The sequence below is a fragment of the Myotis nattereri genome (genome assembly GCF_964212035.1).
Source record: "Myotis nattereri genome assembly, chromosome: 15".
In the NCBI taxonomy this organism is placed as follows: Eukaryota; Metazoa; Chordata; class Mammalia; order Chiroptera; family Vespertilionidae; genus Myotis; species Myotis nattereri.
Window position 1 is genome coordinate 27,355,966 of NC_138090.1, and position 71,289 is coordinate 27,427,254.

General features: G+C 47.3%; 2 protein-coding genes across 2 annotated transcripts; one reads left to right on the top strand and one right to left on the bottom strand.

Annotated features, from left to right (window-relative positions):
* Nucleotides 1–9,880: 9,880 nt before the first annotated feature.
* Nucleotides 9,881–30,363, bottom strand: EMC8 (ER membrane protein complex subunit 8). Its single transcript, XM_081107642.1, has 5 exons — nt 29,885–30,363; nt 20,457–20,533; nt 11,608–11,677; nt 10,853–10,947; nt 9,881–10,348 (listed from the first exon to the last, which is right to left on the bottom strand). Exons 1-5 carry the CDS (start codon nt 30,113–30,115, stop codon nt 10,189–10,191), a joined length of 633 nt encoding a protein of 210 aa, XP_080963768.1. The 5' UTR covers nt 30,116–30,363; the 3' UTR covers nt 9,881–10,188.
* On the top strand, nt 30,361–39,389 carry COX4I1 (cytochrome c oxidase subunit 4I1). The gene is made up of 5 exons (XM_081107643.1): nt 30,361–30,602; nt 31,800–31,873; nt 37,350–37,517; nt 38,129–38,260; nt 39,140–39,389. Exons 2-5 carry the CDS (start codon nt 31,801–31,803, stop codon nt 39,274–39,276), a joined length of 510 nt encoding a protein of 169 aa, XP_080963769.1. The 5' UTR covers nt 30,361–30,602; nt 31,800; the 3' UTR covers nt 39,277–39,389.
* The last annotated feature ends 31,900 nt before the right edge of the window (nt 39,390–71,289 follow it).

Genomic DNA, 71,289 nt, shown 5'->3' on the forward strand with positions numbered 1-71,289 from the left:
CAGTCAACGGTGAGAAGAAAATGAACTTTCTTTTCTACATGCCATTTAATTTCAATATCTCATTTAATTTAAATTGGAGTGACTACACTGAACTATGGGTTGCTGAGGGTGGGGGTCGGGTGGAAGGAAGCAGCTCTGCCACTTCTTTCTTTAGTATAAACTCTGTAATCTTGACTCATTAAAAAAAACCCAGGAGTGTTTACGACTTTTGCTATAAGAAAATAACGATACAGTTTTTAAAGTTCAGGAAAAGAGGTACAGAAAAGTGCTTGCCACACTGCTGGGCACACAGGTGATGTTAAATACCGATGAGAAGTCAAATGGCAAGTACAAAAAGAGAGGGCCCTCCCCAAGCCTCTGGAGGCAGCAGGGACCGGGCTGCTCTCCCTCCAAGTCCTGCGAGGGAGCCCCTGCAAGGCTCCCGGCAGCCCCCCCTCTTACCTCTAGAAGAGATCAGTGGCCGCCTGGCATCTCAGCCCCTGGAGAGTTGCTCGCTCGCTCGTCTGGGGTGGCCATCTGGGCTGTGGCTGCTCCCTGTCCCCTGCTGGCCTGACTCTCTCCTGACTCTGCCCATTTGGACTAAATGCCTGCCCTTTGCAGAGAAGGGAAATTATCTTTAAGCTCAAGCCTTCCAATGGCCCCCGTGGCTTTCGAAGCTTACTCTGTGCCATTAATCCCTGGCTCATTCCCCCAGTTCTGGCCTTGAGGATAGAGCCACGGACCAACTGGAGCCCATGCAGAGGACGGAAACCACGTGGTAAAGGGAATCAAACCATGACAGGGGAGGAAGGAGGAAGGATGTGACCATTTCCAAAGGCTCTCCTGGGACTCCTGTGGGGCCGCAGTGGGGGAGTTTCAGGAAATGGTTTATATATAGCAGAGGGGGAAGTTTCTGGCGGTCAGAACTGGGGTGAGCTGCCTCAAGGCCCTTGAGTTCCCTGAGTGGGGGTGTGTCAGGCATAGCCACCACACCTGGTTTATGGGGAGGGTTGACCCGGTGACTCTGAGAGCCTGGGAGGACTGTTTCCAGGCTCCAGGGTCATTTTGCACAGACTCCCCTGGTGAGCAGGTGGCCTGTGGCCTGGGGAGGAAAAGCAGACCACTGTTCCCTGCAGCAGGACTGGTGCCCTCGTCATGGTGGTGGGACTGGGTATTGTGCGCAAATGAAGCCCACGTGAGATGGCAGGCAAGCAGCCCAGAGCAAGAGAGCAACCCTGATCCAGGCCTGGGGACTTCAAACCGCAACAGGCCAGACAGGCAGCCGCAGGTGAGCGCGTGGATAGTTTGGGTAGAGAGCTACGAGGCCTTCCCACAGGGCCCAGCGCTGTGGTGGGAGGTGAGACCAGCTGGGCAGAGACTGGGATTTCCAGCAAGCGGACAAGAACCAAGTCAGCCATGGCAAGGGCGTCTGCTCAGACCTGTGAAGAGCACCGAATCCACTCACTCACAGCAGTTCTGGAAGGGGAGACGAGGCTCACCAAGGCAGGGGGTATACGGCCTCCTTTCCCAGCACGTTCCCCCGGCTGCCACTTAGCTCCGGAGCCTTTTGGGGTTCAAATGAAAGCATCACGAAAAGGCTCAGCTCCGACCCCCTGACAAGTGAAGAATGTGGTTGGAATTAAAGCCGGCAGTGGGCCCTGGAAGGCACAGGAAGTGGTGTTGGGCACAGGAGGTTGTGGGCTGGCCGGGTCCCACCACACCTCATGCCTAGACACCATCTCCGAGTGGGAGAAGCAGAGGCCTTTGGCTTCTGCAGCCTGGGTAAGATCAGACTAGAGAGGAGCGAACTCGGGGTTCTCCCCGCCGAGAGCCTGTGCGAGGACCGTATTCATCCCAGTGCACTCTGCCACTGTTGTGGGACAACCTTAGTGACTTTTTCTTCCTAGAGTGTCTTTAGGCTGCCAATGGCTGTCCTTGGCCTCTACCCATTGACCACCACCGAGCCACAGCGGATATCCACCCATTCTGTTAAAACAGCTGTTGTAGATGACAGGAGCTGGAGGCAGATTGGAACCAGGGCTCCTGCAGTAATTGAGGGAGTCCCAAGGTGCAGCTGGAAGCCAGGAGGGGAATGGTCGTGGTGGCATTTTCCCAGACTTGTCCTGACTTCTAGAATTGTCACCACATGCATCGAAGCGCCCAGGACAGTCCCAGTGCCAGCCCAGCTCAGCTGCTCCTCTCATCCTCTGCTTAGGGTGGAAAGGGTGCAGGTGAAGGCAGCCTGTCACATGGACAGGTATGGCCTGACAGGACCATCTGACTCTAACCTCAGCCTCTTCCATCCTCAGCTGGGAGTCTAAGTTCATCCCAGGAGCCCTGCCCCAGCAGCTTGGGGCTGAGTACTGAATATCACTGTAGGCCCGGTCAACCCCAGCTCAGCTTGTGATTGTGTGTACTTCCCGGGCACCCTGAAGGGAGGAGAGCCTGCAGTTTGGGGGTTTTGCATCCTGCCCTCTGGGTTGGTAGGTGGCCAGGTCTGTCCCAGGAAAAGGCCCCATGGCCTCACCTTTTCTTTAATTGACTGGGTAGGCTTTCCCTGCCTTGGCGCAATGGCAGGTTCTGGCTGAGGAAGGCTAAGTATGCCACCACAAAACCATGGTTCTCCTGGCCCTGCGAGCGGTGGGGGCGGTTGATGTCAAGTCTTCTCTCTCTGAGGGGTGGAGAGGCGAGCTGTGACGCAGTGGGATCCAACCAGTTGTCAGCCTGAGGTGCTCCTTCCCCAGTGACTCAGCAAACTGGCTACTCACAGCTGAACTGTCTGGGGTGCTGGGGAGGTCTTGCCCCAGCTGACAGCTCCCTGTGGAGAGGGGACAGTAAATGACAAGATTTATTCAGCTCCAGGCTTAGCTAGTGACCCTCAATCTCCTATCCAAATCAACCCAAAGACAATGAGGCAGACAGCCAAACTCTGCTAGAAGGACATTTCCAAGTCCTTTCCCTGTGGTCTCCTCTGGAGGATCTGGGGTGGGGCTGGGGGTCTGTTTGTGACAGGTGCCCCCGAGGTGGTTCAGTAAGCGGGACCTAGCAAAGGCAGTTTCACAGGAGATACTAGGCAAGGTGGGAAGAGGGTGGGCGAGGGAGGGAGGGTATGCTCTTAAATCCCCAGTGTTCTCTTATTACAGGGAGCCTCCTGGTCATCAGCAGAGATGAGGGACATCTGTGCATAGGACCACTTCCTTTTCCTGACTCACTGTAAAAATTTTGTCCCTTCGTAAATGCCCCTTCCTCTGCTCCATGGAGCCTGTGCAGGTAGCACTCACACATACTTCCTCCATGCCAGACATGGGACACCCAGCCTGGTGTGTCCATCTCTGTGCCTCTACTGCCCCAAACACCGGGCTAAGTAATGGAAGGGCAGTGATTCAGCTGGGTTAGAGGTTGCAGCAATGAGGGTGGGGAACCAGTTCTCAGCACCCAACTCCCAATCTTCCTGCAGGCTCAGGAAGGAATGGGGTCCACAGAAGAATGACCTAGGCCGTGCCCTGATGGGGCTTGTCTCAGTGGTGGGTATCTTGGAAAACACATTTGGGAAGGGAGCCAAGGGACCCCTTGCTGAAAGCAAAAAAATACCGAGCTGAATCTTAACGTCCTTGGGGCCCTGGGCTTCTCCCCATCTATCGGCTCCACTAGTCCCCCAACCAAAACACACTCTCCTCCTTTCTGCTGCTGGCCTGCCTCAGTTTCCATCTGCCCAGATGTGAATGGTAGCTTGGTGTGTGGCTGCATCTGGGGGTGCATGAGCTCACACTGATAACCACTCTCATACCATCCCTCCAGGATAATCCCATAATGCTTGGATGCACAGCACCTTCCTCCCCAGGGCTCCAGCTGTGAAGAGCCTGCTATAAAGGCACCCTGGGTCTCTGTGGAGTTTGAGGACTGCCTCTTAGCCCAGAAGTAATTTGGCAGAGAGCTTACCTGACCTCTGGGCAGCCATTTTATCAGCAGGATCTACAAATGGTTTTTGAGCTCCTCAGGATGCAGTCAGTGAGTAAATCCCAGGAATTATAGGTGATTAGCAGAACAATTCCACTCCAGAGGTCTAGCTCTGAGCTGCAGGGCAGGACCAGGGAGAGGCCTGATGGTAGAGGCCGCAGGCCACACTGATAGTAATATTCCTGAAAGAGTGCAGGGGGAATTGTCCTACGTAGGCTAGGAGAAACCCACAGCTAAGATCCTCAAAGCCAAAATTGTTACTATTTGCCTAGCTAGATATGAAAGCTGTTTGAAAAACGCCCTACCCAGCCATAGCCGGTTTGGCTCAGTGCATAGAGCATTGGCCTGTGGACTGAAGAGTCCTGGGTTTGATTCCAGTCAAGGGCACATGACTGGGTTGTGGGCTTAATCCAGTAGGGGGCGTGCAGGAGGCAGCCGATCAATGATTCTCTCATCATTGATGTTTCTCTTTTCCCTATCCAGTTTTCTTAGAGTTATGGAGGCTGCTCTTTCTTTGGATGTACTCTGACAATGTGTGAGTCAAGTGTGTGACATTGTCCCCGGGTATCCAGGACGCTTGGAATGTGCACATGCAGGGAATTCTGCTTCTTGACATTTTCTTCCCATTAAAAAACGGACTCTCACACAGCCAGTGTGGCTTGGTGGTTGAGCATTGACCTATGAACCAGGAGGTCATGATTCCATTCAGTAAGGGCACATACTTAAGTTTCTGAGCTCGATCCCCAGTAGAGGGCATGCAGGAGGCAGCTGATCAATGATTCTCTCTCACCATTGATGTTTCGCTCTCTCTCTGAATTCAGTAAAAACATTAAAATAAACAAAAACCGAACTCTCAAGTTTTCAATTTGCTTCTTTTTTATGACATTAGTTGAGCACATTTTCATATGCTTATTGGCCATTTGGGTGTCTTCTTTTGGGAGGTGCCTGATCAATTTATTTCTAAATTGACCTGTAATTTTAAATATATTTTGATAGATTTTTTTTTAGGTATTGTGATTTTAATGTAGCACAATTTGTTTGTGTTTTGTTTAAAAATCTTTGCCAAGCCCTGGTTGGTTTGGCTCAGTGGATAGAGCATCAGCCCGTGGACTGAAAGGTCCCATGTTCGATTCTGGCCAAGGGCACATGCCCATGTTGCGGGATCAATCCCCAGTGCGGGGATGATTCTCTATTATCATTGATGTTTCTATTTTTCTCTCCCTTCCTCTCTGAAATCAATAAAAAAAAAAATTTGCCAAGCCCAATGTCATGAATACATTCTCCTGTTATTTTCTGGGAGCTTTATCATTTTACTCTTCATATTTAGGCCAATAACCCATAAGATACCGTTAATCATTATCAAAATGTCTAAAATTAAAAATACTAATAACAAAGTATTGGGTGAAGATATGGAGAAATTGAAGCTCTCACACACTGTGGGGTAGGGTTTCCAACTGACAATATATTCTAAAAAATTGAACAAACACTCCTCAACAGGTTCATATATACATAAAACCCTAAAAGAATTGTCTATCTATGTGCATGAAAAAGCACATGCAAGAATGTTAACTATAGCAATATTGGTAACAGCCTTCCCAACTGAGCACAAAAGTCAGGAGACTTTGGCTAGAAATAAATGGTTTTATTCAAGTTCTTAGGGTTTGTAAATCATAAACACAAGTAGGTAATATCCAGAGTGTTCTGAAGAAAAACTGAGAGTTCTTATAGTAAAAAGTATGCTCTTAAGAATTTTTATAGATTTCAGAGAGGAAGGGAGAGAGAAACATCATTGATGAGAATCATTAATCAGCTGCCTCCTACTGGGGATCAAGCCCACAACTTGGGCATGTGCCCTGACCAGGAATCGAACTGTGACCTCCTGGTTCATGATCAACTACTGAGCCACACCAGCAGGGCCAGTCCCGCAAGCCCTTGGATTGGTCCAAGATGGTGATCCTCTAGATGACTGGTGTTCTGGACCTGTGACCATTCTTTCCTAAGTCCCTCAGGGGTAATCAGGGTTACCTATAGGACCTATTTATCTGAGGTTCAAAAGTTAATTCCAGGCTAGTTAAAGCAAGAGATGGTTCCTCTGCCTCAGTTACTTGATTTTAGTAATTCAGCAGCTTGACTATAGTGACTCCTCTTTATTTCTTACACTCATTCTTCAACATCACAGGTTGGGAAGGCAATACAAACAAAAGCAAGAAATGTTTTCATTTACTAACTTATTCATTCAATAGACGTTCACTGAATGTTTACTATGAATAAGCACTTGTCTGGCCAATAGTATGTTCTAGAATTGTTAAAACATCGGCAGTTAAGAACTTTTGTCAGTGCAGGCCCAATACATTCTATTAAGTGAAGACCTTCTGGCCTTTTTGACATCACTGCAAGTAGGTGTTATCACCCTCATTTTTCAGACAAGACACGGGAGGTAATGCCCACAACCACAAAACTAGAAAATGGCCAAGCTGGGCTTCACACCTGGCGCTCCGACTAATCACTACCGAACCTCCTCCTATTAGCCGCTACTAGGCACCACTGCAGCATCTGGAATTGTCAAGCAAGAAATGAAGCACTGCTGGGGGCAACAGGAAGATTCGTTTTTGAGAACATCCAATCCTGAGAAATTACTGACTCTTAGTACTAAGTAGGGAACCTGGAGGACACTAAATCCGGCCCATCTTAGGTTTTCACTTAATCCTCAGTGCTTGGGGAGCATCAAGGGCCCTTGGCAAACTCAGCGAGTCTCCTACCTTGGGGCAGACACCCCATGAAGCCTTGCCCATAGAACTTCAACAGTATTTTGAAACTCAATTATTTACAGATTTATTGATGGTATCTGGAATGTTTTAGACAGCACTAAATATAGGATCGCTATTCTGCTTTACAAGACGGCACAAGTTCAAGCCAAAGGTTTCCTCCAGTCAAATTCCAGTGGATGCTTGGCTGGCACTTGCGATATTCTAAAAGCAAAGACCAGCCAACACAATTCTTGCAGTTCTGGACTAGGTCTCACATTCTAAAGAAAAATCTCCAGAACACTGCAAGGAAATGTCCACCCCAAGAATTAATCCTGAAGGAAGACAAAGCTCCTTAGAATGACCATTTATTTCTAAGAAATAACTAAACGATCAGATTTTGCATCCCATTTAAGAATATCTTCAGCATTTTAAGGAGTGACAGTCAACATTATGAGAACAAACATATTTATCCTCTGGATTCTGAGGTGTATGAAAATGAAGTTAAATTAACATATCACTTACCGGAGAGCTGGCAGGGGGAACACAAACTAACATTTGTGCCAGGCTATTGAACCGAAAAAAAATCCAATGCTTAAGAGACAGTGGGTTGATGGAAAGCTTTAACAAATGTCAATTAGTGAGCGGAAGTCTATTTTTAAATTTAGCTCTCTTCACTAAAATTGCTAAAAATGCCCACAGGGTATGGAGATTAATGCCCATGGCTATTTTCCACTTACCATGATGTCATAAAGTAGCTACTGTGTTAAGACAGATATTAATACTAAAAAAGGGCAGTTTTAGAAGCAAATATTTTTCTTTTGAAGGCAAAACAAAAAAGATAAGCAAGGAAAGGTGAGAATTACTATATGTGGGAACAGATTTTCCAAGTACATCAATCAGAAAAATAAGTTATTAAATCAAACCTAAATTATACAGAACTTTTTACACTGATGAGACTTAAAAATACCAGATCCCAGGGAAATTAACCTGATAATTCAAATTACTCAAGATTTCTAAGTAACCTAATTTTATTAGAACTAGCAAAACCAATTCCTTAGCAAGCACATTGCTTTTTTGTTATTTATGTTACTGCTTACTTTTCCATGTTTAGTATCCTGTTCTTAAATGCAACCATGATTAGAAACGGAAAATGACAATTTTTATATAATTAATTAATTAGTCCTACTCACCTCTTAATGAATGGATGTTATACAAGAGATAAAATTTTTCACCAGAATGATTTTAAGCATATGATGGCTCTAAGGGATGTCTCCATACACATACCCTCTCCTCTCTAAGCCCTACAGATTTAAGAAAAAATTATTTAAGAACATTTTGATGGACAAAGATGTCTCCAATGTACAAATATACTTTATGTTGCTCCTTTAAATCTTTTCTATACAAAGGCACAGTATGAATACATTTCATACTCAGATATAGGAACAGGTATCGTATCTTGGAAACGTTTTTGCTTTTTCACAAATAGGTCCTTTCCTTCCGAATATTTATATGCTTTCTTCTGAAAATCTACATCTGACTCAGCCATAGAAAGGATCTGGTTCCAGGTTAAAATCCAAACTAGAGGATAACACATGCTCCTGGGAAGCTGTTGGGAATTCCACATAGAGGGAAAAATTAGGGAAAACAACCATGGTTTAAGACTATCTTTAAAATGCCTCCCAAACTAGTCTTAGGCACACCTTGATTCCAAGTAGCTCTGACCTTTAACTACAGACAGCAGATACATTTAAATCGCAGGAACAGACAGGCTTTTCTGTGGTAAATGCTGGAGGTGACTCTTCTTCCTTTTTGGAACCCCGCCCCCCACCCCCCCCCCCCAAAAAAAACGAAACCCAAACACAAACCCATTTGGAACAAGACTGCCCATGGTGCTGGGCTCTAAGGTGAGGACAGTGAGGAAGACAAAGTGCACTGATCCATCACCCTTTCATTTGTGTTTCCCACACAAAATAATGTCAGCTTCAAAAATTAAGGGTAAGAGGTATTTGAAGGAAGGGGAAGAGGGAATTTGGTGGATCAAAGCACATCTACTATAAGCAATGTCTGAAAATTTTTTCCTGTTTGTCAAGAGAAAATAATGCTGTGTCCCCAAACCCTTTCAATAGACCATTCCAATTGTTACAAATTTCCTTCATGTAGTCAAAGAAAAAGAAAGTAGGAAAGATAGGATTCTCTGAACTCTGCACAATCTATATATATAAAAGCCTAAGCAACCGAAAGATCGGTTGCTATGACAAGCACTGACCACCAGGAGGCAGATGCTCAATGGAGGAGCTGACCCCTGGTGGTCAGCACACTCCCACAGTGGGAGCGCCACTCAGCTGACTGACGGGCGGTGGTGGCGACAGGCGCAATAGGAGTGTCAGGGTGCTCAGCCCGGACTCAGGCTCCTTCCCAGCCGCTGCTTCGTGCGCACCCTACTACATCCCCTGAGGGGTACAGGATTGCGAGAGGGTACAGGCCAGGCTGAGGGACCCCATTGGTGCACAAATCCGTGCACTTGGTCTCTGGCAGTTCATATAAAAAAATGCAACAGTACTGTCAAATTTCCCCATCAACTTCCTATGACTGGAAGTTTAACCACAATAACTTCTATGTATGCACATTACAGACAAGCTCTGTAAAACTTGGGGAATCGAAGTTTTGTTTTGCTCCTGTTACTTTGAATACAAAAGAAATAATTATTTTTAAGACATAAATTAGAATCATTTAGAAAATCATGCAAGTTAGAGTTAGGACTGATTCTTGCCTTTTAAAAATAATCTTAGTACTGTTCCATTTTCCCTTTTTTGATTCCACAGGTTACAAGCTTTCTGGTTGATTGAGAAGCATGACACTGCGCTCCCATTGCCAACATGTTTGTTTTTACCCTTAGTGATGAAGGTTTCTCAGGCAACAGTGGCTTTATTCCCACTGTGTAGAGCTGCAGCTACATTAGCTCCACATCATGTGGGGCAGTGCTGTTCACAGCTGTAGCCTCCCAACACAGAACACCAACACATAGGTTCTCAGGCACCGGCTGGGCACCCGCCCAGTCCCAGGACTGGATGACATTGACTCAAACTGGACAAAAACTCACCAACACTCCCATACAGGTATAAGATATGGGCTTTTTTTTTTTTTTTTTAAAAAGGTAGTCCATAGTCTTAAAAAGTATCCTCTCCAGATTATAAAAGGTTAGTTAAAACTGTTTAATAGGAACAATCTTGGACAAGCAGAAACAGCTTGATTGGGAGGATTATGGCAACGTAAAACTGGGAAGAACTCCACAGGGATGGTCAGATTGGACAGTCCGTACCTCTTCTAGAGATTCTACATTAAAAAGACGACTGATGAAACATTCTGCCCTCTTTCAAGGCACACGCCACTTCTGAAAACTGTCAGCTTTCCACACAGGCAATGAGATATTTTATTTACATTTAAAAATAGCTTTTTTTCTTCAGCCTAGTGGAAATACCTAGAGACTAGTCATTGAAATCCCTCCCTAACACAGGTGCAGAACAGCTTTATTGATCTCTGGATTTGTCCAGTCATTCCGAATGTCGTCCAGGTGGTTGTCGAAATCGACGAGCGTTTCATAGGACCGGCTATCCAGGAGTGACGCTGAGATCCTCTGGGCCTCTGGCCAATCTTCACAGTAATCACTACGAGGTGGAACAGGAGAAATCAATCTCTTAATGAAAAAAAAAAAAAATCTGGCTTTTCAACAGAGTAAACAAAAACCATACACAGAATGGTATAAAGAAGACAATAATGAGTACTAGCAAACATGTAACTGTACATAGCAACAATATGACATGCTGACAAAGCTGGTGGTGGATGACTGATGCTTTCTGAGTGATTACCAGTAAACCAAACCACACGTCAGCAAAGAGGGTTTGGTTTATGGAGAGGTGTCCTGAGGTTTGGGGTGGGAAGACCCTGAGTAACACTCAGATTCTCTCTACTGCTCTGAAGCCCTATTGGCCTCAGTCCTCCAGGAGCCGAGGAACACACACGATTTCTGTATGAGGGCTGGGTGCTCCTCTGGAGAATAAGCTAACTGAAAAAGACACGGAGGTTGGGACCCACTTTTCGGCGGATCTGGGTAGCTGGAATAGGCCCCAGCACACTCTGCACATAGTTCACCCTGAGGACACAGCACTCACTAGTGTGGGTCTCTGCACCGCCATTTGTTTTCATGGTGTTCGTACACATGGATCGTAGGTACCACGCAGTCCATCGTAAACTTAGTGTTGTCTACCTGCACACAAGACAAAGGACAGTTGTAACAGAGCTAACAAAAAGTCAAGGGCCAGCACCTTTCTGGAAGTCCTTAGCACCTCCTCGTGGCCCACAATCAGAAACCCTGCCTTACAGTGTGCAAACACTGCAAATGTGATGTGTGGAACCATACCACAGTGTGGCCTAAGGTAAACTGTGTGCTATTCAGGATAAATACCATTTCATTGTTTTCTCACAAAAGTAGAGCTTTTCAACATTTATTCTTCCCTCCCTGTTAGAATTATCTAAATTGAGATGATTTAAAAAGGCTCTGTTAGCTACCTATCTGACTCCTTCCTTTCTTCTTCTTTCCCTATAAGCTATGCTGGGTATTCTAATTGAATGGTTCTCACACTTGAGGGTGCATCAGAATCAACTGGAAGTACATTAAAACACAGACTGCTGGGCCCCACGAATCTGCATTTCTAACAAGTTCCCAGCTGGTGCTGATACTGCCAGCATGAGAGAAATGACTCCCCACTTCTGGAGACTTGTGTGCTGTGATTGCAAAAAAGGTGGCAATGGTCTGAAGTATCTGCAGAAAGAAAGACTGCTTATCCAGCAAAGCTCTAGGTTAGCAAGGAAATGCTCAGTAGCCATCCTGTAAATAGAAAACACAACAGGCAATGAAGTGACTTACCATGATGAGAGCTGTATCGCTGAAGCCCTCGGCAATTCTGGAGGCCACCTTCTCTGCAACCTGGTTTGGACTGCAAACGAAGAACCAGTGAGTTTACCACATTCTAGTTAATGCAACTCAACACTGTATGCCTACAGCATAGTTAACAAGCAATGATAAAAGACCAGTGGTCCAGCTGCAATGACTTGTGCCGGGGACAGGGAATGCTGTAAGGGCAATGGGAGCCCGGAGCAAAGCAGGTTCTGTCTCATCCCACCAGGAAGCCCTTGTGAAGGGGATCCTGAGGAGGCATCTTCTAAACAGAAAGGCTCCCTGGAACCCAGGGGAGAGCACTACCCAAGGCACTTAGATGAACTGCTGCTCAACGCTCCAGGCTAGCGTCAAGCTCCAGGCTGGAAGCTTCCTGGGCCCACCTTTTCCATCTGCAAGCTCCCAAAGTGACTCTGTCCACCTCTTAGCTGCTGGCAATTGAGTTGCTTGCCTTTTCTTTTAAAGAAAATCTCTAAAATTCCCAAGCCATTCCAAATCTTCACCATGCTCGTCACCTTTGAATTGCTGGCCCTGTCCCATCCCGACCTTGATAAATGACAACTTTCTACCTTCAGTCAATATAATGAATTACAGAGTGGCTCCACATCATCCTTGGCTACCCCCTACACAAAGTTATTTTTCTATCCTATTTTAGCAAGAGGCCTCTTCCCACCCATGGGCCTATCCACTCTGACCTCCTCCTCCGGGTCTTATTTATATTCTCTCTGTTGCCCAGCCAGGGTGGCTCAATGGTTGAGCACCAACCCATAAGCCAAGAGGTCACCGGTTCAATTCCCGGTCAATTGTGGGCACTACCTCTGGTAGGGGGCGTGTAGGAGGCAGCTGATCGATGTTTCTCTCATGAATGTTTCTATTTCTCTATCCCTGTCCTTTCCCCGCTCTCTAAAATCAATAAAAACATATTTAAAAAATTTACATATATGTTCTCTCTGTTAAATCTGACAGCTCTGCTGTCAAATCTGAGTAAGTCTTTTCCTATTTGGGATAAAAAAATATTTAACTGGTTCCCTCTAGCCACTATCTAAACTCTCTCCTCCCTTTCAACCACATTTCTATTTTTAAAATTTTTTGTTAATTCTCACCAGAGGATATTTTTTCCCATTAATTTTTAGAGAGAGTGGAAGGGGGGGAGGGAAGGATTTTTCGAGAGAGAGAGAAACATGGATGTGACGCCTGAGGATCAAACCTGCAACCAGGTACGTGCCCTTGATTGGGAATGGAACCTGTGACCCTTCAGTGCATGGGCGAACACCCTAATCACTGAGCACACCACCCAGGGCTTGACCATATTTCTTAAGCTCCTTTGATAAGTTGATGATCTTGTCCCTCTCGCTCCATTTTCTCATACAACTGTGCATTGTGGTTCTACTTCTTTACCTCTGCGGGCCAGCACCCTTGAAACCTACCAAACAATTGCCACACTTCCAAAGCCTCCTAGCGGGGCTTGACTTTTTCCAATTTCTTTGATTGAGGTTACCTTTCCCACTTTTCTTCACTCACTCAACAGGCACTATAGATTTTTTCCTTGCCTCTGTCTCCTTCATTCTCCATCATCCATTTTGTTCAGGGTATCTAGCCATGTTTTTGTTTTTTTAAAAAAATATTTTTATTGATTTCAGAGAGGGAAAGGGAGAGAGAGAAACATTGATGAGAGAGAATTATTGATTGGCTGCCTCCTGCACGCCCCCTACTGGGGATCGAGCCCGAACCCCGGGCATGTGCCCTTGACTGGAGTCGAACCCAGGACCCTTCAGTCCGCAGGCCGATGCTCTATCCACTGAGCCAAACCGGCCAGAGCTAGCTATGGGTTTTTAAAATTGCTTCCAACTGGTCTAAATTTCTAGGTTCTTCTTATCTGATACATTCTGAAAACGCTCTTTAGATCAATTTTCCTAAAATGAAACTTCCATGCTCCCCACCTCCGCTTGTAAGATAAAAGCCTACCTTTTTCAGCCTGGCAAATCCAGGCCTTTCTCACCATGGACCTAACTACCGTTCCTACCCAAGGAACAAAGCTCTGTGTGTCTTTAATTTCAGGAAATGACTCATTTATTTACATATTCAGCAAAACTGTCTATGTATCACCTCCCTCACCCACACTGGTCCGTTTGGAATGCCCTCTGATACCAATTTTGCTTGTTGAATTCTTTCCCATCTTTAATGCCTAGAAAATGCCATCCTTGCTGGGAGGTCTTGCCAAGTTGCCCCGTATGAGATCTATTTGTCCCGTCTCTAAACACTGTTTACTTCTAAAGGCTTTGACACGTAATTCTTGGTGTGCAGTTGTCTTTTTTTGCATCTTGTTTTCTCCACACAATAAGAATCTCAGCTTTTTGAACAGATACTGAGCTATATACAGAGTGTTCCCTAAAATGTATATACAATTAACAGCTGATAGCTCAATTGATGTCCCTTTCTTTTATGATTTAACCCACTGGAATTAATAATTATTAAAAGTGTATATATATTTTTGGGACAGCCTGAATTTTAATGACCATAAAAATACATTGATTATTTTTAATTTATTTAAAAAAACACATTATAGGCCCTGGCCGTTGTTGCTCAATGGTTGGAGGAACTCCCACACCCGAAGGATCTTGGGTTTGATTCCTGGTTAAGGACAGGTACCTGGGTTGCAGGTTCGATCCCCAGCCCTGGTCGGGGTGCGTGCTGGAGACATCCAATCGATGTGTCTCTCTCACATTGATTTTTTTTCCTCTCTCTCTGTCTCTGTCTCTTTCTCTTTCCCTCTCCCCCTTCCTCCCTTCCACTTTCTAAAAATCAATGAAAAAAAACAACTCTCTGGTAAGTATTAAAAAAAACAATACACACTATACAATTACAATCCTTGCCTTGTGATTAAACTGAAAAAAAGCAGAATCGTGTTTTATATCTTAACCTATTTTCACTTTCAAAACTGGGAATTTATAGTGATATGCTGATTATAAGTTTGCATTATGTTAAGAAAAATGAAAATAAAAAACCACAAAAAAAATCAAAAAACAACAACATTGAGAAAGGAGCCTAGAGATTCTTGTCTCCCAGGGCAGCACAGAAAGCTCCCAAAGTAAAGGCAGTGCCTCACTGTACACAAGGGCCAAGTTCCCACAGCTCAGATGGGAAAAGAGATGCCCTGACTGCTCTGCATCGTTATCGGTCCCGACTCACACCTCACATGAAAAGGGAAAAGAAGTTGGCATGTGCTAAGTGCATGATCCTCTAGGCAGTGGTCGGCAAACTCATTAGTCAACAGAGCCAAATATCAACAATACTTCTTCAAATTAGACTCGCCCAGGCCGAAAACCGACTTCTGCGCATGGGCCACGAAGTTTCAATCGCACTGTACGCGCACCCGCACGTGGTATTTGGTGAAAGAGCCACAATCAAGGGGCCAAAAAGCCGCATGTGGCTCGCGAGCCGCAGTTTGCCAACCATGGCTCTAGGGACTTGTAAGCATGTGCCATGAAGAAACTAATAAAACTATTATCCTAACATTTATGATTATCGTGTAGTTGGTGATTTTTATTGGGAACAAGAATCAAGAAACAGTCATTAAAAATAAGAACTACCATTTTAGATGCCCAAGAACTCAAATTTAAAATTTATTCTTTTGAAAGAAATTTTAACCAGGTCATATCAACTACTGTTCCTGTGAAGAATCAGCTGCCACATCAAACTGCAGGGACCCTGGAGACTGGGACCACTTTTAAGCCCCTTCCCAACTAGCACAGAGGTAGGCCTTTACTCCTAACTGAAATCTTACATTTTATATCTAAAAGCTTTTTACTGAGTATCTACCTTAGGCCAGGGCACGGTGCCCGGTACTGAAATTTACACATGAAATGCTGATTTTGAAACAAAACACCAGTAATTATGACATGATATAATGAGACGATGGAAAAACCTCAAGTTTAGGAAATGACTGAACAGTTACAAACATCTTACATTTCCTTTTTTAAATAATAAAACATTGAATGATCCTTTTTTGATAAAAGTAATCATAGGGCTAATAATAGTGCCAGCTCCTACTTTGAACCAAGCACGAAACTAAAATGCTGCTTGTTCCTTCACTATCCTTACAACCACTCACTGAGGTACAAGCTTTTAGCTCCATTTACAGATAGGACCACCAAGGTCAAGGAGGTGAATCAGTAAGTCACCTAGAATTTGAATCCAAGTCCCCTGGCTCCAAAGCTTATTCTGAGAGACAGTTAATCAGCTGACATTTCTAAAAGAAGAGCACATTTTTAGCTAGGTCTGGCTGAAGGGAGAAGGAAAGATTTTCAGGTAGATGCAAAGAGTGCTGAAGAAGGAAGGTGGTATATCTCAGCTCCTAAGCTTCCAAGCATGTGGCCTTTGTGCGGGGACCGTCTCTGGCTGGAGCTTCTTCACCTGAGCATCCTTGTGAGGGTCACATAGGACAGTGCCAGTGAAGCCTCAGGTTGGGTACAGAGTTTGGGACTCCAAGTTAACTCCTAACACAATACCAGCATGTGGGAGGGATGGATGAAATCCTGAAGCAGAGCAGACTCACCAGAAAGAACTAAAGAGTTATTGGGTACACTTCTGCACTCCCTCCCCCTGCTAATGTTTAATCTTCTCTATGGATCTGAGAAATGGCTGGTTAGTAGGTACTTAAATATCAACATCAATGGGGGAATGCAAAACCTCCTGAGCACAGAGCAGGTGAAGGAACCAGGTATAAAACAGCATGAAAATGATGCCTAAGATATTACTGGGTTGGGCTAAAAAAATAAGGTCTGAGGTCTGAATAGAGGCAGGAAGATGGAGAGGCCATGAGCCAAAGGAGGCATGTGGATGAGACCCTGTGCAGGTACACTAGCGATGATCACATAAGGCATGGATTTGGGGGTAGGCGTGGGGAATAAAGGCAGGGGAGGCATCTACAATCACCTGACAAGCCAAGTGCCCTTACCTCTTGCCTAGTCTCCTCTCCTTTCTTCAAGAATAGCTGTGGGTTGCCCTAGCCGGTTAGGCTCTGTGGATAGAGCGCCAGCCTGTGGACTGAAGGGTCCCAAGTTCGATTCTGGTCAAGGGCACATGCGGTTGTGGGCTCAATCCCCAGTGGGAGGCGTGCAGGAGGCAGCCAATTAATGGCTCTCTCTCATTATTGGTGTTTCTCTCTCTCCCTTCCTCTCTGAAATCAATAATATATATATATGAATAGCTGTGGGAAAGAACTGCTTGGTTCAGGAAAACCCTCCTTCCAAGGACAGCTCTCTATTCCTTATACAATAAAGTTCAAAATATGTTAAAGATCTGAGTATGGCCTCACCCTACCTTTCCAGACTTCCTTGCTACCATTTCCTGTGTGTGTGCACCCCATGTCACTGCCCCCTTTTCCAGCTGGTGTCTTCATCATGTTGTCCCCTCTTGGAATGCTGTCCCCTCATGGTCCCTACTTGACAAGATGCTGTCCACTCTTGAATGCCCAGTTCAAATGACTCCCTTTCCTGTAGGCTTCTCTGGTCATATCAACAGATGCAACTTCTCCTTGCTCCGGCTGTTACAGCCCTCTGCACCACCCTCATGGCAACTGGCCTATTGTTTCGTGTTAGTCCTGTGTTGGCAATATCTTTCATATTCAACCCAGCAACCTGCAGGCAAGGGCAGCGTCTTCAGCTTTGCTCATCAGAGCTTGGCTGCTCAGGGCAGGCACTCTGTGCCAAGTCAAAGACCAAGCCTGACATGGCCCCATGAATAGGCTTTAGATCAGAGATGGGAATGCACTGAGTCATCAATACATGGAAGGTGGATAGAATAAAATGGAGAAGAGGTCCTAGAAGGAGGGAAGTTAGTAAGAGATGCAACTGAGGAGAATGAGTGGTGCTCTTGGGCTCAGACAGTGCCTATGTGCTGTCATCCCAGGGGAGGCTTCAAGAGTTGTTTTGAGCCTAGAGTTTCCCTTGTTACTGACTCCCTCAGAATCCCCACTGGACTCAGTCCTCCAAGGATAAGAGGGTTTAAGTCCCTGAAGTGCATTTGTATCTCATCAGTGATAGCAATATTTGGTCACCAGCTTATTTTATTATTTCCAAAAATGCTATTGAGTCCAACCTCTCGCCTGTCCTGGTCAAGTGGACATAATTCCAGGAGTTTAGGTTTAAGGTCCTTCATTGCATCTCCCAACTGCCTGGACATTGGAGTCAGCCACTGTGAGAACAGTGAGTCAGTGCTCCCACTGTGTGCTGTGCTCCTGGCTTCCCCTGTGGCCAGGCTCCTGGCTGGAGGAACTCAGGGGGACGGTGTGTGTGTGTGTCAGGGCATGACTCCTTTGGGCTTCTTCTGGTGAGGACACCTCAGGTCGGCTGCTGGCCATGTCCTTCAACCAAAGGGCATTGCTCTTCTTGAGGATGACTACTTTTATCTTCCTTCTTTCCCCCTCTTTTAAAAAAAATATATTTTGCTGATTTTTTACAGAGAGGAAGAGAGGGATAGAGAGCTAGGAACACTGATCAGCTGCCTCCTGCACACCTCCTACTGGGGATGTGCCCGCAACCAAAGTACACGCCCTTTACCTGAATCGAACCTGGGACCTTTCAGTCCGCAGGCCAACGCTCTATCCACTGAGCCAAACCAGTTAGGGCCTTCCTTCCTTTTTTTAAAAAAATATATGTGATTTATTAATTTTAGAGAGAGCGGAAGGGAGGATATATTAGAAACATTGATGTGAGAGAAAAACATTGATCGGCTGCCTCCTGTAACCCACTATGGAGGATCAAGCCCACGACCCAGGCATGTGCCCTGACTGGGAATTGCAAATCGGTGACCTCTTTTTTTGTTAATCCTCAGTAAGGATATTTTTCCATTGATTTTTAGTGAGTGGAGGAAGGGAGCAAGTAAGTGGGGGGGGGGGGGGGGGGAAGGGGGGGCGGAGATGGAGAGGGAGGGGGAAAGAGAGAGAAAGACACACATTGATGTGAGACACATTGATTTGTTGTCTTCCAACCAGGGCTAGGGGTGGAACCTGCAACCCAGGTACGTGCCCTTGATTGGGAAAGAACCTGAGACCCTTTGGTGTGCAGGCTGACGCTCTAACCACTGGGAAACACCGGCCAGGCAGACTTCTTTTTTCTTAAATTATTTTTTCTATTACCATCTCTATATATAAAAGCCTAAGTGAATGAACGACCGAATGACCAGTTATGACATGCACTGACCACCAGGGAACAGACGCTCAATGCACAGGATTGGGCTGCCTCCTGTCTGGATTGGGCCAAAACTGGCTCTCCGACATCCCGAGGGGTCCCGGATTGCAAGAGGGTGCAGGCCAGGCCAAGGGACCCCACCGGTGAACAAATGTGTGCACCGGGCCTCTAGTTGACATACAATATTATATTGGATTCAGGTGTACAACATTGTGATTGGGCATTTATATAACTTATGAAGTGATCAACCCATATGTCAAGTACTTAGCTGACACCACACATCTTCTATACTAATAAAAGGATAATATTCTAATTAGACTGAACATCTTCTGGACATCCTTCCAGATGTCCTTCCGGACAAAGCACAGTAGCGGGGGCTGAGGCAGAGGCGGTTAGGGGTGATCAGGCTGGCAGGGGACAGCGGTTAGGGGCAACCAGGCCAGCAGGGGGGGCGATCAGGCAGGCAGGCAGGTGAGCGGTTAGGTCCCGGATTGCGAGAGGGATCCTGGATTGGAACGGGTGCAGGCTTAGCTGAGGGACCCCCCCACCTCTGTGCATGAATTTTGTGCACTGGGCCTCTAGTCTATATATATAGAAGCCTAAGCAACTGAACGACTGGTCGTTATGACACGTACTGACCACCAGGGGGCAGACGCTCAACATAGGAGCTGCGCCCTGGTGGTCAGTGTGCTCCCACAGCCAACCTCCCACAGCCAGCCAACCTCCCATGTTCCCTCCCCCTGGACGGCTCCAATCACCAAGCCTAGGACCCCACCCATGCACAATTTGTGCGCTGGGCTTCTAGTACTTATTCTAATAGTGTGGACTTATATCCCCTATGCTGTACTTTACATCCCTGTGACTGTTTTTATAACTGGAAATTTGTACATCTTAATCCCTTCCCCAAGTGGACTTCTGTACTCAACTTTCCTCCCTGTCCTATCAGGCCCAGGAATGGTATTGGCTTTTGTCACCAGCTTTCAGTTACTGCACTATTCTCTTGTGAGGTTTCTTACATAACTCCCACACCTTTGGAAATAATCTGCTTATTAAATCCTCCTTAAATTATCCTAATTTTAGTGTGTCATCTGTTTCTCTGTTGTGACTGATACCGAGGCAAAAATAAAGCAGAGTTCTCCATTTTGCTCCTAGGAGCCGAAACGAAGGAAGCAGCACACACCATATTTTCATCATAGTATCAGACCTTTAGAGCACCAAATTTAAAAGTTGTTTTATTCATCCCAAAAGAGAGCGGTATTCTTTCCTAATGCTCTGTCCTACATCATTCCTAGTTTGGGAATGGGAAGCAAGGCAGAGCTGAGTGGGGACAGTGATTGGAGGTCCATGACCATTGCTTTCATTGCATGAATTTTCTTCAAGCAAAATAAAGAAGATACAAAACAGAAACCCAAAGTTAATATAAATGTTTAGACTTTCTGTTGTTTAGAATTATCCACTCCACAGTTCCCCTCAAACACTATAAACAAGCACAGAGGGCAGGGAGGGGTTTTGTTCTCACAGATTTCACATCTCGAGCCTATAGAAGAAGATCAAAAAGCACACCAGAGATGTCTTTGTCTGTCACATGATCATTCTTTCAGACCACAGAGAATTTTTGCATGAACATACCTGGCATCCTTTACTCGTTCATTAGCTTGATAATAACCAGCAATCACATAGCTATTATCTTTGCACCATGAATCAATCTGAAAGAGGAACAAAAATTGGGATGATAAATAATTTTCCCTTAAGTATCAAGTCGTAATAAACACAGGAGACCTCGCCCTTCCAAATGCTGAGACAAGACATCATATAAACCTGTATCCTTCTCCCCAGAAGGGCTACAATAAATGAAATGGGTGTTCATAGGAAAAAAGATCATTCCAACCTGCTTTCCACAGGCCAGAGAGAGCATAGAAGAGCATGGGCCCCTCACTCTCATTGAGGTGGTATGTCTTCCCTGTAATGGCCAGAAGGGGTGGGGCTAGACATGAGGAATGACCTTCACACCAAGTCCCTTCAGAAGGCCCCAATGTTGAGACATTAAACAGGTGCAGTGCTGTGGGGAGGAGGGGTAGAGGAGACCATCTTTACCCACCTGTTCTTACAATATAAAGAACTGAGGCATTCTGGGCGTGAAAAATACTTAAGATCATTTAAATCAATCGTTCACAGATAAGCAATCTAAAGCTCAGAGGTTCTAAGTTTGCATAACCTGGTAGGGCATCTAAGTCTCTTTTGAAACCAAGCCTTTTTGTACTATACTTCAGTATTCCTAGCAACATACCATGAAAAACCCTTCGTACTGGAATGTGGGGTAAACAGGTACACATGCACAGGTGGGCAGATGCAGGCAGGAATGCCCCCGTGCGGGTGCGCACACACACTCAATTCCATGTGGCATGCTTTTAAATGGGAGCATGGTGGCTGACTTTGAAAGTTATTTTGTCCGTTTTTAATGCCACTCTTCTCTCATCAGATTTAGCTTCCTGCAGGTCTAATGCTATTATTAAAAACAAAAGGTCATCCTGTTTTGCCATAATGGAATTTTAATAATACACTGCAATAAATTCTATTCTCAGTCTGCAGAAGAAGAACAAAAATTGATCCTCACATTTTTCACAGTGAATTAACTGGTTAAAATGTTTTTCTTTTTCATTTTTTTGTTTAATATAGTTCTATGGCTCTTTTTCTTGAATTCTGGTTTGGACCTCAGGCTTCTTTATGACTAAAAGCAGACATTACAAGACGGTTACAGTTCAAGGTTCCCTGGCTCACAGGAGGATTAGAATAATTCTGGCCTCCTAAGAGCTCATGAATTACCATATTGGGTCAAAACCAAGGCTTATTGAACCAATTAGATATTTTGGCCATCCACCCAAAAGATGAGGGCCGTGTCTCCAAAATATTTATAATGGCTCTTTCACTGTAACTTTGTTGCAAATGACTCCAAAATTACCTATACAGTATTTTGTTCTTTCACCCCTTAAAAGAATGACTTCTAGAAACTTTCCATTGCTGCTTATAGCAGCAATGTCTTTCATTAACACACACACACACACACACCCCTCTATGTAGCACCAAAGGGTATAGTCGAGCTTTAAAATGTGGCATCTGACCCCTTCCCCGCACTCAGACCCATTAGTTCCCCCTTTAATGTAGCCTTCCCAGCCTTTGTTTCTAATCAAAGACCACCCTCTTGAGTGTGTCCTCACCTCACTCAAAGTGATCTTTATCTCTGCCCGCTTTGGTGTCCCTCTCCCTGCCCTCTGGTATGGGTTTGTCCTTATATCCCGCTTAAGAACTAGTGATGTGTCCCAAGTTCGGCTACTGTCTTAGTTTCCTATTGTCTTTGTAACAAGTTACACAAGTTTAGAGGATTAACACAGCACAGATTTATTATTTTACTAGAGGCCCGGTGCACAAAAATTTGTGCACTCGGGGGGGTGGGGGGGGGGGAGTCCCTCAGCCCGGCCTGTGCCCTCTCGCAGTCTGGGACCCCTCGGGAGATAACAACCTGCTGGCTTAGGCCTGCTTCCGGGTGGCAGAGGGCAGGCCCAATCCCTAGGTGCAGCCCCTGGTCGGGCTCAGAGCAGGGCCGATTGGGGAGTTGGGGCGCCGCCCCCTGTCATGCACAGAGCAGGGCGATCGGGAGGTTGTGATGCCACCCTCAGTCACGCTCAGGGAAGGGCCGATTGGGGGGTTGGGGCACCGCCCCCTGTCACACTCAAGGCAGGGTCGATGGGGAGGTTGGGGCGCTGCCCCCGTCACACACAGAGCAGGGCCCATCAGGGGGTGGGGGCACCGCCCTCTATCACCCACAGAGCAGGGCCGGTCAGGGGGTTGGGGCGCCGCCACTCTCACACTCAGGGCAGGGCCGATGGGGAGGTTATGGCTCTACCCCATCACACACAGAGTAGAGCCCGTGGGGGGTGGGGAGGTTGGGGAGCTTCCCCCATCAGGCACAGAGCAGGGCTGCTCAGGGGATTGTGGCCCCGCCCCGTTAAACACAGAGCCGCAGGGCGATCAGGGGGTTTTGGTGCTGCCTCCTGTCACGATGATCCCGGTGCCGGGAGGCATATTACCCTTTTACTATATAGGGTAGAGGCCTGGTGCATGGGTGGGGCCGGCTGGTTTGCCCTGAAGGGTGTCCTGGATCAGGGTGGGGGTCCCCACTGGGGTGCCTGGCCAGTCTGGGTGAGGGGCTGAGGGCTGTTTTCAGGCTGGGAGTGACTGAAGGTCCCAACCGCTCCTTTTTTTCTTTTTCTTTTTTTATTCTGGGCCAGCTTTACCTTGAGGCTTGGCTCCAGCTCTTAGGCCTCCTCTCCCTGAAAGTAGGTTTCTGGCCTTTGCTTAAAATGTTGCCAATCTGCTGGCTGAAGTCTGGCGGTATTTGCTACAATGTTTCTTAAACTGCTCGCTCAGAGGCCTGCAGCAAGCAAGCCTCATGTTAGTTTCAAGCTGCCTGGCTGCCGGCGGCCATCTTGGCTGACAGTTAATTTGCATATCTTGCTGATTAGCCAATGGAAAGGGTAGTGGTCGTACGCCAATTACCATGTTTCTCTTTTATTAGTGTAGATAGGTCAGAAGTCTACAACGGGTCAGCAGAACTGATTCTTTCTGCGGGCTCTACAGGAGAATGCTATCCTTTTCTAGCATCTTAAGGACATCCACATTCCTTAGCTAGTGGCTGCATCACTGTGACCTCTGCTTCTGTCATCACATCTTTGAGTGAATTTCTGCTTCCTTCTTTTAAGAACCCTTACACTGGATCCGTCAGATAATCCAGGATAATCTCCCCATCTCAAAACCCGGAATCTTCATCTGCCAAGTAACATATTCACGGGTTCTAGATATTAGGATGTGGACATTATGGGAGGATATTTTTGGGCAGCTCACAGCTACTTTAAAAAAATATATATATTTTAAAAGTGATTTTAGAGAGAGGAAGAGAGGAGAAAAGAGAGATAGATACATTGATGGGAGAGAAACATAGATTGGCTGAGTCCTACATGGCCCCTACTGGGGGATCAAGCTGGCAACCCAGGCATGTCCCCTGACCAGGAATTGAACCAGTGACCTCTTGGTGCATGGAATGATGCTCAATCCACTGAGTCACACCAGCTACTTTTAATATAAGGATAAGATAGTTATTTGCTACTGGTGATGTCCTGACCATCCCCAGCAGCAGTTTTTAATGAGCAGTGTAAGCTGCTATTAGATCCCTTTCCTGGGTTGAAGGCAAGGGTACAGGACTCCTCAGCAAACACATTGCACACCTTGACTTACACTTTAGCTGACAAGGGCAAATTCCTGTATAAAAAACTTAAAGGGCCTAGTCAAATTCCAGCATAAAAATAATGTCATGACCTTGAACTTTTAGTAGAACTCTCTGAATAGGCTATCCTAAAAAGTGAACCAGGTCACAAAGCTCTGCTTGGTTTTAGAAACTTTTAAATGATTTAAACAAGAATAACCAAGTTAACTGTATGCAGCTGTCCAGATATAGACAGAACTGGCCACCAATTGCGGAACGGAGAACACAAAGTGAGAAATGCAGGACTAAGGCCTTCCGTCCGCCACCAGAGCCCAGAGAGAAGGGCAAACAAGTTTTTCACCTTTTTTAAAATCCTCACCTGTGGACATGCTTAGGGAGAGGAAAGAAGGGGAGGGGGAGGGAGGAAGAAAAAAGAAAGAAAGAAAGAAAGAAAGAAAGAAAGAAAGAAAGAAAGAAAGAAAGAAACATTAACTGGTTGCCTTCTATAAGTGCCCCGACTGGAGACTAAACCTGCAACCCAGATATGTGCCCTGACCAGGAATCAAACCGGTGACCTTTTGGTGCCCAAGATGATTCTCAACCACTTGAGCCACTCTATCCTGGTAACAGGTTTTAATAAGAAGGGAAGAGTTTTCTTTGATAGTCTTAAAAATGGTACCGGATATTAGGTGAGAGTGAAGTAAAAGTCAGTGTGTGGAAGATGAACAGTGTGGGCACGGTTGGGGTGGGGATGGGGCAGGGAGGGCCTCCAGAATCTTGCAGTAAGCCCAACATAATGGCTCATTAATAAAAATCCTAGTGGATTTAAGCGGTAACTTGCTCAGTAAAGGCAACTTGCTTCCTCCCAAGTGGGGCAGGGTAAGGTAAAAGAGCCGAGAAGCAGTTTGACCTCTGATCTCAGTGAACCTGTTCCATTTCCTTTTTCCTTGCCTTGATGCTATGATTCCCTACTTCTGTCATGCATTTCGTGAATAATCAAAATGAAAATCAAAGTTCATATAACACCCTGAAACCTGATGTCAACTTAGTAAAACTGACTCTGAATGGAAGAGTCCCAATTCTGTATTTATTCATGCAGTTTCTTTTATTTTTCAGAGAGAAAGAAGGACAATTCAGCCTTGGCATAAGCCGGATACCCTATCTATTCAATGCAATTTTTGGCTTATTCCAGTCCAGACACTAGAACTAAAGGCACTGGGTTCAACCCATTCATTCCCAATTACATACAGTACAAAGTAGCTTCGCTCAGCAAACTTGCTAATATTTGCATATGTGAGGCACGTTACAATTTCAAAGCACTATCACCCACCTCTCATGACTATAAAACAGACATAATGTAGGCAAGACAGGGAACTGATAAAGAGAGCCACTCTGAGGAGGGCTTGCCACTTACAAGTTGAGGTTGGTTGTGGCAACAAGCAGGCCTTGGAAGCTAAACTTAGAGGGGCTGTTCGTTTCCTTGAGAAGAAAAGCTCTTTCTTAAGTGGGATGCTGAGTTTTCTATGGAATAGAAAGTAGCTGGCTCCATAAAAGAAGAGGGTTGGAGGTAAATGGGATGGGACAGAGGGAGAAGTCAGAGGGAAGAACTGAAAGGAAGACCCAGGGCAAACATCTCCCTCTCCCAGGCTAGCACATGAATGTCTGGAAATAAATAAGGTGCAGAAGGAAACAGGGGGCTTAGGGAAGGGCTAGAGGACAGCAGCTCCTGCAAATGAGCCCAGAGAAGGCACACATGGAAGAAACAGAAAGAATCCAGGCCAATTGGCAAATAGGAAAGTCATCTGAGCAGAATGCAATCAAAGGCTGCTCCACTGCACTAGGAAATCAGAGGGAAAAGGACAAAGAGGGCTTAGAGAAACAGCAGGCCTATGCTAATTTTCCTACTAACATTTTATGGGTTTTTGCTCTTAGACATAATTCTGTCACTACCTACATCAAAGGGTTATAAAGATAAATAAGGTAACAGGCATAAAAATAAAGAAATAAAAAGCACCCAGAAATGCAAGGATTTTTTTAAAATGGAAAATTATAATGAAAAGCCTTTCAAAAGAATCTGATGTTGCCCTATGATGGGTTATATATCAAGTCAGCAGTTCCCAATTATAAAAAAATAATTACAATATGAAATTTTCTAAATAGAAAAAAAACAACAACCCTGAGAATAAGGCCTCATTTATACAGTTTCATGGACTTAGGTGCTTTATTAAAATTCCATCAGTGTATCAGCTGATACACTAATAAACTATGGCTCCTTGCACTGAGATCTTTCATTGCCTTTAGGTTACAAAGTTGCTAAGTCAAAAGCTAAATGATGTAAATTTAAATACCTTAACTGAAATACAATTTTTGGATGGACTCAGAAGGCAAAATTTTCCTTTATAACTTTACTCTGAAAGTTATTTAATTTGTACTTGATTGGCATCTTTTTCATATTTGTCAAATATTGAGGCTACGATTCGAAGTTTTTGTCAACATAAGTAAGAAAAGCCACCATAAACCACCACTGCTTGGTAAGTACAGAACTTCGGGTGTTTGTTTTTACTGTTGAAAAGTTGTTTCAGAGAATCTAGTTTGGACTTAAGTTTGCAGGATGGGAGTCTCAAACATTGAAGGGGGAAGTGCTGAGAGTCTGTAGTGCAGAGTGTAATGACACAGGGTGAGAAAGGTTAGAACAGGACTTCTTTCCCTCTTAACAGTGGGCCCATCTTAAGAGTCAAGGTCTTCTCTGGGCATCTTTCCAACCAGGTAGGTGGTTTGGGAAGCAGCCCTGCTCCATGGGGAAATTCATGCAATGGTGACTCAAATGCAGTTGTTTATAGTTAGTATACATATTTCATTCTCTCAAGTGTTGCAATCATATCTTGTTATAGGAACATAACTCTTTAACTCTGTAAAGGTTACTTAAGAATGAGAATTAGTAATATTTTTATTACTAATTCCCAGTGAAGTTCAAGTCTGTCTTTATGTATTTCTGACAGGATTGTATATGGATTTAAAGCAATACTCCTTTTTCCTCCTACCCCTTTGGCTACTCAATTACCCTGTGACTCCTGTTCTTCCATCCACCCTGAAAAAGCTATAGTTCCTCAGGCTTCTGTACATAGCTCTCCTCATTCTACACACAGTCCTGGCCAACATGACCTGTTCTTACAGCTTCAGAAGTCATTGAGAAGCTATTGGTCCCAAATCTACGTCTCCAGCCCATCCACCTTCTGAGCTGCAGTCGCATTCAACTTTAACACTAGGTTGTCTTCATGTTCTCAATGAAAGGCACCACTGTCCTCTCAATGCCTAACTCAGAAACTGAGCATTCCCCCTTGCTTCCTTTTCCCTATGTCCACATTGGATTAGTCACCAAGTCTTGTGGACTTTCCCTCCTGGCTCCCCTGATCCTTGTCTGCATTCACACTGCACTCAGTTTAGGCCACCTCTCTGCATCTAGTCTTACATGTACTCCTGTCTCCAACATTCTCTCTCTTTTTTTAAAATATATTTTTATTGATTTCAGAGAGGGAAGGAGAGATAGAAACATCAATGATGAGAGAGAATCACTGATCAACTGCCTCCTGCACGCCCCCTACTGGGAATTGAGCCCGCAACCCGGTCATGTGCCCCTGACTGGAATAGAACCTGGGACCCTCCAGTCCACAGGTAGATGCTCTATCCACTGAGCCAAATCAGCTAGGGCCCCAAATTTCTCTTTGCTATAGGCTAGACGCTAGAACCATCACTCTAAAAGTCTGACCACGCAACCCACCTCCAGTGGATTCCCTGTCCTCATGATGGTGCCTGACCTTGATCTGCAAGGTCCTCTACAGTGGTATCTGTCCACTGCTCACCTCTTAACCCTTGGCCCCTTTTGCACATGCTGGTTCCCCTGCCTTGAATGTTCTCCCTCTACTCCCTGGGTTACTATGGCTGGTCCACTGGGTCACTACTTGCATGTCTCTTTCTTTGGGCAGCCTGCCTTTCCTAACTCTGTAAGCTTCCGTTAGCTGACTTTTCTCTTGGACCCCTCACCACCTTCTTAACCCCACATGAAACTTATTCTTCAGCATTCACAAATTCAACTGCTAAGCAGGTACTGTGTTTCATATACAACTGTAATCCCTCCATCACAGGCCTGGTACTGTTGGAGAAATAAGTAATCCTACATTAATGCAATTGGTAAATCTAATTCTCTGCAAGTGAATACACTACACAACCAAGCAGCCTGCAATTCCCTTGATAACAGAATAATTAAGACAGCTGGTTGAAAAGACTTGTATTAAAATATATACACGTATATACCCCAGTGATGTTTTGGTATTAACAGTACATTTCTTCAGAAGCTAAAATGGTTGCTTTTATAAATACCATCTACTTCTTATCTACCTCCTGCTTAGAGATGATATGAAGAAATTCACACAATGACTCAGTTTAACAGGCACTGAAAGGTATGCCCCGTGAGCATGCGCCAGGACCATTTGCCCAAAGGTACTTCCTGCTTACCAATTTACATGGGTGCCATAATCAGGCGAATTGTGAAATGGACTTATTTTACCTGGTGGGACATATAGATATCGGGTTTCTACCTATGCCTTCTCAAATTTAACTACTTTTTGCAAGAATTAAATATGCTTTTAGTCATAGTTTATTATACTTAAAAGAAAAATACACAGTATTTCATTCAGCGCAGGTACTGAGGCAGGTCTGAGGCTAGTTTATTTCTCTCTAGCAGTGGTTCTCAACCTTCTGGCCCTTTACATACAGTTCCTCATGTTGTGGCCCAACCATAAAATTATTTTCGTTGCTACTTCATAACTGTCACGTTGCTACTGTTATGAATCGTAATGTAAATATCTGATATGCAGGATGGTCTTAGGCGACCCCTGTGAAAGAGTCGTTCCACCGCCAAAGGGGTCGCGACCCACAGGTTGAGAACCGCTGCGAGGTTTTAACAACGCACAGGAATTTATAGCTGGTCTTTTTTCCCTTATTGATCACGATACCGCAAAAACTACTGCCTATAATTCAATTACCACCCAGTTTACACGTAGCCCAAGGTCTTCCCCACTGAGCTTCAATAAAGCAGTCATCGTAAGAAGACACATAAAAGTGTGGTGGATAGAAGGTACCACTGCTCCCGCTTTTTAATTTTACAAAGTCTCGAGCCCTTAGAACCGGGGCAGCAATGCTAGATAAGTCACAAACGGGGAGAGAGAAGTTCACCTTAACATTGCTCACACGCGCTCAAGGGGCGCAGTGCCTGTGATGCCAACGCCACCTCTTGCCACCGCTCTAACGTGTCTGGGCTGTGGGATTGCGGAGTCCCAACATCAAAAGAGCCACAGCGTGTGTGCCCCACGTCGCATGGGGAGCCGGCTCGGCGGAGGTGCGCTCGAACCCAACTCCAGCGTGCGGGTGTCAAGGCTTCAACCCTCCCCGCGACTCCAAATCCCAAACGGCAACGCCTTCGAACCATCACCCAGTTAACGACAGCGTGTTTCTAGAAAGGCTACTGTTTCGAGGACATTCATGGATTACTCGTTGCCCACAGCGCCTTTAAGAACACCCACGACGGTGAGGGTGGCTCCTCGGGCCACCGCTACTACCAGCTGCCATCCGCGGGGCAGTTCCTAAGCGCCGGGCAAGGACCTCCGCGCGCTCGCGGTCCCCGCCTTCACCGTCACGGCGACCTCGGAGGGCGGGTTCCAGGCCCCGCCGGGCGCCTGTCAGCCTCCGGCAGGGACTGCGTGGCCATCTCCGAGGGGCGGCCAGGAGGCGTTCCCACGCTTACCAGGGTGAGGGCCACCTCCAGCATGGGGGCGAGGGCCAGGGTGCCATGGAACAAGGGAATACAGTCCACGAAGAGCGTGTGGTGGGCGCCCGGGCCGCCCAGGGGCAGGTGCTCCTTGCGCGGCTTCTGCTTCTCAGCCACCAGCAGTCCATTGACGGCGCAGTGCGGGTACTTGGCTCCATGAAGCACCATCTTGCAGTAGGCCTGGGTGGTCAGCTTCACCCCGGGCATGCTGAGCCCGGGATGGCCCCGGAGGCCCTGGGCGCCGGCTGAGGCCTGGATCGGCTGCCCGGCCGCGCGACGCCTCAGCGGGGAAGTGGGACGAGGCGGCAACTGCTTGGCGCGGCCCGGCCACTGGCGGAGGCCCCCCACAGGCCCACTCCCACTTTGGGCTGGGATTCCTTGGACATCGACTCCGGCACGAGGAAGTCGACAGGCGAGCCTCAGACTCCACTCCCGCAGCTCGCCCGGCGCCGCCGGAAAGCGGTCCCTCAGCGCCCGCCGGAAAGCAGCCCAGCCCGGCGTTTTACGACGTTCGCGGCTTTTCCCCTCCTTCCTCTTCAGTGACCTCTAGCGCTGACGGGCGCGAGGTGGAGTCTTCCACGATCCCGTGGTGCTCTGCGGCTCGGCCTCGCTCTCTTCCGGTCGCGAGCAACCGGGGTGTAGAGGGCGGTCGCGGCGGGCACGGTGGGCTGCGGCAGGTCGGCGGAGGCGGCAGGTGAGGCGAGCGGTGGCCGGTCCGCACTGCCGGGAGGCTGGGGAGGGTCGGGGGCCGGAAGCCATCGGGCCTGAATGCGCGCGGCCCGGCGCCAGCAGGAAGCGGCGTTTGGCCCTCAGACCCGTTGACATTGAGGCTGGACTGCGGGGTTCCAGACTAAGGGCCCGCCGGGTCCCGGCCTATGTGCGGGTCCGAAGCCTCCCTTCGGCTCCCTCCGCCTTGCCCTGACCGCGGACTGGCTTCGGGCTCTGACCTTGGAGCGCCCGCTAGTCGAGGAAGCGGACGCTAGAGGCAGGTCGCCTGCTGGCCGTCCGGGAACGGCCCGGGGCCTGCGTTGCAGCCTCAGCTTACAACGATGTCTGCACGGTCTCCCCGGGTTTAACGGGGCTCGGGTAGAGACGCTCCGCTTCCCGGGCTGGAAGGCGTCCAGCGTCCACCACACGCGGCCTGGCAATGGGGGGAAGAAGAGAAGCGATAGTGGAGGAAGTTCGGCTCTGACGTCATGCTTCTGTTTATTCGGCCCTAATTGGGGTATTTTCTGAATGTGTTGGGGAGCCTATTCATCGGCAACAGCCCCCCAAAAGGTCCAGTTTTAAAGGAATCGTAGGTAGGGGAGGTAGGCCTGAGTCAGGAAGGGTCGAGTGAGGCGTGGGTCATCCAGGTCACCCGTTATCTGCAGGGATTGGAACGGAACCAGGACCATGCTTGCAGCCGTTCTCGCGGGTTTCCCGTCCTAAATACTAAGTGGAATGCAGCGCATGCCACCGTTCCTTGGAGCCATTCCTTACCTTTTCCCTCCAAACAAAGGAGCCCATCATGGCAGCACAGTGCTTTACGATTTCTAGCTTTTTCAGTGTCCTTATTATAACTCCCCTTGTTTTTTAAGGACGCCAGTTTTCTGCTAATTGCCTGAATCTCGTATATATTATGGCATTTGGTTTATAATGAAGTTCCATAAAGACGTGCTGACTACGAAGAAAAACCTTATCCTAGGTTATTTTGTGAATTCAGAGTCAGTAACGAATGGGTCATGTATGTTGGGAATTCAGAGTCAGTAACGAATGGGTCATGTATGTTGGGGAGAAGAAAACAAAAGAATTTCACTGACTTTGAAAATGCACTGGGGCAAAAAGAAGAATCGTTCCTCGTGGGTGTTTGCCCTCATTCATAGAGAAGGTGTACGCTTTTATCTTTCAGAATGTTGACAACCAGAGTATTTAGCCTGATTGGCAAGCGAGCAATTTCCACCTCGGTGTGTGCACGAGCACACGGTAAGTTAACTTTACTTTTACCTAGGCTGAGGTAATTTCATTTAGCTCTTGCTGTGTGTAAGGCCCTGTGCCGGGGTTTCAGACACAGATGGCTAAGATCCTGCTGTTGGATTTGAGGGGGGGGGGGGGGAGGTGGAGGGGGGGGGATAAATATTTTAACAGGGGTCACAGAGTTCTGTATTAAAGATTATTTATGAATCATTGAATACTAGTCCTGGGTCTTTGCTTCTACTGATATTTTCTCCTTTTTTCCTTTTCAAGTTCAAGTTCCACCCCTTTTCAAGAGTTCCTCTTCACTGTACCTGGTTTTAATGACCTCCTCCCCCTCCAAAAAACTTCCAGTCACTTACCTTTAATACTGTTTACATTATTGGGGCATTGGAAAGGAAAGAGCTTGGGCTTCCTGCCTGAGCTGGGTTTAATCTCATTTTAGTTTTAGGCTAGCTACTTAAGTTTAGGAATCTGTTTTCTTACCTGAAATATATGTAAAGAACTTAGTTCAGTGCTCGGCACATAGCAAGTTCAGTTTTGCACTTATCAAGCATCTTCTTTGTGCCAGACACCATCAGGCACTGAGAATAAAACCAATATGAAATGTGGAGTCTTTCCACAAGAATGAATGTTTGCCGTCCGGAGAGGGACAGATACATGCAGACAGTGCTTCAGTAACAGATGGCCCCTGCGGAGAAGGGTTTAGCCTGGCTTGGAGTTCAGAGGAAGCTTCTGGAGGGGAGGCTTGGCTTTGCTGAAAGACTAGCAGGTTTCACCTCACCTTCAAGAGGGGAATGGCACTCCAGGCAGAGGGAAAGGGAGCAGAAGGACAGAATGCGAGTCAGCATGGCAGGGTGTGTTACTGACGGTCAATTGCAAGGCTTGAGTGATGGGTGATGAACTTGGAAAGCAAGGTTTATGTATCTAGGGGATCAATAACTTGTAACTTCTGTTAACTGAACCGCTTTATATGTGAATTTTTCTTGAAATTGTGTCCTTTAATTAGTGATACTGTTGTCTTAAATTTCTCTATATTCCTTATTGCCCAGGATAACACTATGGATACAGACTCTCAAACAGATCATTTTATTAAGAGTTATTGAAATGTGTTATTTAAACAAGTAAGTAATAAAGAAAAAATCATTGTTTCATACATACAGAAAGAAACACCTTCATTAAAAGCCTAAGAGGTCACTATGACAAAGATCACATTTTATTTCCATTTTGGTTTGCTGATCGTTTTTTGTTTGTTGAGTTTGTTTGAGGTATAATTTATGGAAAGTAAAATATGGATTTTGATAAGCTCACACAGTGTGTAACGACGACTCCATCAGGACATACATCTCCATCACCCCCCAAATTCCTTCATCTACCTTTGGTCATTCTGCTCCTTTATAAGAAGCCAATTTCTATCTCCTTATAGAGGTATTGGCTATGACTTACTCTTAGCTATTACTTTTGGTGAGGAATTAAGATCAAATCAGTCCCTTCTTGGAAACCCTCCAGTGCCTTCTCATACCTAAAGGAAGATCTGAAGTTGGCCTTTCTGATCTCATTATATCATACTCAAGTAAAGAGCCCAACCAGCCCTCCTTGTTTGCTCAAAGTCTCAGCGGTCAGTAGTACAGTATTCTTTTCCTCATACACATTAGGTTGGTCCCTCCTGCCTCAGCTCCTGAGTTGTGGGAGGCTGCCTCTAATCATCTCCCTCCATGCAAATGTTACTTTAGAATAGCCTTTCCTGAGCACCTGTTCTAAAGATGCTCTGTCATACATCACCCTGCTTTGTTTTTCCTTAGAGCACTTATATACTGTGGGTTTGTATGTATGTGTGTATGAGCATTGTCTATTGGTGCCTCTAGAGCAGTGGTTCTCAACCTTGGCTGCACATTAGAATCACCTGGGAATCTTTTTAAAATCCTGATTTCTGGGCCTCATCCTCTGGAAATTCTGTTTCTTTGTTATGGGGTGGGGCCACAACATTAGTAACAAAGAAACAATTTCCGAGGATGAGGCCCAGAAATCAGGATTTTAAAAAGATTCCCAGGTGATTCTAATGTGCAGCCAAGGTTGAGAACCACTGCTCTAGAGTGCAAGTTTTTTGAGTCCAGGGACCATGCCTGTCTTACTCATTGCTGCATCTCTAGCACTCCGTAGGCAGATGGGGGAAACTATAGTCCATTAGAGAAGTCAGGTCATTTACTTTCTCTTTTTTTTTGTTTTTTTGTTAATCCTCACCTGAGGATATTTTTCCATTGATTTTTAGGAAGAATGGAAGGGAAGGGGAGAGACAGAGACAGAGAGAAACATTGATGTGGAGAGACATCGATTGGTTGCCTTCCACACACGTCCCCAGCCTGCAACCGAGGTATACTAGTATGCCCTTGACTGGAATTGACCCCAGGACTCTTTAGTCTGCAGGCTGACGCTCTATCCACTGAGCCAAACTGGCTAGGGCTTTCTCTTTTTTTTTTTTAACTTCACCCAAGGATATTTTTCCATTGATTTTTTGTTTTTTTGTTTTTTTTTTTTTTTAGAGAGAGTGGAAGAGGGAGGGAAAGACAGAGAAACATCGATGTGAGAGAGGCACATCGATTGGTTGCCTTCTGCATGTGCCCAGCCTGGGCTGGGGAGAAGCCTACAGCGTGATATGTGCCCTTGACCACACTTGAACCCGGGACCCTTTGGCCGCAGGCCGATGCTCTATCCACTGAGTCAAACTTTTCTGTCTTTTGAAAAGGAATGTTTAGTATGTTAATCTTTGCTTCTTGCCCCCCTCCATTTACTGGCCCCAAGTGCTAAAGAGCCTCTAGCAGGCCTGAGGTCACAGACTGGCCATTCTTGTTCTAGAAAATGCAGTATTATGCTTAGAGTGCTCCTAGGTTATGAGCATTTACAGTCATGCCCCGCTTAACAGCTGGGATACATTCTGGCAAATGTGTCGTTAGGCGATTTTACAAACCTAGATGGTAGAGCCTACTCCGCACCTAGGCTGTGTGGCATAGCTACTGCTCCTAGGCTGCAAGCCTGTGCGCATGTCACTGAACAAAACCACACGAGATGGAGTGAAACGGAGAGAAAATGACGTAATCAAGAATGGTAAACTCGAGACGTATGAGGCTGCTGCCAGTGTAACATGGCATACTGTTAACAGATACCTTCTAAGTAGGAAGAGGACACGATAATAATAAAAAGTACAGTATAGTGACTACATAAACCAGTAACATAGTCATTTATTAAGTATTATATGTACTGTACATGTATACTTTTATGTAAGACTGGAAGCACAGTAAGTTTACACCAGCATCACCACAACACACACAATAATGTGTGCCCTGACTGGGAATTAAACCATGAACTCCTGGTTCATAGGTTGACGCTCAACCACTGAACCACACTGGCTGGGCACTAGGCGTATTTTTAATAATTCATGTGTAAGCTGAGTGCTGGTATACAGCCATTATTTTTAGTTCACTCATCATTTTAATAGAATCTTAGAATTGTAAAATTGGGAAGTAATTCTAGCCATTTTCATATCAGATCCTTTTGGGTTAAGATTAAGTAAAAATATAAAAATGGTAGTCATTTGTGTGACAAAGATAAGTATCTAGAGAAATTATACTGCTTTGCTTTAGGTTGAATGTTTTATTTTACTATTAACATGATTTGGGAGATTTTAACCATTGGGACTAAGCTAATGAAAGGAAAGCATTTTTGCAGGACTTCATACCTCTAGATCAGTGGTTCTCAACCTTCCTAATGCCGCGGCCCTTTAATACAGTTCCTCATGTTGTGGTGACCCCCAATGTCATTGTTACAAATTAAACATAATTAAAGCATAGTGATTAATCACAAAAACAATATGTAATTATATATGTGTTTTCCGATGGTCTTAGGCGACCCCTGTGAAAGAGTTGTTCGACCCCCAATGGGGTCAGGATGCACAGGTTGAGAACCGCTGCTCTAGATCAATTTGGAACACCTTGCAGATGTTTGATAGAATTGAAAAAACAGTTTTTAGCTGTAGGAAAACCCTAAGTAAAAACTAAAATATTCTTTTCTGCTGTCTGAACTTTCCCCCTCTTTAATTAATACATGGGTACATGCTTATTTTAAGGAACTAAAATTTCTTCCTATTTGAGCAGAAATCCCCATTTCATCCTCTCTTCTTCTGATAACAACTTGAGTTTACTTTTCCCAGAGGTTTCTGTGTTTATATGAGTATATATACATGATTTACATTTTTAAAAAGAAAAATAAAACAACTCCGATATTGCTCTGTGACTTGATGAGTACATGATTGTTTTTTCCTTTTGAACACATGGATCTTCTCTCTCCTGTAGTGAGTTGTTTCCTGCTATACATATATCCTCTTGATTCTCTTCCTTTGCTCTTTTTCTTTTCCAGAGTACTTATTTTCTAACATGCTTTGTAATTTACATGTCTGTTATATTTATTTGTTTCCCATTTTGAGCATGTAGTCACCAGTAGGTGGTATTCTATGCTTTGTTCTCTAATGATTTCAGATGTCTAGAATCACACTTAGCATATAGCAGATACTCAGTAAACATTTGTTGAACAGGTAAATGAATGGCTCAGTGATACACATTTCTAAGGAGCTAGCTAATCTGTATTGGATACAGGTGTTTTTTCCCCGGATAACAAACAGTGAAGCAGTAACCATCTTTTCATATGTCTTTGTTTCTCAACTTTGAATACTTCTTTTTTGTTGTTATTTTGTTAACACCCGAGGATATTTTTCCATTGATTGTTTTTTTAAAAAAGCATATTATTATTGATTTCAGAGAGGAAGGGAGAGGGAGAGATAGAAACATCAATGATGAGAGAGAATCATTGATCAGTTGCCTCCTGCACATACCACACTGGGGATTGAGCCTGCAACCGGGGGATATGCCCTGACGGGGGATTGAACCATGACTTCCTAGTTCATAGGTCGACGTTCAACCACTGAGCCACGCTGGCTGAGCTTCCATTGTCTTTTAGAGAGAGTGGATGAGAGAGGAAAAGACAGAAACATTGATGTGAGAAAAACACTTTATGAGTTTTATATTGTTTTTGTTCTTCATTAGTTTGAGTCACTTGCAGAAGGGCCTTTCTTTAGTTCAGTGTCCATCTAAGGGAGGGGAGCCTTTGTCTTACCTCTGCGTGACTATTCTTAGTTCCAAGAAGTGCTGCCTCTCTGAGCAGCTGCTCCTGGTAGGTATCTGTTTTGCTGTGATGAAACCTGCTACTGTTAACTGTTTACCTACCATCCTCATTCGGCCAGCTGGGCCACACAGGACAATTCTGCTTCCTGTTCCGTATTATAGTCCTTTAGCTATTTGGAACAGTGGTTGCAGCCCCTTAGGATGACAGGTTTTCAGAGTGTGCATACATGTGCTTATTTTGGTTTTTAGAAAGTACCACCTGGTTTGTAACTGTGAATCTATGTGAATTTTCAAATATTTATCCACTGTTTTTTTAGGGAGTGTTGTGAAGAGTGAAGACCTTTCTCTCCCGGCTTATGTTGATCGGCGTGACTATCCCTTGCCTGATGTGGCCCACGTCAAGAACCTCTCTGCCAGCCAGAAGGCTTTGAAAGAGAAGGAGAAGAACCCCTGGAATAGTCTATCGATTGATGAGAAAGTTGAATGTGGGTATTGAAGGGAAGTAAGGTACAGTGTGTGAGAGATTGTTTTTACTCTGAGCGCTGGCGTGCTGCCCAGAGACCAGCATATACCGAGGCTCGGTGTGTTGTGTTTCTGTGGTCTGCTGGCTGGGGACCTCATCTGGGGAGAAGCATGAACATGGATGCAGAACAGTTAAGTTTGGGTCAGTTAAGTCTGTAGCATGTGGATGCAGCATCTCTGCTTCTGCTGGGTGGGACTGGGTTTACTGTAAATGATTGACGTAAGGTCAGCAAAACATCAGGTAGGAAAGGGTAATGAAAATAACTAAATTGACCCTTATACTGTATTCTATGGAAGACTCAGTTTTTTTATTTCTTTAATTTTTATTGTTTATTTTGCCCAAAGCAAACTCCGTGCATTTTATTACCTCCTTGACCCCTTATGTGCACGTGTGACAGCTTGTGTGTGTACATGCATGAGTGTATTATGGCTTCAGGCCTCTCTGTTGTATTTCTCAGCTCCATGTTCATCCTTCACTGTGTTGTGGGGAGAAATGGTGGAGCACTGTGGATGAGGGAGTGGTTGGTCTCTGTAGCTTGTTATGCCTGCAAATGGCTGTTCTTTATGCTCCCAGTGTATCGCATTAAGTTCAACGAGAGCTTTGCTGAAATGAACAGGAGCACGAATGAATGGAAGACAGTTGTGGGTGCGGCCATGTTCTTCATCGGCTTCACTGCTCTCGTTCTGATCTGGGAGAAGCGCTTTGGTGAGTAGAGAGGAAACAAGAGGCTGTGTGCCTGAATGGTTCAGGTGAAAAGCCCCCAGCAACACAAGAGCTGGAGTTAGCCAGCACAGCTTCATCTTTCAGTTCCCAGGAGTGGGCTGGGGCGGGGGAGCCTTCACATAAGGTAGGGTCCTCCAGTCTAGGTTCCATCCCAGGACTGTTGATCAGGTTTGTGAAACTGGCTAAGCCAGAATCCCATTCAGGGTGAGCCATACCTGCATGGTAGTGAACTGCTTACCTACTTTGTACCGTACACCACATTTTCAGTAGATATTTGCTCACCAGTCAGCTAGCAGGTGATGTAGTAAAAAAGAGAAGAAAACTTACTCATTAAAGGACTGTTTTAGCTGTTTAGGGACTGCATCTCAATAACGAGAATTCTGGGTCAGAAGACCTAACAGTTTCTGCTCAGTGTTGGGGCTATCTACTCATCCTAGTGCTGCCTCTTCTGTGTTCTGTATGTCCAGGCAGAATAGGTATTTTCCCATTCTGAGCAGATAACAATCTTGTACTTGTGGTTTGATTGTGGATATATCTTTGATCCTCTCCCAAGTCACCTTGGCTCTGTTTATGCTCTGTGCTACTCTGTAACCCTATTAGCTATGTCCAATAGAGAAAACATTCTGATTTTAGCTTAAGTGTTTAATTGCTAACTTACAAAGGAATAATTTGGAACTATCAAGACTTGTCAGTGCCCAGAATTCAAAACCAGTGCATTTGCATAGGCATTGGTGTTGAGTGGCAGATGACTTCACTGACCTGCTTGCCAGTATGTTGTAACAGACCTAACCAATATAGCACATTACTTTAGAAACAACTAGTCAAGATACTGTTGTCTCATGAAGTTGTTTTGGACTGTAGTGTATGGCCCCATCCCGCACACCTTTGAAGAGGAGTGGGTGGCCAAGCAGACCAAGAGGATGCTCGACATGAAGGTCAGCCCGATCCAGGGCTTCTCTGCCAAGTGGGACTACGACAAGAACGAGTGGAAGAAATAAGAACCTGCCATTCACACCTCACCTTGTTCTGTCATTTCCTTGCAGTTCTGCATATTCACTGGAAACTGCTCTGTTGCAGTCCCAATGCAAATAAACGCACAGTTTACTTGAAATCCTTGTGATTGGTTTCTTGATGATAACTAAATGAAAGTGTCCGTTATTTGTAACACAGGTTTTTCCCAAGTGTCTGAAGTAATATATTTTGGGTGTAAATGAAATGGCAAAAGTAGATTGTGTACAGGGACATCATGTAAAAACTAAAAATATAGAGTCATCTGATGTGGGATGTTTTAATTCGGTTTATGATGAGATTTGTATGAGTAAAATCCCCTTATTGTAGCCAGATGGATAGAAGTCACTATGACCACTTCCCCTTATATTTATCAATGTTGGCTGGGTGGGTGGACCATGTGCCTGGGAAGGGCAGGAGGTCTCAATGATAGACTCATTTCCCTTGGCCTACTTGTGGCTTGCTCAGCTCCCTGGCTACTCAGGCTTTGATCCAAAAAGCTACAACAAAGCCAATGCCAGGCAAGGCAGTGATTTAAGGAACATTATCCTGTCCCATGGCAAGATTCTTGTAGGGTTCTCATCCCACTGTCCTGTTCTGCCCTGTTCTAACCCTAGTTCCCTTTGCTGGTCCCAGGAGACCCTATAGCAGTGGTTCTCAACCTTCCTAATGCCACGACCCTTTAAAACAGTTCCTTATGTTGTGGTGACCCCCAATTTCATTGCTACAAATTGAACATAATTAAAGCATAGTGATTAATCACAAAAACAATATATAATTATATATGCGTTTTCCGATGGTCTTAGGCGACCCCTGTGAAAGGGTCGTTCGATCCCCAAAGGGGTAGCGACCCACAGGTTGAGAACCGCTGCCCTATATGGAGAAGCAGAATAAATCCTGGAACACAAGCTACCTGGGGAGAACTGCGGAGAATACTCATTCCCAGCAGTATCAGTGTAGGAATGAGGCGAGGGTGGGAGGTGACCCTGGAGAAGCTCAGCTTTAAGTTGGACGGGAACTCTGTCCCTAGAACTTGTTTAAGGGAATGTCACAGGAGGAGGGCCTTAGGTAGTTAACCAGTTTAAAGTTAAGAGCAGGTTAAATATAGCCTGTGATTGTAGTGTCTTCTGGCTGCTTAGAAATGCCCTTGATCCCTGGTTCTCAAAGGGCCAGCTGATTCCCTGGGAGGCTCTCCTGCCTGGTGGGGAAAAGGAAATGTCTGGGAGCATGCGGGCCCGGCTGTGGCTTTGGCTACAAATCTTGGACCTCCTACTGAGTGATGCCATTTTCAGTTCCCTTCCAAGGTGAGCCGACCTGGCCCAAGGTCACCCCTGGCCCATCACCTGCTCTTAAATGACATTGGTGGTGTACCTTCCCTGGGCTAGGCATTCCCAACACCACCATCTTAGGACAACCCCTGGAGAAGGGGCTGTTAGTCTAGATTACACTTTGGAACTGAATGGGCTGGAGACAGGGCTTTGCTTGAGTGGAAACAAGTAGGCGATAGAAATGGTGTTTGCAGGTCCTTCTGAGCCCCAAACCGTTTCTATCCTTGAAGAGCTCCAGTCTCCCTGAGCCCGAGACTTTCCATGGAATAATCAGGCTCTCCTGGGTCAGCCATGGAGTAATCAGGCTTTCCTGGGTCTCCCTGACCTCATAGGAGCCTGCTCTCTTGAACTTGCTAAGAGGATTCCATTTGTACATCAGTTTCAGATTCTAAACTGACTTATCTCCCATTCTCTTTGTGAGTTTAGGCCTTAAAAAAACAACCAAAAAACCCTTTAATGTCATTTTAGTGCAAATTTGGGAGGGAGTAGAGTTAATGCTAGGTTCAACCCACCATCCTTCAGCTGGGGATCTACTTGACCATTTATTGATCATCTTTATGTCATAGGGATGTAATGGTGACCATGACCCTTGGGGCCCTCACCCTCATGGAGGACAAGTAAAACATTAATGGATAAAATACTGGGAAGATTTAACAATGCTCCTGGGGGCTGAGGGGGGCGGGGGATATTTGGGTAGGTGTGGGAACAATTTGAGTTTGGTTGGGAGAGACCTCACCAAGGAGGTAACACGTGAGCTGAGACTTGAATGAGAAGGAGCCACTCACGCCAAAACTTGGGTGAAGATGGGTGACAGGTGGAGATAGTTCCAAACTCAGAAGGACACAAAGCCCCTAAGGCAGGACGGGTTGTTCAGGAATTAAGAGACATCAATGGGGCCTGATCTGGAGCACTATGAGAGTGGAAGGATGTGGGGATGAGGGTGGAGAGTGCGGATGCCTGAGTATGGGGCCTCAGGCCTGGGAATGAGTTTGGGTTGAGGTCTCTTTTTTTGGCCTCTCTCCCTTATTTTATACAATTTTGTTGGAGGTTGATTTTACAATTGAGCCTTTAGATAACAGGATATTCAGAAGGAACTGTGACTGAATTTGAGCAGCAATTCACACAGCTCAAGGGTAAATCTATGACTGTGGGACTTACTGAGTCCTCATTTTGGGATGAGGGCAAGAACATCTTTTGAATGAAGGATATTTGTATCTTCTTTGGTGGGGCTGTAGACTTGTTTTGATGTATGGAGGTTCATAAATGTGTAGAGCAATGTGCATGGTCTCTGAGTAGCCTAAGGGACGGACTGTGCCAGGTAAGTTACTGTCTTGCAGCTTCAAACCCACCCTTCCGTACCTGCTGACAGATGTTGGCGCTGGGAGGCTGCAAACTGAATTTCAGCTTGGCCCGCTGGCTTGGCCTCTGTGACTAGAGCCCTGAGGGAGCCTAGAAGGCTGGAGGAGAAAGGAGCTCTTTTGTCTGCTTCCTGTGTCCTGCCTGTTTCTGTTTCCTGTCTGCTTTCTATTGGTGTCCTGTTTACTTCCTGTGAGTGTCACCCAGCAGGTGTGTTCACCCCAGCAATGGCAGTTCTCTCCGTAGCTGCAGCCGTTTGCTGTTCAGTTGTGTCCACGCTGCAGGAGCAGCCTCAGCACACTTCTGTGAGAAGCCCAGGCACTGGGGAAGAGCAGCACACAGCAAGGCCCAAGATGTTGAGGAGTGTCTGCATGAGCTCCCGTGCAGCTCAGAGGCCGCCAGACGGAGCTTTAAGAAGCCTGAGGTTTCCCGGGTCCCACAAGGTGTCACAGAATGCTCTGAAAGGGAGGATGGTGAATTTTTTGGAAAAGAACAATTGAATAAATTGAACATCTATTTTTAATTTAGCTTTGATATTGGCATTGAAGGGGGAAAAGCTGTTATTAGGTTAGGAGGTGTAGAAAGGGCCATCTTTTGAACTTCCTTACATACAGAGGATTTTGCAGAAATTCAGGTAGACAGTCTATTGTGTCTAATTTCACTTCAAAACTGGAGTTTTACTCTAGATATGAGGAGTAACCAGTACTGTTCCTGCAGCTCTCAGACATGTTCAATACTGACTCAGTCCACAATATGGTACTTATATTTTTGATTTTTTTGAGGATCCTTTGTACTGCTTGCAATGTGGCTCTACTGATTGACATTCTTCCCACCCGTGCACAAGGGTTCCCTTTTCTCCACATCCCTGCCAGCATTTGTTACCTCTTACCTTTCTTATAATACCCATTCTAACAGGTGTGAGGTGATACCTCATTGTAGTGTTAACTTTTATTTCCCTAATGATTAGTCATATTGAACATCTTTTCAGATACCTGTTGGCCTTTAGTATATATTCGTTGGAAACATGTTTGTTCAGGTCCTTTGCCCACTTGAGATATGGTTAATTTGTGCTGGTGTCCTCATCAGCCTTGAGCCACAGTTCCTGTTCCAGAGCAGGGGCTCAGATGCCTTTTAAAGGGTTCTCTTTAGCTTGCAGGTATCTCGTATCGTGCGATAGGACCTGCGTATTGGAGAGTTGGACCTGGTATTTCAGTGGGCTGCATTCTCAGTGTTGAACAGCAGAGGGTGTGCTGAGACCTAGCCCATCCTGTTTGTAGAGAGGGGCATCCAGAAACCTGTACCAGGGCAGAGCGATCAGGGGCTTTCCCCTGGAGCTTCTTCCAGCCCAGAGGGTGAGGCATGGATGGCACACTTGTCCACACACCTTCCTCTTTACGTGTCTCTACTCATAGCAGTGTTTCACCAATAGGCAAGGGATTCCCAGGGCAGCACTGGCCAAACCCATCACTCACCAGGCATTCACTGCAATTTCCTCTCCAGCTGCCTTTTCTCTGTCCTGCAGAATCATCAGGCCCACAGGGACATGCTCTGGAAACTTCATTTCACCACCAGGGATCTTTGCACGGCTCTGACGTGGCACAGTTACCAAGAGCAAAACATAATGTACGAGGGTGTGATGTAGGCTTACAACGCTGGAAAAAATGTTCCTGAGAGCCAGTGGCAGGTAGCTACTGACACCACTGCACTCTAAGTCAAAGTGCACAGGACTTTATTTTTGAAGTAGGCCGGCAAGGGGTTAAGTGGACCGTCACCAACTCGGGCTGCCTGGGTCCCAGCCCCTGCTTACTGCCCTATGTGCATTATTTTTTCATTTGAGCTGTGAAGTCATTCTCCCATTTTATAGATTAAGGGAGGGGGCACAGAGAGGTTAAGTGTCTTGTCCACGGTCCACACAGCCAGTAAAGGCAGAGCTGGTATTCGAATCCCCACTGGCCTATGGCAGAGCCCAGTCAATGTCTGTTGTGTAACTGTTTTTGCTTGGGTACCTTGTGCAATTCCTGGCACATAGTAGGTGTTCAGTAAGTGTTCAGCGAATAAGCAAACATGCCCAAATCTTAAGGGGCTTTTCACAGGGCTTCATCTTTTGCCCTAATAGCCACCTCACCCCCAAACCAAACCAAACCAAACCAAAACAAAACAAACCAAACTTCAACAACAAAACCAGCTAAACTCAGATGTCCACTGCTCTCAAACTGACCAGTTACTGAGCCCTTTCTGCCTGCCCTGCCCTGCAGGCAGCACCTCATCCTGGGATGGGTGTTAGGCATCCTATTCCCTTCGTAACAGTAGTTGTGTGGTGCGAGTGGCAGATTCAGTCCATGCACCACCAGGGCCTGCGTCGCAGAGAAGCGTGGAAAGCAGGATTATCATCTTTGGGGATTACAAACGCCTTTAAGGATCTAATGGACGCTCTGGCTGCTACTCTCAAAAATGCACTCATTGAGATCCAGCCCCAATTATTGCTAGTCTGAGGTAGGTCTGAGGATGAGGGTGACCAACTTGCCTTGGTTTTCCTGGGACATTCCCAGTTTTAGCACTCAAGCCCTGCATTCTTAGTGTTGCAATTTAGCTGATTGATTCTGCCGATTACTGAGGCAGAAAATAGCTCTAACTGGTATTTTTTGTAATTTATTAAAAAAATTTAAAAACTTTTTTTCAGTTATTAAATGCCAGTGATTCAAGATTATATGTTTTAAGTGCTTTGCCTAGTGGTTAGACATGTATATAACGTGTGAAGTGATTCCCCCTGCCCCCATGTCTAGTACCCATTTGACAGCATACACAGTTATTACAATGCTATTGGCACATCCGGGAAGCATCTCCCAGGACGGCCCCCACCTGTCCACATTTGAATCAGACATCTTCACTAAGGCTGCATGGAGATGGCTGTCATATCCCAAGTGAACACGAGGTGGCATCCAGGCTCCGTGCCTGTCCTTGGACCCACAGAGGCTGGCTCTGCATTGATTTTTCTCTCTCAGACTCGCCTACTGAAAAGTTAGAAGGAGATTTTGTGCAATCTGGATTATGGGGCAATGGCCTGAATTGTTTTGCCATGCGTGTGATGTTCCTTTGAAAGTCTTGTGTTTGATTGTGAAAATCCATGGGAATTTTTTATTTTGCTCCATGACACTGCTGTATTTTAAAAAAATATGTTTTTATTGATTTGAGAGAGAGAGGAAGGAAGAAGGAGAGAGAGAGAAACATCGATGTGAGATTGGCTGCCTCCTGCACAATCTGACGAGGAATCAAACTGGCAACCTTTCAGTGCACGGGATGAGGTTCAACCAACTGAGCCACACTGGCCAGGGCTGTATTTGTGTTAATATAGAAATAATTATTCCCACACATTACAAATATAATTGACACCCTCTCCCCCCAGAAAATGCTTTTGCAGCCTCTTGGCACGGCACACATCAAAGGTCAATGGGCCTCCTCTGGCTTGAAAAGCTCAGAACGACATGATTGGGCTCCAGATTTACCCCTGGCCTACACAGGGGGAGAAATGAGACTGACTGTCCCCTTTGCTCATTTCCTCATCGATGCTAAGCTTCTGCTCTGGGAAGGACAGGACTCCATCCTCAGGGATCTTCATCCGCTCAGTTAATTCCAGTTTACTTATGAACACGTGTCATAACCAAATTATCCACAAACTGCTTTCTACTCCCATGCTTCTGAGCTTGTGAGGATGAATGTTATGTAACAGAGCTAAAACCATCTAAGAGAGCATGTCGAAGACTCACTTTAGAGATGTGGAAATAGACACTCAGGGAGCAGTCTCTGAAGCAAGTCAAAGGGACTCGGGCTGAGGCCTTCCCTCTTCCTGCCTGTTTTTGCTGTCTGTCACTGGGGAACTGGCAAGATGCCCAAGCAAATCCTAAAACTCTGGCCAGATACAGCTGCAGCTCCCTACATGCCTGCTGGACTCATGCACTCCCAGAGTTTATGCTCATGGACTCTCAGAACTGATTTTGCTGCTTCGTAACCCAGGGTCTGTCCATGGCGATGGTGTGGTTCTCACGTTGATGACACTAGGTTTTAAGAGGAAAACAAAGTTTCCAGAGACCTCTTCAGGGTCCTTTTACTTTGACTCTGTCTCTCAGCTTAAAGTCGCTGAGTCCAGGCTCAGCCTCCTTGCCCCTCAGAGCACAGAGCAGCACTCGAGCTGCCTTCGAGGCGTTGGCCCTCCCTGCTCCCCCAGCCCCGGCACCACCAGGAGGGAGGATCATTTTCTCCAGAGTGTCTAACAGCCTGGGACAGTCTGGGTCATGCTCTGGCCCTGGGCTCTGTGGACCTCTGGATGTCTATGGGGGTGGCCTGGGGTGGGGACTGGTGTGTGTGTGTTGTTAATGTCTCAAAAGCCACAGGAATAAACAGAGCATGTTTTCTTGGGGCATCATTTTCTCTGAAAGTTTTGAAAAAAAATTCTTGTTTATAAGTAAAACAAACATGGATATGTCATTGAATAGAATGAAAAGCTCACGTCAGTTTTAAAGATAAAACATATAACTTCAAAATGGTTTGCATAGGGGCCAGCTTGAGCTACCCTTGAAGGAGAGAATCTCTGCTTAAAGCAACTTGAAGAATCAATCCATCAACAACACATATTTCTTTTGTGTGTGTGTGTGTGTGTGTTAAGCCTCATCCAAGGATATTTTTTCCATTGATTTTTAGACAGAGTGGAAGGAAGGGGGAGAGACAGAAAAACATCAATGTGAGAGAGACTCATTGATTGGTTGCCTCCTGCATGCCTACCCACTGGGGTGGGGATCGAGCCTGCAACCGAGGTAGTGTCCTTGACTGGAATCAAACCCGGAACCCTTCAGTCCACGGACCAATGCTCTAACCACTGAACAAACTGGCTAAGGCAACACACATTTCTTGAGTACTTACTATGTGCAAGGCTCTATGCTGGACAGTAGGGGGGCAGGAAATGGGAGACACAGCTCCTGCTCATGAGGATCTCATGGTCTAGAGAGGAGTTTTAGCCTCATCTTCACCACCACCATCCTCCTCCTCACCATCATCATCATCATCATCATCATCATCATCATCATCATCACCATCCTTACCTTCTCCATCTTCATAAGCTCCAAGTCCCTGTGTCTGATTTGTTCCTCACTATAATCCTCGCTTCTAGGATATTGCCTGGCACATATTAGGTACTTAATAAATATTTATGGAATCAATGCCTCCTCAACATTTAATCATGTTAACATTTATGTTGTGTATTATCTCAATTACTGCTTACTATAATCCCAGGAGGTAGCAAGTATAGGTATCTGTTCCAGATGGGGACACAGAGCGGTTTGACAACTTCCAAAGGCTGTACCCCAGGAGTCAGGATCTATACCCCAGTCTTTCCAGCTGCGGAGCCTGGGCATTCCTCTCTGCACCATGGTGGCCTGAGGCTCTGGCACAGCCATCAGTTTGGACTTGAGCTCAAGGATGGCTTTGATTTAGCTTCTTTGTTGGCTACAGAGACAATTCAGTGTCCAGTAGTAGAGGGCACCAGCTGGAGTTGACCCATGTGTCCAGAAGTTGTGACCAGCAGAGGATTTAGGCAGCAATTTCACGCTTGGGGCTTCTTGGCCAGTGGCTGCGTTGGCTCCTGGTGCTGCCCAGGTGTTTCCACACATGTGATGGCCGTTCTGGGTGAGAGGGAGACTCATGGGTTTCCCCTTAGATCAAGTAGCCTGCTGGGGTCACCTGCCAAGCAGAATCGCAGGGCTGCCCTAAGGACTTTCCCAGCCATTAGGGCCACCACTTCCTCAAACCTCTCCGAGGCCACGTTGGAAAACACCAGGTTGGGATCCTCATGAGTCTGGGCTGCAGGGGCGACAGGCTGGAGAGACCTAGGCGCCATGCCAGTACCTGGATTCACTGATAGGTCATAGCCGAGGGTCAGAGTTGGATGGTGGACGAGTCCTGTCGCTATCACAACGAACTACCCCTAACTGGGAGGCCTAGAACAACAGGGATGTATTCTCTTTCAGTTCTGGAGACCAGAAGCCTGAAGTCAAGGTGTGGGAGGGCCATGGTCCCTTCGGAGGCTCTATGGGAGGATCTGTCCTTGCCTTTTCCAGTGCCCCCACCTGGCCTTCCCTGTGTCTGCACAATCCCCTCCTTTCTTTTAAGGAGACCTGACACTGGATTTAGGTCCCACCCTACTCCAGCATCTTAACTACATCAGCTAAGACCCTATTTCCAAATAAGGTCACTGCAGGAACCGGGGGTCAGACTTCAGTAACTTTAGCATATCTTTTTGGAGGACACAGTTTAACTCAAAACAGATGGCACTGCTGCCCCCAGGCCATCCCTACAGATGGCACCAGGCTTGCCAGGTCTCTGCCATGACTAGTCACAACAGAAGACAAGAGTACCTGAGCTTGAACTTGCTTACGGCAGTAGCCCTCTTCAGAGTGTAGGGGACATTTACTGCCCCTGCCACCCCGCCATGACCCTGAGCCCTCCTGGAGCATCCCAGTCCTCTGCCAGAGGATGGGCACTGCTTGGTCTACTGGATCCCGGGCCTCCTGCTGAAGAGACTGGGGAAGTTCCCCTTTATACTGCCCGAGAGAGTGTGAGTCTGAACCCTGGGGGACCTGGGTGGAGTGAGTCCACCTGACGACAAAGCTAACAGGAAAGTGGAGCCAGAGATGGAGATTTGAGCTCTTTCATGTGGTGTGAGCCCCTGGATTCAGCCTTACCTGAGGCCAGTTATTCCTGACCTTTTGCCCTGGTGAGCCAATAAATTCATTTTTTCTCCTTTATTTGCTCGTCAGATTAAACTGGATTTAAAAAAAATCTTAACTGGAAGAGCCCAACTGAGAAACAGAGATTCAAAGGCTTGGAGTCCCCACCTGCTTTGAGAATCCAGCACACAGACTTCGGCATGCGATGGAGCCCATTGGCTCAGGGGGTCTCTTTCATGGACCTTTTGGGTACCAAGAATCTCAGGCTAAAAAGCTCTTGGAAGCCCACACTGGGGCCTTCCAGGTTCTGAGATTAGGTGAGACAGAGCTGTGTATAGTGTCTCTCTCTTCTTCCCAGGCTCATCCGAGCATGAGCAGCGTGGAATCCGCACCATCATCTCCTGCGCCGATCAGCCAGTGCTCCCTCCGCTCCCCTGACATGAGTCATTGTAGCACTGCCTTCCAGGAGAAAGTCCTCGAACACTGCTGGGAAGAGACTAGATGGGTGGGACCACACTGGGGGGTGGTCTGCTATACTGGGCGAAGCTGGGCCTGTAGATCCCTACAGTGTCTGAGGATATGCACGGTGGCATTGTTTAAAATAGAGCCCTGCTGACCATGCTGAGCGAAATAAGCCAGGCGGAGAAAGATAACTATCACATGATCTCACTCATTTGTGGAATATAATGAACAACATAAACTGATGAACAAAAATAGAGCCAGAGGAAAAAAATATTTTAGAATATAATAGAAGTAATCCTGTTATTTGCAGATTTTTAATATTTCCTACAACTTTTGTGATATTATCTATTAGTACAGTTTTGGTAATATTAATATATTTAAAATCTTTTTTTTTCTTGAAATATTAATGTTTATTACATGTAATATTATTATATTTTTAAAAAATATATTTTATTGATTTTTCACAGAGAGGGATAGAGAGTTAGAAACATCGATGAGAGAGAAACCTCGATCAGCTGCCTCTTGCACACCTCCTACTGGGGATGTGCCCGCAACCAAGGTACATGCCCTTGGCCGGAATCGAACCCGGGACCTTTCAGTCCGCAGGCTGACGCTCTACCCACTGAGCCAAACCGGTCAGGGCTGATATTATTATATTTAAAATCTTTTTTTGGGGGGAAATATTAAAAAAATAAAATAAAAGTAAAATAAAACATTTTTATTTTTATAAAAATGGTGTGGCTAAGTGGTTGAGCACTGGCCCATGAACCAGGAGGTCATGGTTCAATTCCTGGTCGGGGCACATGCCTGGGTTTTGGGGGCTTGGTCCCCAGTGAGGGGTGTGCAGGAGGGAGCCGATTAATGTTTCTATCTCTCTATCTCTCCCTTCCTCTCTCTAAAATCAATAAAAATATATTTTATAAATAAAAATAAAATAGAAAGAAATGGAAAGAACCTGACTGTCAAGAGAGAAACAGAGTGCCTGGCCAGTGTGGCTCAGTGGTTGAGCGTCCACCTATGAACCAGAGGTCACGGTTTAATTCCTGGTCAGGGCATATGCCCAGGTTGTGAGCTCCATTTCCAGTGTGGGGTGTGCAGGAGGCAGCCAATCAATGATTCTCTCTCATCATTGATGTTTCTGTCTCTCTAGCCCTCTCCTTCCCTCTCTGAAATCAATAAAAATATAAAAAAAAGAGAGAGAAATGGAGAAATGGACTGTGGTGTGGCCACACCATGGAATCACATCCAGCAGTTAATCAGGACACAGCAGATCTACCTGGATCAACCAGGCAGATCTTGGAACCATTCGGAGGAGGGAGAGTGGGGAGGTGCTGAGGACGTGGACTGCATGAAACCACGATGGAGAAATGTTAGACGAGGCAGTGATGTGCAGTCCTCAGGGACACCTTCATCTTTGGAAGAGACGGCTGTGGGCATGTGGGATCATGCAACTTCAGGGCAGCGGCTGCCCTGGTTTGGGCGGGGGATCTGGAGGATCGCTTTCTGTGGTGTTTTAGTTCTTAACCAGGCTCTGAAGCAGACACAGAAAACCCCCACTCCAGGGTCTGCTCCAGCTGTCACTCCGAGTTTTCTGTGAAGCCTGGTCTCTGAGATACACATGCACACACACACACACACAATATGCACACATGCTCAAATACACATGCATATACAACACAATGCATGTGCACATGCATACAGGACTGTGCACATGTGTGAATACATGCACATGCGTATATGTACACATACCAATGTACACACATGCATGGACATGCACACATACTAGTACACGTACACACACACTGAATACTGGCAGTTTTATTTAAGGCTCTAGACCCCACATGCTGGATCTACCCTAGGACTGCCCAGTTATGTGGGTCCATAAATTCCTTTCCCTTTGCTTAGAATAGGTGTTTTCCTGTTACTGGTGGCTGAAGACCCCTGACTTCAAAACACTCATGGGGTTGCCCAGTTGGTGTGGTTCAGTGGTTGAGCATCGACCTATGAACCAGAAAGTCAGGGTTTGATTCCTGATCAGGGCACATGCCCGGCTGTGGGCTCAATCCCCAGTAGGGGGTGTGTAGGAGGCAGCTGATCAACGATTCGCTCTCATTATTGATGTTTCAATCTCTTTCTCTCCCTCTTCCTTCCTCTCTGAAATTAATTAAAAAATATTAAAAAACACTTCAAGGGGTCAACTTGGGGACCTTGGACTCCTGGGGAACGTTTTAACCATGGATCTAGTCCACCCTCCCCCTAAGACACAGGTGAAAAGCTCAGGTTCAGAGAGGTGAGCTGTTCCGGTGTCAACAATAGCCTGCTACCACGTAAAAGCGTTTTCAACTTGAAGCAATCCCAGAAAACAAAGCCTCGAAACTCAGCCCCTGTCCCACACCACTGGCACAGAAGGAGCCGGGGGTGGTGTTGGGATGCAGCTTCGCAGACCTGGGATGTCCCTGCCCTGAGCCCAGGCTCTCCCTGCCCTTACTCCACACGGAGCCTGTTGTGGCCAGACTTACACTCATGGAGACAGAGCATTGGTCACTGGCCATGAAACCTTCAGGAGATTTTTCAAATAATAATATATAACCAGGGTCTGGAGTAGTTGAATGCTGAGCTATTTACGTTGCAAATGAATTATGTATTTTTGTCCATTTGCAGAGAACAGATCTCTCAGATGTTTACATAATAAAGATCTCCGCAGGTCTCAGAATCAGAGAAGCCAATGTTTGTTTCAGATGTCTGAGCAGCCTGAATTTTTCTTCCCTTGGGTTTGAAAAACACAGTCGATTGCTCTGAGTCCGGGTTGCTGTGGAGAGTCTCACAGGTTCCTATAAAGGAGGTCAGGTGGCCCTCGGAGCCTTTGTCAGGGAGGGCCTGGCTTTGCTTTTATGTTGTCTTCCGGGAGCTGGAATCCTGAGGTTGTGTCTTGGGATACACAATGGAGCCCAGTGTCTTTGATGCAAAGATCAAGCACCAGAATACTGGCCAGTATTTTTCAGAGTATTTACCCACTGTTAGGGGAGGGATCTGTGCAGCTGGGCTTTTGTTTTTGCTTTAATTAAGATTGTGAAGTATTTCAGACACAAAATTATATGCAGGATGATACAATGAACCCCATGGACCTGTTGTCATCTGGCTTAAGAAAAAAAAGCATTAACTGGGACCCCTTCCCTATCACCCCCTCAATTCTCAACCCCCCAGAGAAGTGACATTCTTCTCCACATAGGTGTTCTCCCTGCCCCTGCAGCTTTCTTCCAAAAGGTGTGGTTTTGGGAGTGAGTCTTTGGTTTTCCCAAGGACCCCTGTTCCGGCAGGGTTCAGAGTGGTCTTTGAGGCCCTTGGGCACCTGGGACAGTGAGTGGTCCAATCCTGGTTCTGCTCACCGCCCCATTCCCCACCCCCACCCCCCACCCCCAGTCCCCTGCCTGACTCAGGTCAGCTGGGTCAGCTCCTGGTGCCTCTGCAGTTTCCTCATCTAAACCCCAGGGTCACGGGAGGGGGAGGGGAAGTGGGGGAGGGAGGGCTGTTGGGAGCATGGGATGGATGGGCTTGCTCCCCGCTCTGGTGGTAAACACTCGTGGTGTTATTATCGTGCAACCTCCAGACACATTCGGGCACCATTGCTCATGGAGAGGAAGGAGGGGGAGCTGCTTCCACCTTGTTCTCGGGGTGCAGCGGGGCTTGTCCCATGGCCTTAGCTGGCCCATCCTAGCATCTTCGAAAACAGACAGCATTAGTCTCCTTCCCTAAAATAAAAAAGCAAAAGAAAGGGGTTTCTTCATATGCTGTTTAGCAACCCGGGGAGGGGAAAACAATCAGAGACGTGGAAACAGCTCTGGGTGGGGGGGTTTGGCTGTGCCGGGAGCTGGCTCTTCCCTGTGGTGAGCCCACAGAGCCCCAGCCGATGCTGCAGAGGCTGCACGCCCGGGGAAAGGGGAACAGGAAAGGCATGGCGGGTTGCACAACTCCTAGCCCAGATTGGGGCCGGACGACCACAGGCGTTGGCACAGGAAGTGCCCCCCCAGCCTGGACTCACGAGCCCCTTTGTGCAGGGTGGGCGCCTTGGGGTCCATTCTTCACACACACCACACCACGGAGGCGCCCGCAGGGTGGGTGCCCACCTTTAAACCCCAGGGTCAGATAGGTGGGCAGAGGGTGCGGACCCCCTGGTCTGGGCTTGCAGCTCTCTGGTAAATCCTCTCCCAGGAAGGCCTTAGAACCATCTAGAAGGATATTTTCTTATCACTCAGCATCCTTCACATTTCTTGCTTCTTAATATCCACTCTTATGACTATACCTTGGAGTATATGTAATTTATTTCTAAAAACTACCTAAGTAAGCCTATTAGAGAAAGTTTAAAAAAAGAAAAGAAAATTTACCCAGTATCTTACATTCCAAACACTATAGTTATTGTAATTTTGGTATATTTCCTTCCAGACTTTTCCCCCTAATGCATATATTTGCATATGATATAGAGTGTAGACATAAGTGGGGAGCCAGCTCTTACCCAACATAATTTCACGAGCATTTTTCCATGCTGCTTTTGTTTTCATACTTATTCCTCATCAGCCTGGGGTGTTTGGGCGGTTATTTGAGTTGTCAATTTTTGAGAAGCACTTTACCCCTGGCTGGTGTGGCTCAATTGGTTGGAATGCCATCCTGTGCTCTGGAAAGTGGCGGGTTTGATTTCCGGTCAGGGCACATATCTAGGTTTTGGGTTCAAGCTCCAGTCTGATCTGTTTAGGAGGAAGCCGATCAATGTTTCTCTCTCATTCTCCCTCTCCATTCCTCCCCCTCTGAAATAAATTAAAAATTATTTAAAAAAAAAAGCACTTTAGTGTGGGAAAAAATCAAACATATATAACAGTAGAAAGAGTAGTAAAAGGAATTTCTGTGCTCTCATCATTCACTTTCAACAACTATAGGCATGTGCTTCACCTGCCCTGGACTTTAAAGAACATTGTGCTAGTACATGCATAACATATAGGTTATCGTTATAGCTATTTTTAAATGCTCAGTTCAGTGGCGTTAAGCCCGTTCACATTGTTCTGCAATCATCATCACCATCATCTCCAAAACATTTTCATCATCCCAAACTGAAACTCCGTACCCATTAAACACGAACTCCCCTTCCTCCCTCCCCAGCCCCTGGTAACCTCTGTTCTACTTTTTGTCTCCATGAATTTGACTATTTAGGTGCCTCATATAAGTGAGATAATATTTGACCTTTTGAGTCTGGCTTCTTTCACTTGTCATGATGTTTCTCCAGATTCATCCATGGCGTAGCATGGGTTAGAATTTCTTTTCTATGTCTGAATAATATTCCATTGTATGTATAAACCGAATTTTGTTTACCCATTCATTTTTTGATGGACATTTAGGTTGTTTGACCCTGGTATATTTAAGAAAATTCCAGAGATCATCTTGTTTCATTTATAAATGCTCTTAGAGATGAGGACTTAGAAAACTGTATATCATAGCAATACCACGATTCCATGCAGACAACTTAACGGTGATGCCTTTATATCATCTAATATCTAGTCAGTATTCAGATTTCTCTGATTTTTCTGTGAACTGTTCCTTAAGTTGGTTTGCTTGAATCAGGATCCAAAAAAGGCCATGGCCGGTGTGGCTCAGTTGGTTGAGCATCGTCTCCTGCACTGAAAGGTTGTTGGTTCAATCCTCGGTCAGGGCACATACCTGGATTTTGGGTTCAATCCCTGGTCGGGGTGCATGTGTGAGACAACCAATTGATCACATCAATGTTTCTTTCTCCCCCTCTCCCCTCATTTCTCTCTAAAATCAATAAAAACATTTTTTTAAAAAAGGTCAACCTGTCTCTTAGGTCTCCCTTACCTTCTACTTTCGCTCTTGCCATTTATTTGTTGAAGAAACTGGGTGGTGGTTCTGTAGGGTGTTTCACATGCTGACTTGGATGACGTGTCTCCGTGTGCGTGGGTGTGTGTGTGTGTGCGCGCGCGCGCGTGTGTGTGCGTGCGTGTGTGTTTTAATGTTTTCATTGATTTCAGAGGAAGGGAGAGGGAGAGAGAGAGAGAAACATCAATGATGAGAGAGAATCATTCATTGGCTGCTTCCTGCACGCCCTTATTGGAGAACTACCCCACAAGTGGGCATGCTCCCCGACCAGGAATTGAGCCGTGATCTCCTGGTTCATGGGTCGATGCTTAACCACTGAACAACGCTGGCTGGGTCTGGGGTCAGTTTTCAGCAGGAACATTTCAGAGGGTGCCGTGCCCTTCCTATTGCCTCTTATCAGAAGGCACAGAAGTCAGCTCCACAGCGTCTGGTTTTGCTTATTTGTGATTTTTCTCCTTTACGTTCATTGTTCCTGTTAATTTTAAACCATTTCAAATGTACAGAAACATATGAACATCACAAAGGATTCCTGTGTACCCCTCACCCAGGGATCCCATTTAAGTTGCCCAGTAGAAGGGAGCCGTTGTTCTAGGGCCCGACTCATAACGCGTGGAACAGTCTTCGGTCTGGGTCCGTTCTGCGGTCTTCCCTCGGCAGTCACAGCCCTGACCTGTTTGAATATCACAGACTCGTCTTTTGTCCAATGCCTTTCAATTTGGATTTGTCTGATGTTTCCAAGTTGTGCGTTTTGGCTGGAAAATCACAGAAATGATGCTGAGTTCTCAGTGCATCCTCTGGGGTGAGGGCGGGGAGGGAGTGCATGATGGAGATTTGTCCAACCCGGTGGCATTGACTTTGATCACTTGATTAAGATGTTGCTGCTTGGTTTCTTCCCTGTAAAGTTACTTTCCCCTTTTGTATTTAATATGTTTTTTTGTTGTTGTTGTTGAGAGAAACGTTGAGACTATGTAAAATCCTGTTTCTTATTCCTCTTTTGCTAATTTTAGAATCCACGAATATTTCTTCTTTTAATTAATGATTGCTGTTAGGATGGCCAAATGGTGATTTTTCAAATGCCAGTGTTCCTTACAGGAGATGGCATTCTGCTCTAAGAGCTTTCTTTTCCTCCTCATGTATTTATTCACTTACATTAATATACATAATGGATCCCTATTTTATTCTAACCCAACTCTGCTAATACTTCTTTTCATCCTCAACTACACATGCATGTCTGTGAGTTGCTCTTGTCACTCAACCATCTATGACAGAGCTCGTCCCCCTGCAGGACCCAGGGGCAGCATGCTCTTTCTAAATGCAGCCTGTTGTTCTGTGCTATGACAGTTCTATCCATGGTCCCTTAATCCCCGATTTCCCCCAACAATACTGCAATAAATATGTGTGCAGGAGCCCTCCTCCCTGTGGGAGGCATTTTATTTCAGAAGCTCAAGTCCCTAGAAATTTTGTCCTCCTTTAGAACCCAGATCCAGCTCCTGGCAGCCTCCACCCACACACCCAGGGGTCCAGGCTCTGCACAAAGGAGCCATGAGCTCTCAACTCAAATGCTCACCAGGTCATGGAGCAGTGAAGGCGGCTGGCAGGCCCCGCACAGCTTCCCTTTTCCAGGGACAGGCCATGGTTCTTCCAACCCCACTCCTGCCTCGGGCCCCTCGCCAGCCCCTCGCTCGCTCGGATCTCAGTCTGGTCTGCAGGTGAGGTCCCTGAAGTGAACACAGACCTCCCTGTGGCCTGACCAGAGGGGACCAGCAGGCCTCTCCTCTCCCTTCTTTAGGACCCCAGGGCCCACTGCCAGATGCTAGCTGCACTTGGCAGCCCCGCCCACTGCTGACTCAGCTGAATTTACAGTCAGCAAAATGCCTTTTTCCCCATCTGTTTTGGCAAGTCTGTGTTTGCAGTGGATATAACAGTTGAAGCTTTTTCATATTTATCATCAACTTAATTCTCATTAAAACCGTGGAAATAGGTGTGACCACCACATTTACATATGAGGACCTGAGCTCTGGGCGGCTGCGTCAGAGGTCCCCATGCAAAGAGGCTCTCGACTTAGCACAGAGCAGGTGCTTTGTTCCCAAGAGACCATTTCAGAGGATGTGGCAGGTGCGCAGAGCCTGAAGGAAGAGTTTAGAACCCTGGGCGGGTGGCAGGGAGCTGTCTCTACCACAGGCCGGAAGGGATGAGGGAAGGAAGAAATTTCTTTAAAAAAATTTTTTTTTTAAATTGATTGCAGGGAGGAAGGGAGAGGGAGAAAGAGATAGAGATATCAATGATGAGAGAGAACCATTGATAGGCTGCCTCCTGCATGTCCCCTACTGGGGATCTAGCCTGAAACCTGGGCATGTGCCCTTGACTGGAATCAAACCCGGGATGCTTCAGTCTGCAGGCCGATGCTCTATCCACTGAGCCAAACCATCTAGGGCATGGAAGAAATTTCTGGAACCAGAAGGAGAGGTTATCTCGAGGTTGCCCTAAGGGAACAGTGATTTTCCATCAGGGGACACAGCGGGAGAGGGAGGGGAGGGGTTAGATGCCCCACAGCCCTCTCCTCCTTCCCTCTAGTCTCCCGCAGGGCTCCCCATTAGCCCAACGTGTGAGCCAGGGGAGCCCTCTGATGGGCCGCACAGGCCAGCCTCGGGGTAGGAAGGAGAGGAGGGAAGGTGAATATGTGTGTGTGTGGGGGGGCAGATGGAAGATTCTGGCACTGAGGATTTAGTGAATTTTCCAAAGACTGAGATGGAATGGGGGTTGTGGGCTCTCTAACAAGGGGCCTCAGACAAGGGGTCTCAGCGGGTTTTCCCTCTTTCTTTCCCCTCTTTGCCAAGCACTTGCTTTTTTTAAATCGTAGACACACAGCTCTATGCATGGCAGGCTAATTCCCTTCACTCCATCCCCCTCGCCGCGCCCTCCCCCGAGTGAGCGGGTGCCGGAGAGGCAGGCACGAAGCCATGGCCCGGACTGTCCTCCAGACCTGCCTGGGGAGCGTCTCCCCGGGGCTGGTCTCTGCTCCTCCTCAGCTCTGCTTGTCTGGACAGAGCGGACTCTTCTGACGGATGGTGTTTTCCTGCAGAGCAGGTGGTGGGACGGCTCCGCTCAATTTATTCTTCTGTTTGATCTGTTGTATTGGAGAAATGGAGCAGCGCCAGGCTGAGTATCAGATAGAGTTAAGTTTGGGTGCAAAAAGGAAGAAGGGAAGAAGAGAGGGAGGTAGGAGGGAGAAATCGAGGGAGGGAAGGGGAAATAGAAAGATTAAAGGAAGGAGAGAAGGAAGGAGGGCCGGAATGAGAGAGGAAAACCGTTTTTTCACTAGACAGATAATTTTCTTCCACACATTAAATGTTTCTTTTATTGATTTTTTATTTTGAGAGAGAGAAAGGGAGAGGAAGAGAGAGAGAAAAACATGGATGAGAGAGAAACATCAGCATCGATCGGCTGCCTCCTGCATGCCCCCGCTGGGGATCGATCCTGCAACCTGGGCGTGCGCCTTGACCAGGAATTGAACTGGTCACCAAGAGGTCTCTTGGTGGTGCCTGCATCGATGCTCAACCACTGAGCCACCCTGGTCGGGCTCACTTCCATATATTAAAACAAGAAAACTCCAAAGGAAGCTGCTCCTGGCTGGTATGGCTTCTGCACAGTCATCGGCACCTTGAGCTTCTCCTATGTGCTGTGCTGTCATTCCAAGCACAGTGCCTCATGGTCTAAAATGGCTGCTCAAGTTCCAGCCATCATGTCTGTATTCCAGTCAACAAGAAAGAGAAAAGGGAGACAGAACCACTTCTTTAGCTTTGAGTGGAATGCTCGAAAGGAACATACCACAGTTCAGCTTACATCTCATTTGTTAAAACAACAACAAAAAAAGCTTCTCTCCTCAGAGATATCTCTGCAGTATACATGCCAGCTCTTAACCGCATGCATCTTTAGGGACTGGGTGGTGCTCTGATTTTTGTCGGATGACAAACTCCACACATTTATCAGGTGATGGATTAGCAGGGGTGCAGCCGGAGTCCAGGAATGAGGAGCTGTGTGAGGACGGGAGATGCTTGCCCTGAGAAGGGCAGCTCTTTGGGGAAACATGTGGGCAAGCATGTGAGCCTGTCACGGGGAAAAGGAATTCGGAATTAGACTGGTTGTGGGTGAAAGGTCCAGGAGCAGATTTCGGCTCAAAGTGATAAAGCACGTTTACAATGAAAGCTTTCAGTTAAGCAACACAGCACAATGGATTTCCCTCGGTCATTTGGGTGGGGGTGGGGTGGGGGAGTCAGAGGGGGGGAGGGGAGACAGCTTTTACATTCCAGTGTCCTTCCAAGAACAGAGAGCTGAGAATTTTCTGATCCAATGAGGAATTCCCCAAAAGCTTGGAAGAGAGAGGAAAAATAAATTTGACCTCAGAGTCAAGCCCCGAACCCCGCACTTGGTAATCATTAACCTTTCCGTTGTGTGATCACTGCGTCAAGCAGGCGCTGTCCGAAGAGCCCTCCAGGTAGCATCTCGAGCAATCCTCCAGCCTCTGCACTCCACAGCTGAGCAAACAGAGGTGGGTGCCGGTCTGTGACCCAGCCCACATCCACAGCTGGCAAGTGGAAGAGGCAGGATTGGAAGCCGGGCAGCCTTGACCTGGACTGGCATGGCCATCTGGCATATTGGACCGAAGCAGAGATATGCCGGCAGAAAGTCAGATGTGGTTTCCCCACCCGCACGGACTGACAGGCCCCACGAAGCGTGCTGGCACAGCAGAAGGAAGATCGGCTTCCACAGTGGAGGGAGGCTGTGGACACTCGGGGAAGGGAGAGTCCCAGAGGCCACTGTCCCTCCAGGCAGTGCCCGGGGAGGAGGGTGTCAGCTCTGCCCCACAATGTCCCACCAGGACGCCCGTCCACTGCAGGATGGATGACCCAGACCTCTTAGCCAGGGCTGTTGAGCATCTGCTTCATGCAGCCCTGCTGTCTGGCCCGGAGCCTGCCAAGACACTGCCTGTTTATGACTCGGCTTCCCATGCAGATCCATCTGAGGGAGAGAATACTCAGGTAAGGTTGACAAGCGTATTCCGGTCCCCCGAAGGGCAGACTTTTCAGTACCCATCAATACGCAGCATCCTGGTTTGCTGGGCTAGTCTAGCAAGTGGGGGTCTGCAATTGTTCTACATCTTTGAGAATGGCAGGTCCGGGAGAAGCAGGATTAATGGGACAAGGGAACAAAGGTCACCCCTCAGGCCTCCTGGAGAGGGCCACCTGGTCTCCAGCACCCCACCCCCACTGGTCCACATTCCAGTCTCCTCTGCAGTGGCAGGTGCTGCTTGTTGGGGTATCAGGATGGGGAAGCTCCTTGCCAGCAACCCTCCAACCTTTCTGGAAGGTAGGATGCCGCTTATAAATAATGAAGAGAAGATAAGTACTCAGCCAGGAAAGCCACGGCAGGCTGAGTTCCTCTGTCTCATCGCACCTGTCAAACAGCCCTGCAGACATTAAGCAGCTCTTAGCTCCTGAACACGTGGGGGTGGTGACGTGGCAGGGAGAAGAGGGAGGGCAGGGCAGCAGCTCTGGGCCTCTGGGTCTGCCTCTGAGCACCCTTTTGCCACGCTATAAAGAATATTGGGTCAGAAGCCAGAAAGGCTTTTGGAGCTCATCTAGTCTAACCTTGCATTTGACCAAGAAGAAGAACACAGCCCAGGGCTTGTTCTGGGCTCCTTTTTTTCTGGCGGCCACGGGTAGATGTCAGCAGCTTGCTGGCTGGAGGGAAGCCCTGATGTCCTCGTGCTCACCTATTACCATGGTGTAAATGCTCCCACCGTGGCCAATGGCACGCTACCCACATGGCGTCAGTGAATGTGGAGTTGGAAAGACTGTTTCTGTTGGCCTGGAAACCTGAGGGGCTGGGCTGCAGGTCACTCTCACTGTGCTTGGGGGGAAATTACCCGCTGCCCCATGGAAGGCATAACCAAGGGTCCTTAGGGAAGTTTCAAAGGTGTCTCTCGAAGCCAACAAATCCTGTTGTGCCCAAGGACACAAGGCAAACAGGAGGCCACAGTCAGGGCCGCACATGGCCATGGTGACAGCTTCAGGCCACTCATGCCCTCAGGGACCTGCTGGGCTCTGGAGTCTGGTTGCAATGTTGCAATCTCGTTGACTATGGTGTTGAGTCTTTTCATGTTTTTCAGTGAGCTGTGCAAGATTTGAATATTAAAAAGTGGGTCATACAGCAGAGAACCACTGCTCTGCAGAGCGAGAGGTTTGAAGCCACGACGAAACAGCACGTTGCTGTCAAAGACCAGGCTTTGGAAGCAACGTGAGCAGGCTGTGCTGGAAAGGGTTAACGACATCAGCTCGGCCTGTGGGTATGCGATGGGGGAGTCCAGCCAGGGAGGGTTTGCAAGACACAGCCTCGGCCTCAGCTCTTGTCTTTGGGCTCTCGTCACACCGGAGTCATAACCACCACCTTGGAATTGTTGGGAGAATCAAATGCTTGTAAAGCTTTCAGCTTTAAAGTTGATTTCAAAGTAGTGATTAAAAGCAGGCTAACCGGCCACTGACAGCAACCATAGGAGGTTACACAGAAGAAGTTGTTTGCAAAGCAGGTCCCTAGCTTTTGAGATCAGTTGAATTTCTATTCAAACTCTCAGAATGAAATAAGACAAAGTCAAAAATGATTTATGCAACTTCAGAGTCCAAATTACTTTGAAAAGTAGGAGAGAATATTGTTCTGAAAATTCCTAATGAACTAAAACTTCAAATAAGAGAATTAAACATATTCTGTCTTTCAGAAAAAGAGCCAAATTATGAGAAAGCACGTAGACATTAGGCAGTAGAAATGACGGAAGGGACTTGTGTGGATTCACCCACATCTCCGCCGCCATCTGTGGGGAAGGGTTCTTGGCTCTCGAAGTGGAAGTGCTTCCGGGTCCTCAGCAGCCCTCGGCCTCAGGAGGAAACGGCCATGGTGGTTATGCAAGTTAGAATCATAAATCTTAGAGCCCGGGGCGGTGGTGAGTCCTTGGTCCCCCGTGTCACAGCTCAGTCCCAGAGCCACTGGGGTGACTCACCAGGTGACGTGACTAAGTCCAGGCTGGACGCAGGCATTCGTGTCTAACACAGCCCCGGTCCTCTCCCAGACGGCGGCAGGCAGGCTGTCCTGCCCCCTGATGCTCAGAGACCACTGAGCCCTGTTCACATGGGGCTTCCCGGGTAGGGAATGGGGCTGACTCCCTAGAGAATAGACGTAAAAATAAATGAAATCCAACATCGGGTGGGGGAGGCAAAGTCATCATCTGCACGGTAAAGAGCTCAGACATTGCCTGTGAACTCTGCTTTTGACCAAGAGGACCCATCCCCACCCTGTTTGCAGTAAAGAAATCACGACTGGAGCGGATCCAGAAACGCGGGGCGACATCAGGGGGCTGTTGGCGCTGTGTCGAGTGCACACTGAGAACCAAGTGGGAGAAGGCGCCTCAGTTATTGAGGGGTGGGCATTGATGAAAGTCCAGAAGAGCGGGGGGACATGTTATTCCATGAACAGCTCAGGTGCTGGCGCCCACGGCAGGGCAGCCAGGCGAGTCTGGGTGTGCGCACGGGGCAGCACAGGCGCGGCCTTGCGCTCAGCGCTCAGGGCGTCCGCGTGAGGCTCAGAGGATGCAGAGGGAGGAGTGAGACTGCTGGACTCGTTCCGGGCACAGTTCCCAGCTAGGCCCCCAGGCCCCTCTGCCCTCTCTGACTGCATCCCTGCCAGTGGGCTCAGCCTCCATCTCGGTGCCGGCAAACCCTGGTTTCATCAAGTTGGTTCATAAGGATGAAACCGTTTGCTGTTGGCCAGGACAGGCAGGTGGGCGCACCGATACCAAAGAAGGCAGACGGTGGTCCAGAAACGACGGATGAACAAACATAAACACCAGTGTGGTTTTGACCTTGTCCCAGGCTGAGTCCCTGGGAACTGGCTCTTCATCCAGCTGGGCCGGGCTGCTGTTTTTCAGTTCCCCATTAGCCCGCCGTTCCCAGGGCCGCCGCTGCCCCACCAGCTGGAAGCCTGGCCACTGTGGTCCCTCTTCTGTGGCTGGCTCAGCAGCTGGGAATGTGGCTGTGTGTGTCAGCGCCGGCCCAGCCGCATGGGGACACAGGTGCGAGCCAGTCTGGCTTGTGAGTGTCGGCTCTCGGAAGGGAAGTCGGGGGTCCAGGGCTGCCCTACCTGAGCTGGGTGCTGTTAACACTGGGCAAGCCATCAACCGCTCAGCCTGCCTCAAGTTGGCAGAGGGTCGCTGGGAGGATCCAATGGGACAAAATGCATAGACTCCCTCTCACTAGTTGGTGCTTAAATGTTGCTCAGTCCACCTTCTCTTTGAAGGCCCCTCTTGGGACCTTCTCCCTCCGCTGCTCTGCCTCTCTCCTTCCCCACACAGGACACCTCACCATACCCCCAACTCCAGAAGGTGGACACTGGTGCTGGTCCCCTTAGTTCTGTAGCCACAGGGGTCACACACGGAGGTGCCCTGGGAAGCACACGTGCTGGCCTTTCACATGGGGCTCCCAGGGCCCCTGGCTGGGACCACGTGGTTCAGAGGAGCACTTACTCAGGTCTGCCTGCTGCATGGAAGGATCCGGATGTAGTCAGAGTGGTGGCCAGGCGCCCTCCACCCTTTCTGGCCTGCAAATAGGCAGCCACAGCCACACGGCCCACTTCTAAAACCCGGAGTGACCACAGGGATAATCAAATTCGAGGGAAGTCAAACCCCAAAGCTCCCTGCATATGTGACTCAGGGACAATTCTTAACAAGTTAGGAGCAAGACATAGTCCTAATTCCCAGGGGCAAGACTTTCTTGCCATTCTCCCCCAAAGGCATTCTGTGTCTAAATCCATTGCTAGATGTTTCTCAGCCGGGGCAGGCACACTCACCTCCAGCCGCCTTGTGGGTAGACCCCACATGTTCACATGCTGGTCAGGGCAGAGCCAGGGACTCGATTCCTCATCCCGATCCCACGGGATCCCTAGGGAGAAGAGGGCAGGCAGCCTCTACTCTGCCGCCTTTGAAGTGTGGGAACCTACCAGGAGCTTCAGTGGTCTTGCAGTGCTCCCCGAACCCCCACAGGGCCCAGGAGATTGGCCACAGCCAGGTAAAGGTTAACACCTGGATGTACACGCAGCAGCGTCTCCCGCCTGTTGGATAATCCAGAACCACTGGGGAGACCTGGTGTCCTCACGTGGTGTCCCCGCAGGGCCTCCGGGTTCTGAATTCTTCCCCATGATAACAGTTAGGGCAAGGCCTGGTCTGAATAGTCGTCACACATGCCCCCAAATTGAGCTGTGAATCATCCACCCACCTGTGCATGTGCCCTCCACGTGTTCTCATCGCCGGCTTGCCTGTGCTTTTTGGCACGCCTGGGCATGCTTGTGACTTAAAATCCTCTCTGTGGTATCAAGATTCCAAAGCGTGCCTTTGAACTTGGAATCACCCCAGCTTTGGTGGTAAAGTCTTTTTTCTTTCAATTGCAACACATAGAATTTTTAACTTTTCCCCATGCGTGAGCAGCCCGGTGTGGTTACTCCCTCCTGATGGCAGGAAGCCTGGTCCCCGTTGCTCTGCAGACACAGAGCTCTGCAGCCCCCTCTTGTCCCCAACCTCTGAGGACCAAGAACACACCCCCCTGTCAGGGAAGGATGTCCTGTCACCACCCATTCAGACCCGACTTGAGTCAGCTACCTTTGCAAGGTCCTCTCCAGGGCAGAGTGACTGATTGATAGTTTGCATGCTCACAGGACTGATTTTATTTTATTTTATTATTTATTAAATATATTTTTATTGATTTCAGAGAGAGAAAGGGAGAGGGAGAGAGAGATAGAAACATCATTGATGAGAGAGAATCATTGATCGGCTGCCTCCTGCACGCCCCCTACTGGGGATCAAACTTGCAACCTGGGCATGTGCCCTTGACCCGAATTGAACCTGGGACCCTTCAGTCCGGAGGCCGACGCTCTACCCATTGAGCCAAACCAGCCAGGGCTCGCAGGTCGGATTTTAAAACTGTGACTCGTGCCATTCAGTTTGCTAAAGTAGACTGGTTCCGTTCTACACAGAGTGAAAAGCTGCATGGAGTCTCTTTGAAATACCTCCAGTGTGCACAAAGCTTTCGATCTTACATTGGACGAAGCAAGATGCATTCCACGTACACACTCTACACACCAACCTAGGTCGGTTACGAGCTTCCTCTGGCTGTAGTGACGAAGTGATGCAGACCGCATGGCTTTAGACAGACATGTGTTCTCTCAGCTCTGGAGGCCAGAAGGCTGAGGGCAGGGCCCTGCTCCCTCCGGAGGCTCGAAGGGAGGATCCTTCCTTGCTGTTTATTTATTTTTTTTTAAATCTTCTGGTGGCTGCTGCAATCCTTGTTTTTCTTGGCTTGTAGATGCATTACTCAAACCTCTGTCTCCATCATCACACGGCCTTCTCCTTGTGTCTGTGTCAAAACTACCCTCTCCTTCGTAGGGCACCCGTCATTGGATTTAGGGCCATTCTAATGCAGTCTGACCTCCTCTTGACTGGATTACATCTGCAAAGACCCTATTCCAAAATAAGGTCACATTCACAGGTGCCAGGAGTCAGGACTTCACTATATCTTTTCAGGAAACACAATTCAACCCACAACAAAGAGGAAAACTGAGTCCTGATTTTTTTTTTTTAATCAGTAGAGCTTACACTTAGAGCACAGTAATTTTGGAAGTCCATAAAAAAGCATAGCATGAGTTGTTTTACTTATTTATTGGTTTTACCCATTCCTGTGGTAACTCAGGAATTCACTTGTATGTGGTCTCTAGTTGGCCCACGAGTGGCTGGATTTTTAAGAGCAATGTTCCAACCCGGCTGGTGTGGCTCAGTGGTTGAGTGTCAACCTATGAACCAAGAGGTCACTGGTTCAAGTCTCAGTCAGGGCACACGGCTGGGTTTCGGGCTCAATCCCCAGCAGAAGGTGTGCAGGAGGCAGCTAATGGATGATGTTTCTCTCTTATCAATGTTTCTATCTCCCTCTCCCTCTCCCTAAAAATCAATAAAAACATATTAAAATAAATGTACTAGAGCCCTAGCCAATTTGGCTCAGTGGATAGAGCACTGGCCTGCAGAACAAAAGGTCCCGGGTTCAATTCAGGTCAAGGGCATGTACCTCAGTTTCAGGCTCCTCCCTGGCCCAGGCCCTGGTTGGGGGCACATGCAGGAGGCAACCATTCGATGTGTTTCTCTCACATCAATATTTCTCTCTCTCACTCTCTCTTCCACTCTCTCTAAAAAAATCAATGGAAAAACATCCTCGGGTGAGAATTAAAAACACACACAAGTCCTAGAATTTAAAAAGCTTCAGGAAGGCAAGGAGGTTAGTCTGTTAGGATAAAAAGAGCATGTTCCCTTCCTCACTATTCATACCTGGATGCCCTTCATTCACCTTCCAGGGGTGTGGTTGGCGGATAAAGCATGAGTTTGACCTGGGTTCTAGGTCCGGCTTTGTGGCTGCAAAGGTGGAACCAGGCACCAGCTCCCAGCGTCCCCTCCCAGTGGAGCCCCCCAGGACATGCTGCCCTCCCCAGCAACAGGCCCTGCTAGCACGTGTGAAGTGCTGTCCACCAGGGAAGCTCAGTAGGGGCTCAGCGCCCAGGGTTATATTGGGGGCCGGCCATGTGGGCACCCTCTGCCAGGCATGAAGCAAAATCCCAGGCTCCCAGGAGGAAAGCAGGGGGTCAGCCCCAATCACCCTGTGTGTGCAAACAGTTCAGGCACAGGGAGCCACTCCGATCAGTTCTGGGAGTGGGGGACCCTCCCGACATCCACGTTCCCAGACGTCAGCCCAGGGCCAGCCTTGGAAGCTCTTCTGGGGCCGCAGTCTCAGGCCTGCAGCGGTGACATTGTCCTGATGCCCTCGACTGTCCTCTTTGGCCTCCTCATGACCAGGGTTTTGGAACTTCCCAAACACCTCCCCAGAATCCCAGCACCTCTCCCACCCCTCTCTCTACACTTTATTTTTGGCCCCCAAAGTCCTAGTAACAGAGACGTCCACGTGTTCCCCCAGCATCCCAGTGCCCGCTCTCATATGCCGCCACCTTCAGTTTGAATTTTTATCACTCTTTTATCTCACGTGTAAAACGCACTGCAACCTATCCTCAGTCAGGTCTCCCAGTGCAAGATTGATTCTGTCATCGGTTTTAATGTGTCCACTTTGGGCTTTTTAAAACTAGAAATATGTAACTCCGGGTCTTTAATAAATCACTTGCTTTCTACGTTGACTTTCCCTCCCCCTAGTTGTTCGGGCGTGGACATGTCTACCCTCCTGCTCAGGCTGCTGACGACGTGCAGCGAGAAACACGGCGTTTGCCGTACAAGCGTGTTCCTGAAACGCTGGCGCACCCAGGTCTCTGCTTGCCTGCTCCTGAGTATTATTGCTTTGACCCCTTCATGGCACTCTTTCCCCATGTTTCTGGAGCCAAGAGCATTTCTGCTCCAATAAAACAGCAAAAGGCAGCTGTTGGGAGGAACCTGGGACTTAGTGACTGACGTGCTCTGTTTAAGCGGCGCGGCCACTTCCCTCTCTGAGGTTCCCAGCCGCTCTCCCCTGCAGAGCGGATATCTCGGGCCGTGTGTTATCTCACACTGTTTATGCGCCTGTGGGTTTCTGAAGGTCAGATGGAGTTTAGCTCCTACGTGGTACAGGGGAGATTGATGGCGATGCTGGAGCTCTGGGCTGTGTAGCGCGCTTGTGTCTAGCGACTGACCTCGTCTGGCAGGCGGAGTATTCCGCGTTTGGTGCGGTTTCCAGAAAGTTCCCACTTCTTAATTTCAGAGTGCTGACAGAAGCAGGTGGGGGCAGTTCTCATGTCACTGAGAAAGGCGTCCCCCGCCCCCCCCCAGATAGATCCTGCCCATTTTTCAATACTCTCTGTTGGTGAGGAAAGGTGCCTGGTCAGTGGTCAAGAACAACTGTGTCACAGGGACCGCACTTGCTTGAGGAGACGCTGCTCACCCATTGCTGATTTATGAGGAAGCATGGATTCCTCTCCTGGCCCGGCCACGCTCTCGCACATTCCTTGGACACATTTAACTCAGGACACCTCTTTCCAACCCGAGGGAGGCTTTCTGTGCCGAGGCCATCGGTGCCGAACTTGTCCCTTGAGGCCATTTGTCTGAATCCCAGTTCTCACTGCAGCTCTATGGCCCATTTTTCTTTTTCCCTGAGGCCTTGTCCTCAGACTTGCTATCAAGAAAAAAAAAAAAGTGTATAATCTTCGAACTCTCATATTTACACATTGGCAAGACGCACACTGTCTGCAAAGGAGGTCTTGGTCTTCCGTGGTTTTCCTTCCAGGCTGCTCTCGCTCTCCTTGTCCTCACTTTCCCTTCCTCGCACAAATATTTATGGAAACCCTTGTATGGGCAAGACGTGCTGGGCCACACGCTGTCGGGATCACAAAAACCATCAGATGTAAAATTACGCCCTCACCCAGCTTCGGATGGGTCAGTGGAAGTCAGACACGTTCAAAAGGATCCCAAACCCATGGTTTCAGGAAGACTAGAAACTAATTCAGGATGACTTAGGTGCAGGGGGGGGGGGGGGGCGCGGGGAGGGGGGGGGCGGGTCCATTTTATCTGCTCAAGTAGACACTTGGACACACACTCCTCACTCAAACTGCCTGGGCCCTAGCGCCTCCGTCTGGGCAGTTGTGAGATTGGATTTCAAGAATCCGACTCGAGGATTCCGCCAAAGGTGATTTGCAAGGTCCTGTGTGTCCAGCGCTGCGCTAGACGTGCCAAGTACACCTGGCTCCCCGGATGGTTGCAGGGGCCAGGGAGCAGCGTCCTCTGAGACAGATGACAGGGAGACCGCCTTTAGATTCAGCGTCACAAGCACCCTGGTTGTTTCAGTTGAGCGCCAGCTGGTCGGCTTGAGAGTGGGGAGGGGAGAACATTCCAGATCACAGGAGTGACACACGAGAAGCCCTGAGCTGGAGTGGATGATCTCTAAGGTGCATTTGAACTCTAAAAACCATGATTTTACTGCAAACAAAAGATTTGGAGACTTGACGGACAGCCAAAGGGGACCTGGAAATCGGATATTCCAGAAAACTAGCATGAAGGAGAAAAGGAAAGCCATCCGCAAACACTTGTTGGGGGCCTAGATTAAGCGCTTAGGGCAGAGAAGCGGCCTGACTCGGAGGTGTGGAGGGAAGCCAGGTGGCAGGAAGATGGGTGTTCAGCTGTGGATGCAGCGGTGGATAGGAGGCATTGATGCCATGGGGTTCTTGCGGGGAGAGGGTGAAACTGGGCCCTATTTCTTTTTCCTTAAAAAAAAAAAAAATCCTCATCCGAAGATAAGTTTTTATTGATGTTAGAAAGGGAGGGAAGGGAGAGAGAGAAACATTGATGTGAGAGTGAGCGAACCCGGAACCTTTTGGTGTATGGGATGATGCTCCAACCAACTGAGGCACCTGGCCAGGGCTGACCTTTAATAACACTTCCTTTTACTCTTAAAGATGTGCCAGTTGGCACAAACATGGATGGAGCACATTATTCCTTATAGGAAGAAACTGGAGGCAGCCCAGGTCCATCAATGGGAGAATGGGAAAACAAATGATGGTGTTTGGTACAATGGGATGCTACTCAGCACAGAAAGGCACAGGCAACTGCTACTCTCAGCAGCGTGGGTGAGTCGCGACTTCATGCCGAGTGGAAGGAGCCCTGCCTAGGAGCATCCTTACGGTGTGATTCTGTTTCCACGAAGCTCTAGAACTGGCAAATCCACTATGTGGTGGGAAAACAAGACAGTAGTCATTGTGTGTGAGGGGGCTGAATTGAGTAGAAAAAGGCATGAAAGAACTTTCTGGGCTGATGGTAATGTCTATATATCTTTTCTTAATCCTCATTCAAGGATATGTTTTTATTGATTTTAGAGAGAAACATTGATGTGAGAGGGTTGCCTCTAGTACAGTGGTTCTCAACCTTCCTAATGCCGCGACCTTTTAATACAGTTCCTCATGTTGTGGTGACCCCCAATTTCATTGTTACAAGTTGAACATAATTCAAGCATAGTGATTAATCACAAAAACAATTTGTAATTATATATGTGTTTTCCGATGGTCTTAGACGACTCCTGTGAAAGGGTCCTTTGACCCCTAAAGGGGTCGAGACCCACAGGTTGAGAAACGCTGCTCTAGTACGTGCCCTGACTAGGGATCGAACTTGCAACCTAGGTATATGCCCTGAGCAGGAACCTTTTGGTATCTGGGATGATGCTCCAACCAACTGAGCCACCCAGCCAGTGCAATCTAATACATTGATAGGGATTTGGGTTACACAGTTATATGCATTTGTCAAAACTCAGCAAGCATATAAGAAAAACATATGCATTTCACCATTTGTAAATTTTACATTAAAAGAATAAGCTAGAAACAAATGTTAAGCACAGGTTAACGTGCATTCTAAGGTATTAGGTCAAGGGTACTGATGTCTGCATCCTACTTTGTAAAGTATCAAAAAAGCTAAGCTGGGTAGATAAGGGAGGATGGACAGACAGCTATTTGATCAGGCAAGGAGAAGGGAAGGCTCATGGGGGCATCCAGGTAGTGAGGATGTGTCCCTAACTGTTATCACCTCCTACATCAAACTTGCTGTCTCTCTTTGGGGCACTGCTTCTGCACCCCCAAGGTTCAGCGATTGGGAGGGCACACCGTGCTTTTATATATCATGAAAGAACATTACAGACCTTTCTCAGCTTGAGCCTGGTGCTAGCCCTCAGCCCCTGCCTGGTCTCAGAGGTCGAGAAGCATGGTGTATGAGAAAGCTCGGGCAGACACAGGCCTGGCTCTGTCATTTCCTAATTGTGGGTTCTTTTTTTAACTCGGGCAAGCTGCTTAATACCTCTCGGTTTTAGTTTCCTCATCTGTAAAATGGGTCACTCTAACCTCCGTGGCAGGGATTGCGGTGAGGAAACACTGTCTGAGAAGTTTGGGCAGGTTAATAAAATGTTCCACTTTTGTTTGCTCGGCACCCAGAGCAGTGGGTGGCTCGCAGTGAGCTTTCAATAGGCATTTAGGGAGCATAGTGGTGCCCTGGGCTTCTTGCATGCGTCCCTCCACGCTCAGGGGACAGGTCCTGGCTGCACCTGATGGCCACCACAGCCCTTCTTCCTGCCTTTGCGATCTCAGCCAGCCCCTTATTTTCAGGCATCCTTCATTTCTTCCTTTTCACAGACTGTTTATGCATACAAAGTGGCATAATATAATGAAAATG

Coding starts and splice junctions, on each gene's coding strand:
- COX4I1 (XM_081107643.1), top strand. CDS start 31,801: ATGTTGACAACCAGAGTATTTAGCCTGATTGGCAAGCGAGCAATTTCC. Junction 31,874..37,349: donor GGTGTGTGCACGAGCACACG/GTAAGTTAACTT, acceptor CTGTTTTTTTAG/GGAGTGTTGTGAAGAGTGAA. Junction 37,518..38,128: donor GATTGATGAGAAAGTTGAAT/GTGGGTATTGAA, acceptor TTATGCTCCCAG/TGTATCGCATTAAGTTCAAC.
- EMC8 (XM_081107642.1), bottom strand. CDS start 30,115: ATGCCCGGGGTGAAGCTGACCACCCAGGCCTACTGCAAGATGGTGCTT. Junction 11,678..20,456: donor GAACGAGTAAAGGATGCCAG/GTATGTTCATGC, acceptor CTTCGTTTGCAG/TCCAAACCAGGTTGCAGAGA. Junction 10,948..11,607: donor GCGATACAGCTCTCATCATG/GTAAGTCACTTC, acceptor TCTTGTGTGCAG/GTAGACAACACTAAGTTTAC.